Below are 72,089 nucleotides of genomic sequence, written 5' to 3' on the forward strand. Positions count from 1 at the left end.
TAGAACACCACATTGTTTGAGGTATTTGAATCAACTTTGTCTGGAACAAATTCCTCCACCTATTGCAAACATGTCGTAGGTAAAAGGGAAGCAAAATATATAAGCAATCAGAAAAATGAGCAGCACAAAAACAGTACAGTGTTTTCTAAGGGTGCAATTAAGTAATAATGAATACATCCTCAAAATATGAAAGAAATACCACCATTGGTATTTTCTTTCTCCTGTTAACATGACAAATTTATTTGCATAATAGTATATAGGCACAATGGGTTCATAACTATAATGAAAACTACTTTTCAGGCTACTGTGATAAGAAATTATAAGTGGCCAATCTGGTTGGCATTGATTCACAATATATACAAATGTAAACAATAAATAGTGTTTGCATGTATATATATTCTTAGGCTATGTACTGAAAGCATATGTAACAATAAAGAAAAACACATTCAGCCCCACTGAAAAGCATGCCAAGAGAAATACTACTTCAGACTCTTAATTATTTTGACATATTTGCAAATATTGGCCAAAACATACAAAATTTTCAACTGCCATATGTTCTGCATTTCTTTGACAAAATTTGGAATGTTCGTTCATTTTTTTTTAATATGTCAATCAATTTGTTGTTCCTTAGCATTTGAAGATGCACACACCGGAACAGAGATACACATGGCAATGACCAACACGCCACACCAATAGGCAAACAATAGCGGCCAACATATCTCAACGACCATGGCACAAAGCTAGCCAGAGCAAAACAGGAGCACCACAACACCTCCATGCCGACACACGATGACAAGGCCGGAGCAATCTGCTTCAATTGTCATAGCACAAGGGCCGATCGAAGCAAAATGCTTCAATGACACAGATGGCTGGTGGCAACACCCAGCTCGACAAAAAAGCACGACAGTAATGGCACACGTGACCAGGGACAAAATAGAATTCAACACGCACGCGTAGCGATAACAGCAAGCACGGTCAGAGATGGCCTTACCGAAGATAGCTCAGAAGGGGGGGGGGTGCGCCGGCAGATGCTCCGGCTACCACATCGACTGCTAGGCTACTTGCCATGCTGATAGAGAGGTGATGCTCCTTGTAGGCCTGGGCGCCCGAGCCATGTCGGAGCAGGCTATCGCGACGAGATGGAGAGTAGCGCCGGGACGGGAAGCGTTGCCTGGAAGAGATGCAGCGCTCGGAATGGCCTTCGCACTGGGGAAAGAGACCTTCGCACTAGCAATCCATTCTGGCTCTTCCACCGGAGCTCGCAATACGTCTCGGAATGCGATGGTGGCATCGACCTCGGGCACCTCCGTGTTGAGGTCCAGCGGATCCATCCGTGCTGGATCTGTGTACTTTCGACGGCGGTAGTGGCGGCGGCTAGGGTTCCATAGGAGCGGGTGGGGGAGGCATTGGGTGCAGCTAGGCGGGGGGCATCGGGGGTGGGGTAAAAAGGGAATGAAAGTAGCAGGTAAATTCAATGAAAATGCGATGGGTACTTTTAGTCTTTGGCACTTCACAATTTGGAACGATCTGGTGGGAGATGGATTGATACAATCTGATTCTATCTTCTGTCTATTTGTTTTAGCTTTGGATTATAAAAGTCAGAATCCGCAATCCGAAGTTGAAACAAACAAAGCCTTAGAGAGAGGTGAAACATTTTCTTTCCTGTGAACAATAGAGGTGAAATTTTAAACATTGGCTGTGGCTTGGCTCTCCTGTGAATAGAATCGTGATGAAAAGGATAAAGAAAGGAGAACAGGTCAGGCTAACAGAAGAAACTCAGAACTGCACTCCACATAGAGGCAGTCAGTCAGACAGCAGGCAGAGTGCTATTAAGGGCACAATGGATTGGATTGGTCAGCTCAATTTCAAGCCTAATGAGTGGATTAACGAGTCACTTGGAAGCAGTAAAAACAAGAAAACTCCATGGTTTCTAGCGGAAAAGGTATGCCATTAGACAGGAGTTTTAAAGGCTCATCCAGTAGTTCATTTGGTCTAGCTTCAGAAAACGAAATGCGGCCAGTGTCTGGTGTAATTCCAAAATTTGTTAAAAATACCCCTCTTAAGCATCTCCAACCTGCTTTGCAACATGCTCTCTATAGCCAAATATGACGATACAAGAGAAAAAAACTGGATCCAATTAGCTCGGTATCACGTTCACCAAAAATTAGGGTTCGCCATCACCTCCCCTTCGCTGGCCACATCCAAGGAGGAGGATAGGCTCGCCATCGACAACTGCTCCCCCTCCCCCACTCCCCGTGAAATCTCCATTCGCACCATCTAAGTTGCAAATGCCCTCGGAGCAGTTATGTGGCACCGAGCGCGGTGGCCGCGGATGCCGTGAGGAGGGCGAGGTGGTGGTTGTCGCCACGGAGCAGGAGGAGCAAGAGCAGGAAGGCGAGCGAGAGCAACAATGACAGCATCCGGCTCTGGGTCCTCGACCACCACCACCTGGAACGAGGAGCAGTTCCGTATCATAGAAGAACACAACAGCGATGACGACATTTGCGTCAACTTGCCCCCGTCAGCTACCACTCCCGCGCCATGGCTATGGCTTCCTCTTTCCAAGTAGGTATTGAGAGACCAGTGGGTCTCCTCTTCGCTCCTATTCTAGTCGCATGTCCATGTGTGTCAGCTACCTGTTTGTTGTATTGCCTGAGCTAAATAAAAAACACATGAGGATAGATTTACCTCTTGGATATAGGATTAGCAACATGTTAGTAGTTTTGCGTGCTTATTTATTCAGGATGACGAGTGAAGCTCGATTAGTAGTTTCGCATGCTTATTTATCCACGATGACGGGTGAAGCTCAAATCGAGCTTCACTCCTCAGCCTTGCTGAGGCTACGCATTTGCATGAGTGAATATAGGAAGGAACAGTAGATACATGCAGCCAAAGACATTTTTTCTTAATATTATATGCATTCGCTCATGTAGGCTGAGGCTCATTCAGGGAACCAAACAGACCCCAAAGCTCCATTGCTCGTGGAAGACAAACACCGGGACGACGAGGGGCATTCTAGGTGTGATTGGTTGCTTGCATGGGTTGTACATGCAAACTGAGGGAAAGTAGGCTGAGGAGAGTCATATTTATTGAAAAGAAAAATGTTTGGTTAGTTATATCTATTTGGACATGCTGAGCTGAGTTTATGTTTGTTTAACCAAATCTAAGGTCTTATAAGTAGATGCAAGAGTTGAGACTGTGATTGATTACTTGCATAAAAATAATTTTATGACACTGACAAATAAGCTTGTCTGCACAATCGGATGCAGGAGCCTACATCCATCGGATCAGACTCCCTCCCAAATAAGACTGATAACGTACATTTACATCTACTCAGACCAGTAAAAACAGACAACTAAATACACTTCCCTATAAGTATCTTCCGAATCCCTCCCTACAGACAAACAATCACTCCCTCTGCTGCTCATGCTCCTAACCTCTAGCTGCACTGCTGTAAACACTGTTGCTCCGGCTGGCCCCTGCTGTTGTGCCGCTTTCAAGTTGCTTAATTTTTTGTGCTTCTACAAGCTCCAACGTTTCTGTCGCAACTGTCCCAATCCTACCCCGGCTGCTATACCAGCATTGCCTCACGCGCTACCTGACACTGCACGCACCCATTGCTCGGCCACGTGACCCACCCCTGCACGCACACCATCCAGGAATTCCTAGAATTTTCACCAGGCTAAAGCGTCGTACATCACATCAACCATCACTCTATCAGCACCGACCGGATACATATTCTCAAAACAAAAACAAGGTAATACATCTGTCTTAGAGCATGTCCAGCGAGATAGTCATCCTTGGACCAGTTGCCTGGGCACTTGAGCTACATGTGAATTGGCTGTCATTGCTTGCAAAATTTTCTGGTCAAGCAGACCTCAAATCCATGGCATTATTTGGTTGAAGCCCTAGAATGGTGCCTGAGTTGATAGAGCTACAAGCAATGTTTGGTTCATGAGTTGCTTGGGGTTGCACTCACCATTGGTTAGAGGCGTGGTGAGATTACCTCTAGATGAAAATTTTCAGATGCAACAAGTATTTGGTTGATACTTGAAGCATTTTACAAGTATGAAGAATAACAAAAGAGAGTATTCAAACGCATATATTTGTATGGTAACTACTCTTACAATGTATGTGCTCGTCTGGATTCCGGTTACCATGCGTGCGGTGGAATGCTAACTGTGTTACACTGGGCCAGCATCTTCGGACCGGTCCGTTATGTGGCCGTTTGGAACAGACCGGTTTGAAGATGCTGGCCTAGTGTAATCGCGGTTATCATCCCACCGCAGGTATGGTAACCAGAGTTCATGCGGGCATAAACGATGTAAGAGCAGTTACCACACAAATATATGAATTGTAAATTTCTTTACCACCTGTCCACATGCATTTTGTTGATATAATATTTAATTGTTTTCTTTTCTGCTTTCTACACTAGTAGGAATAGAGTGTTCTTATTTCATAAAATGGAACACAAATTGGTTCCCTACTAACTAAACAAGCTAAAAAATTGATTAAATTAGTGCAAAATTGACATTTAATTTTTGTTGAATTTGCTAGGGAATATCACTATGTTAGCCTTTTGACTGATGGAGATAATGGAAATGCTTGGGATGAAGATTTAGATTGACCTGTAGTTGAGGAGCAAGAAGCACCAATTCAAACACCTTCTCCATCCATGAGACCAAACAACAAAAGATAAAAAAAAAATTGCAAGGAGGAAGATAAATTGTTGGCATCGACATGGCTAAATATAAGTATGGATATAGCTCAAGGGACTCAACAATCTCGTTCTATTTATTGTAAGAGAATTCATTTTTACTTCCACGAGCATAAAAACTTCAAGTCAAATCATAATTCAACTTCCCTCTAGAATCATTGGTCCGATATTTAAAAAGTATTAACAAGTTTGCTTCTTGTGTTAATGAGATTGAACAGAGAAGGCAAAACGAGGTTATAGAGAGAGACAAGGTTAGTTAATATGTTGCCTCTTTCAATTACTTCTAAACTCCACATGTTATGTGCAAGTGTAATAATACATATTCAATATTTACTTGTTCAGATTGTTGAAGCATGTACTATGTACAAGGAAAAAAATAATGGCAAAGCATTCCAGGAAGAGCAAGAATGATGTGGCAGAGGCAGACCCGATGGCTATGCATATATAGAAAAGAAATATAGCCGTTGCAAAAAACCAGCACTTGAAATATAGCCATTACACGAAACAACCGTCGCAAAAAAAAGCCTTTAGAAAAAAACTAGCCGTTGAAATATAGCGGTTGCAAAAAAATAGCCGTTCGAAAAAAACTAGTCGTTACAAATAAAGTATAGGTAAATGGGATATGGAAAATGCGATTTGATTAGTCTGCTGGAATGTACAGAAATATGAAGAGTGAATCTTTTAAAGTGGATAATCAAATAAAAATATGAAGAATAAAATTTGCCTAATATGCTAAAAATGCTTGTAATTCTTTTGCTTTGTACAAGGTGAAACAACCAATTATGTACAAGGTGAAGATTCAATTGTGTAACAATGTCGCCAGCAGTCGGTACAAGTTGCTGATTGTAGAGGAACTTTTGCTTCCTCTTCTCTCTGTGAAGGAATGCTTGGTTGCAGCACTTGCTGGTTCACATGGATCGTAGCGTAGAGAAAGGAAACCAGACCGAGATGGACACCTGCACCGCACAGAAAAGCAACAGAGGCACACAGAGCCTCTGCGATCTTTTTTTTGAGAAGGGAGCCTCTGTGATCTTGGGAACGATGTCCAGTGATGCGAACGTCGCAACGGACCCGATCACAACCAAATCCGTTCTACCGACGGGACAACGGTTGCTTCGTACATGAGCTGCTTGAATGTGAATGATGGCCGCCACAAATCATCACTGTCACACCTGTACCTGACTGACTAACTCTAACAGATTTTATATTTTTTTTGGAACTAATGCTTTTGTTTTATTTAACCTGTTCGCGTGCAGAGGTGCAAGAACATTCGCTGGATAGACGGACAAAAAGGACCTGTGATAGTTCTGATTGGAGTGTGATGTGTGGATGTATATCCAGATTATTTAAGTTTGAATCTTTTTTATGAATTTGAGTATTTATTTTTCTTAAAAAATACTTGTATATATCATGAAAGTCTTATGTTTTATTGGTGTAGAGACTGAGAGTTGTATTTACATTATTAAAAAAGTGAAAGCCCTGAACGATGTCATAATTCTATGTGTGCCCTCTGGATATCTAACCATCAAGGCTAACTGGGTATATATGTACTAGTTGATATAAATACTAATTAAGGTCGCTACAAGCTAGTTGTATTCTTGAAAAATGATAGCTGCTATTTGGTGTTACCTCAATTTGAGACTAGTTTTAAGCAAAAGGTAGATGCTTTTCTACCTTATAGTTTCATTGATAATCGCAATGCGATAAGAAGCAGTTACGGGTATAATTACAAGACGAGAAAAACAAAATGGTTGCAAGGGTACAGATCAGCAAAGGACAAACGAGCAGAAGGGAAAAAACATGAAAGAAAACAGGCGTGCAAGTCCCAGCTCTGAAGGAGATCCTCAACTGAACTTTTGTGTCCAGGTTTCCAACGCGCTCGTCTTTGATTTTCAGTAGGATTGTTGCACCAGAGCAGGACATTATCGTCTTTGATTTTCAGTAGGATTGTTGTCGTTGTCGTGCTACCCTCGAAGATTGCTGCGTTCCTCACGAGTCAGTTCAAAAGCATAGGCTGCAAAGCAAACTGATCATAGTTGTCAAAATTTAGGTGAAGCTAATATTGTCTCTTGGCGACAATCAAACCAAACAACCCCATTAAACTCCCGCCACATATCTAAGGTCAAGTTTTTTTAAAAAAAAAAATCCAGGTAAGGGGTATGTATACTGATCCTTGGTCCAAGTCTTCTACTGATTAGCTTTCCTGTATCATTGCAGCTGTATCTGCTTGCTGCTGACTAGCAAACGTTACAGGGTAGTAGACTAGAGGCTACCGACCACGCACATTTGAAGTTTTGAACTACTCATGTTACTGTAATGCAACAATTGACATAAAAAGAAGGGCATAAAAAGAGGAAGAGTGGAACAAAGCACAAAAGAAACGATAGGATTGTCTTTGGGCAAAAAGATTAACCGGCCAATGCATCGAACTTTAGGCGTCCGAAGAAACCCCCTGCACATCTCAACTGCAACGAACGAACGAATTCAGCAGCAGGTCTACTTTTGTAACGTGAACTTTTGTTCGAATTCGGGCAGGGCTCTCTCTCTCTCTCTTTCCTCCCATAGCGAATTTGAACAACGGCAGGTAAGGAAGGAGAGGAGGAAAGATGAGATAGCAGGCTTGTAGATCGATGAAGATGCCCTGTGAAACTTCCTCACATGAAAGGGGTCAGCAAAGGAAAAGGAAGATGATGTCTTCCCCCAGTGCAGTGCAGATCCCATGGCCATTCGCTGAATTCATTTTCGTGCATAGAGATCGATGTAGCACTGTTCTCCTTCTCTACTCTTTAGGAATGATTGTTTTATATCTCTAACTGTTTTTTAAAAATTTATCCTCTATAATACTATTATAAAATTCTCAATTTTTTCATTTTTAACAAACACCTTATTTCCCCTTTTCGAACTCACAACTAACCTTTATGAATAGTAATTGAGACAGCCTGTTTCCTCCGCAATAGCAGTAGAAGCCGGCACTGCTAGAGAAGTTTGCCGGAAGCGGCCGGTAGGCATGCCCACTGTAGTACTGGAAAAAGCAACGATACAGAGTAGGCCCACACTTTAGCTTTTAAGGAGTACTCTTTTTGAAGATTTTATTTAAATCTGATGTTTAGATTGTTTTTGGATCTGAAGTTGCCAGGCGAGCTGGAGCTGCTATCGCTGTTCACTACTAGCCTGACTGCTTGCCTAGCTAGCTGTTGCAGTGTACAAGGTGATGTGTTTTCTGTCATATTCTGTACGTCTTGGTGTGGCTCCTGAGCAAAAGGTTGAAGAATACAATACAAGCAAGGAGGTGCAGAGCAGCCTGAGTTTCTCTCTCTCTCAAATTTGTGTTGCAGTTATCTGTATTGAGCCAACATTACATAAAAACAAAACACAACAAGGAAAGTGAAAGAGTCTCATAGCTATAAATACTACTAGTAATTGGTTAGCTGCCAATCTTGTAGGTTTATGCCTTCTCTTTTCCACTTATTTTTTGAAAGAAAAAACGAAAGAAAACTTCTGATAGGCTTCAAACCATGATTGAAAAACTCATCTGGCAAGTGAGAATCCTATGCAGTGCAACAGTTGCAGTATTGAATGCGACTTTGGAGTACTAATGGCTAGGGTTCTCAAATGTTTCTGACCAATCCAGGAACAATTCTTGCATCCCGGCAGGCAAACAATCAACACTAGCTCTATCTTGGATTTAGAGTTTTAACATATATTTTTAGTTTAAAATTAAAATAAAATATTTTACTTAAACATCTCTAGTGTATTTATAGCTTTAGCTCTATAAATTTTTAAAGCTACGTATATCTAGCTCTACGAATTTGTAAGTCAGCTTACCTCGGAGGAAATTCGCATTATTTTAGAACTCAAATCATCAGGCCCAAATCTGTATAGCCACAGATTCCAGGCCCACAAGCTTGTGCAATCTCCTCTGCTAAATTCAGGCCCAATCCCTTGAACAGCAAGCCCAGCATCCGATCCTCCGCTCCCAGAAATGAACACAACTCTATCAAACCAAGGGACAAATCCACTCATGCATACCTGCTTTTCAAGCAAGAACAGGCCTCAAGAACATCATCAGTGGTGCGTGGTGCCCTGCCGCCTCCAATCTCCGTAGAGAAAGAGAGAGGGAGAGAACTGGACGGCGGCGAAGGAGACGACGATGCAGTGGTACTTGGTGGCCGCGCTCCTCACGGTCCTCACGAGCTCCCAGGCAACCCCCCTAACCCTCCCTGTTCCCCCGTTTTTCCCTTCTTTTTTTCTCTGCCGATTTGATCAAGATGGCGTCCAGATCTATATAGAAGCGGGCCTTTGTTTTGCAATTTGATTTCTGCGTACTTTTGGGGTTTTGATCATATGCAGCGGTCTCGATCTGCGGCGGTGTTCCCGAATGTAGCTTCAATAGTCTTCTCGGAGGAAAAAACGCGGTTCAGAAGAGTGTTTCTGGACTCCCTGGGATGTTCAGATTGACAACAAGATTCTCTCCCGACTCTCAATTGTCTCTCGTGGTTGTAGTTGAGAAGTTTACTTATGGTTCTGCGCTGAGAGTTGTTGTTGGGAAAATATTTATTCCCGAGTGAAGGAACATGGTCATTGCGCAATCTAGAACCCTTGGATAGGAGGCGGGATGAATTCATAGTTCAATAAGCATGGGACGTTGCACATGAGTTGTTATTTGAATTGGTTTCTTAATTCTAGTGTGTCTAATCTGCTTACTTATGTTCAGGGTATATTGACTACTCTCTCCCAGAGCAATGGCAAATATAAGTATGACTATGCCACGATTCCCTTTCTAGCAGAATTCTTCAAGGTACAGCACTGAAATGGTCTTAAATCTTATTCTATTGTACATAAGGTTTTTTGCACCATCATAGCCATTTATCCTAAATAGTGAAGACATGTACGGGACAATGATTCATCAATTTTCTGTGTTAACATTACCCTATTCTCAACGCAGTTGTCTGTATCCAGCTTCTTCCTTTGGAAGGAATGCCAGTCTTCGTCTCCACCAAGGATGACAAAGGAGTGGAGGAGTGTGCGGCTATATCTTGTTCCTTCAGTCATATACCTCATCCACAACAATGTCCAGTTTGCAACCTTGACATATGTTGATCCATCTACCTATCAGATAATGGGAAACCTGAAAATTGTCACAACTGGAATATTGTTTTGGTGTGCAATTTGTCTCTTCACTGCAATGTTCATTCTCTTAGGCTTCCTAACACCATTGGCATTGTAGAATCTGTATTTCATTTCCTTGTATGGTCTGAGTCCAGTCATTGAAGCAGTTCCAATCCAGAATTTGCTTCGTGTTAACATAACTGAGATTTGAAGTGCATTTGTGACTTTGAAAAGAGTCAGCTGATACAGAATAATTGAAGCCGTGGGCAGATGTAGTTCGTTTTTGTTCTAACCTTAACCCCTTAAGGAGTTAGCTCACCCATACTAACAATTATCATTGGAAAATATCTTTTAGTTTTACATAATGCTTGACCACTTAACTTCTCAAAAGTGCAATAACTGTGACTATTTATTATATTCACCCTGGACAACTATCTTAATTTTCAATTTTTTTGTCAGGTCATAGATTATATAAATTTTCAATCTTAATGCTTATACCTTCTCTATTTGCTTACACATCTCAAAGTGAGTTTTTTCACATAATGTGTGCACACTTTGTCGTGGTGTTTCCGGAGTTGTGCTGATTGATATATCAGTAATGTTATGTTTGTGTCTCCAAACTTAAACGTAATGGGATTTTGAATGCACTACTTCTTTTGGATTTTAGTCTGTTGCCCAATAAGTAGACTCAACATGCTAATCAAAGTTTATTTTGTGCTATCGATGCTTTATGCTTCTTACCCTTGATTGATAGTGCTCTTACTCTTCAAATTCTACTAGGCTTGTACTAAAAAGGAAGCTGTCAAATCTCCAATGGATGGCAATCGTCTTACTGGCTATTGGTACAACTACTAGCCAGGTTGGTTAATACTATGAAATATCCCTGTTTTTTGTTTTCGTTGCATGGTTTATGTTTTACACAAAATGTATTTGAGTATACTTCTTTAAGTTGTGATTCACTCTGATGGTTGTAAATTTTTGTGAGCGTGTAATCAGGGAACATCTGACAGTCCTTTTTTTTGTGCATGTTATACTGTTATCTACTCGCAATATATAATTATGTATGCTTCAAGTTTTTCTATTATTTTTGCACTTATGTTTAAATTAATCTATAATTTCTCCATATATACGGAAGTCTAATTTCAGAACCATACCAAAATCACAAGCTATCAAACAGTTGCTGGATAAATCAGAAGCACACCAAACAGCACAAATCGATTTGTCTTTCTGTTCTTTTGAGATTTTCGTTAGAATTTTCAGTATATATCTTAACTGTAATATATATCTTAGGTGTAGTTGTGTTAAGTAACTAATTTTGGACCAATTTTAAACTTTCCGTTTCTTACAGGTGAAAGGATGTGGAGATGCACCGTGTGATTCTCTTTTCTCAGCACCATTTCAGGGTTACATGCTCGGGATACTTTCGGCTTGTCTTTCAGCACTAGCTGGTGTCTACACAGAGTACTTGATGAAGAAGAACAATGATAGTTTGTACTGGCAAAATGTACAGTTATATACGTAGGTATCTATATCTAACACTGGTTCATTATCAGTAATTGCACAGGCTCAAAACCCCATTATGTGTGTTTCCTGACGGTCAATGTTGCTTGCAATGAAACATTCTTAAGGCTATCAAACCGTCATACCAAGTGCACATGTTTTTGACTATCTCCAGTGTACATGAACAACATGACAAACATTATTTCATATTCATCTTAAATGCTGTCAGGTTTGGAGTTATATTCAACATGGGATGGCTAATTTATGGTGACTTTAAAGCTGGATTTGAGTTGGGTCCGTGGTGGCAACGCCTCTTGAATGGCTATTCTATCAGAACATGGATGGTTGTCTTCAATTTAGGGTCTACTGGTCTACTAGTATCATGGTTGATGAAGTATTCAGACAATATAGTAAAGGTGAGATCGCTCATGCTCTATTTGCCATTGAGTTGTATTATGATAGTCTCGTTTGGTGAAACCGCTTTTACAGATTTTGTGTTTGGCAATCTGCTTCTTTATCCCTATGTAAGTAGCAAACAGCAATATTATCCTGTTTCAAAATACAGATCAATTATGACAGAATAACAGTTGGATAATAGAATTTTTCTTAGCCTTAATTCTATTTCCGGAACAAATTATGTGATTATTCATTGTCAGCTTAAAAATAAGCGCAGCACAAGAATCGCAAACTGACCCTTATAGTCTTTGCAGTGCCGCTAAAAAGTTTGATTTTATGTCTTTCCCTAATGCCTGTACAGTCAAACTGTATATTTTTTTCCTTTGTGTCAATTGGTTGTGCTCGTATTTGTTGACAGAAAAACTGGTTTACCTGACTGCTCCAGCTGTTTTATAGCATGCTTTAGATGTGCTGTGCACCTATGTGTAAGAGAAACATGGAAATTGAGCAATCAATATCCTGTGTCCGAAAGCAGGATTTGTTTACCATTTCATAGTACAGAATACATGATTTGTTTTTCTCTACTGAAGTGGCTCTTCCTGAACTTATTTGTGAGTTGATTTGGTAAGTTTTGCTTCCATAGCTTGTTCAGGAACTCATTTGACCTGGTTAATAGCACGGTTATTGAAGGTTATGTGCTCTTTTTAATTTTGTGCATCCTTTTTCATGCGTTTGAAGTAGAAAGCTTCTGTCATGAAACTCTGTTTTAACAGGTGTACTCAACTTCAATGGCTATGCTTTTGACGATGGTTTTATCTATATATCTTTTCAGTGTGAAAGCTACAATCCAGGTGCTTTACCTATGCTGTATTGTAGTTCTGCTGTTTTATTGGGTTCTTGTAGTTAACTAGTTATTTATTTGTGCTAACACATGCTTTAACCCTTTATGCAGCTTTTCTTAGGCATTATCATCTGCATAATTTCCCTGCAGATGTATTTTATGCCTGTGCACATGCTTGTTGAATTGCCACAAACATTGCCAGTTACATCAAAGTAAGTTCATGTCACTGTTAGCTAACCTATTGAGGGTAGGGCACTGTTGCCTGAAGAAGCAAGTTGACTAGCTGTAGCTCAGCTCTATTTGAGTCATCCATTTGAAGTTTGAGCCTGCAATCTCAACAGCTATGGTTAGTTTCATGCTGCAGAAAAGGTGAATAAACTGTGAGGTGAGCATGTAATGCCAAAAGGTTAACTCCTATGAGCTCTCCTAATTTATTCATGTAAACCATACAAATATTCTTCAGCTAGTGCAAAATGGTTCAATCACCTTGTATCCAAAAATTTGACAATCACATGACGGAATAGGTACAAAACTGGATAATGAAATGAGTTATTGCATCTTTGCAAAATGTGTGCTATTTTTTTCTCTGTTTCAGCGTTCATACTTTTGAATATGTTATCATGTAGTCATCTCTTCAGGAAAGATTCAAACTGGACTAAGTGCCCATTGACGACATCTTCATACATGACTTTCGAGATTGATATACAGTTTAAAATTAGTATTTACTTCAAATCAAATAATGTGGTTGGCATCTGTTGTGGATGTGCATCTGTTATACTGTCAGATAATATGTTCTACCAGAAAATGTATCTAGCACTCATCACCACTCTTATTTTTGTCATCAACAATTAGGCACATGTCTCTTTAACCTTAACAGAAGGCACATCACTTTCTGATTCATTCAATTTACAAAAGTCACAGCATTAATGTTTGCTATGGCATTTTCCGAAGTCACGTGATTGGAGTGGCATATACCCAGTTGTCCTTTTTAAATTGTCTCACTTCTGTAGTTATCTATGAATCAGTTATGTTTTATTTATGCTCGGCTCTATAGCCCACCCCTTGATCTGCATCACATGCATTGTAATATTAACATGCCATGATGTGCAAATAAAATTTCCCTCTGTAAAATGGTGACCTGCTGCAATGATTTACGTAGAACTTGATGGAAATGTATCGCGGGAGTGGATTCCGTGTGGTGGTTGAGATTCAGTTTGGAAGCAAGGAGCTGGCATGGTACTTGTTGAAATATCTCGAGCAAGTGCCAGATGGTTTTTTATGTTCATCGAAAAACAATATAAGTTGGTATAGCTGTACTTGAAAATTGTTGCTAGATTTATTGGTGGCACCCTGCTTTTGCTAGTTATAGTCCATCCCAGAGTCCCTTGAATAATGTGACTGCTCCAAAAGTCAGTTATTGCATATTAGCCTGTATAACTAAGTATAGCTTGTTTCATTGGCATAGCAGTGCTTACTTGGGTACTGGGTCATGTGTACTAAATTCTCTGCCTGGGAGCTTAGTACTCTATGACCACCTATGAAAACATGGGCACTGTTAGCCTAACCACCAGGATGTGTATGGAAATAAGGCAAGTATGAAGTTCCCTGGACCAAATCAGAGGCATTATACTGCAGGATACCTCTGTTGTAGGTCTGAGTATACACTGCTAATTCAGTTCACTTTTGATTTTTGATTTGGTGCAAGAAGCTCTAGGCTAGAAACTATTTGCTAGTCCTGTGCTCTTGAGCTTATCATTTTTCCATGGCATGCTGAATCTCTTTGATTGGCAGCATTGAATTATTAGCCTCCAGGTGACCTGGATCTAGTCTACTTTCTAGGGTTCTGGACGCTCGACATGTGAACAATGATCCTTGCTTAAATCTTGCTAGGATGAGTCAAGGGATGATTTTGCTGCCCAGATACACAAATATTATGTTAGTTTCCAAATTAGACAGTTTCATTCTCCCTGGTTTTACCCATGACAAAGTTCTTACTTAATTTCACGAGTGAAGAGGGAATGCAAAACTGTCAAATGAAGTCTTCTTCAAAAGTTGGAAATCCAGTTCCTTTTACTGCTTACTCAGTTGATCTGTAATTATGTGAGGATTGATTCCATCTTTTCTGAGCTCAGTACCACTACTGTTTGGTTCCCTTGGAAGTGATTTTCATGGTAAATGCCACTGGAGAAGGGATTTAGGTATTTCAACCAAATATATTTCCCTAGTAATTTCTTGATGTGCAAGCAGTTATCAAGATTTATTTCATGTTCTCCGCATTCCATAAACGAGAATTTCCATTTGGAGTTGATTGGAGCAAAAAAGGTAGGCAATCTAGCTAGCTTGTAAAGTCAGCATTGCCCTGTGATTCCCTTTTGCGTCCACTTTGGTTTTTAGTGAAGCATCCAAAGTTAACAGCAGATGAAGACACTAACTGATTTCTACGAAGGAAAGCAATAACCATCAATCGCCACCGATTGATGACTTTAGACGAATCTGGTAACCAGACCTTTCCTTGTTCACCGGTTTCTGCTCATCTTGCCCTCGTTGCCTTCCTGAGAAGAGGAAGAAGGCAAAGCAAAAAACTGACCATGTGCATCCATCCCATGTTCTGAATGGCACTAAGTGAAAGGGATCTTTTGTTGTTTTTTTTTCTCTGTGCATATCTGTCATTCTTCCTGTTTTCCCCCCTCAGAAGAACCGCCTACGATCGTTTGCCGTAGGAATTGAGAATGTTTTTTATAATGTTCGTTGAATGGTTGTTTCACCAGGTAAGCAAATTGAAAGCAAACTGAAAGAAGGAAGATGAGACGATGAGGCAAACTGCCTAAACTGGGCTGCCGTTTCTGCTGCACAAAGATGCCCCTGGTTTGTCGTCGCCCGTAGTATCGTCACCTTGCCGGCAAAAACTGAGTGCCCAGCAGCAAGTCACATCCTTGCAACAGAAATGCTTGCACCAGAAGCTTGTCTGCAATGCACGCCAAACTCATGCATATGCTCATCCCAACTACATTCCCAGAATCCCTCTCTGAAGTGCATTTTACAAAAATGGATATAATCGAATCGGGTAACCTAGTAAATTGTTGATGGATGGATCAGCAATTAGCGCAATCAACATAGGGTCTCTTAAATGCGAGTCCCTCGGTGCCAATTTTCTTCCTTTTTTTTGACGAATATGTGCGAAGCAGAGTTGGACAAAAAACCTTTGGTGGACTTGCAATGAGTTTCTTACTCGAGGAACTACATGGTCTCAGCATGATCTCAACGATTAAACACTAAAACTGCCTAATAGAAGAGTCTTCTATAAACTTCACATTAATATAATCAAATCGGGCAACCTAGTAAATTGTTGATGGATGGATCGGCGATTAGCGCAATCAAATGCGAGTCCCTTGGTGCCAATTTTCTTCCTTATTTTTTCTTTTGATGAATACGTGCGAAGCAGGGTTGAAAAAAAAACCCTTCAATTTTAGTGGACAAACACTAAAACTGCCTAATAGAAGAGTCTTCTATAAACTTCACATTACAGTGACCCCAGCACTCTCAGCAAATTTCCTCTCCCCTCCCCCTCTATAAAAGTCCCCTCTACACCTGACCAACCCCTTTGCAAGAGCAGCATCACGAGCAGCTTGCATAGTGTTTCAGAGCAGCTTCGCGGCAGCAGCAACACAAGCACCACATGAGATCCTTGGGCCCAACCATGAGGGTCTGCATGGCCAAGGCCAACGGCGTTGGCGGCCAGCAGCAGCAGCAGCAGGTGCCGCCGGAGAGGAAGGAGAGCAGCATCGGCAGGTGCGGCGTGTTCGGCGGCTGCGGCTTCCGGATGCCGCTGCACTACCCGCGGTACAAGAAGGCGGACTACGAGACGATGCCGGAGTGGCGCGTGGACTGCCTCCTCCGGGAGTACGGCCTCCCCGTCGACGGCGACCTCGACAGCAAGCGGAGGTTCGCCATGGGCGCCTTCCTCTGGCCGGGACAGTACTGAAGCTCTCCGGCCATCACCTTAACTAAATATTCAGAGGCTGAGCTGCATCCGCATGCAGTCCCAGGAAAATATAGCATGCTAATTGTCATTAGGATACAAACACTATACACACACACTAAGAGTTCGTATTAATTTATCATCTGCTTGGAATGGACATATATACATATATAGGAGAAAGCATGTTTCTTGCGGTACACTAACACTATATATATAGCTATGGAAGGAGGAGTTGTTCTCAGAGATCAGGTGTCATGTTTTTTTGTTTGTTTTTTGAAAGAAGAGATCAGGTGTTATGTGCTCGTTTTTCTGTTCAAAACTCTGGCTATGCTTCAGGCATGAACTATATCTCTGTTTGTAAAAGTTTTTTCCTGTTTACTCTGATCAGCTTCAACGCTGTTACAATTGGTTACCGGTAGTGCTGAACATGCAATTGGATTGGGAGAACAGGAGCAGGGTTCCAACTTCCAACGCCTCAGATTGGAACTATTCTGACGGCCAATTCACCTTCCAGGAACTTGTGGTGGCATGATTTGGGTTCCAACTTCCAACGCCTCAGACTGGAACATTCTGACGGCTAATTCACCTTCCAGGAACTTGTGGTGGCAGGACATGCAAGATTCAAAGTCTGTTTGGTAGAGCTCTTCTTAATTTAAATTCTCTACGGATGGTGATTCTCAAGGGAAGTGATTATGTAGCTGAAAATGATTATCTAGAATAAATTATATGGAGGAAGTGATTCTGTGTAGAAAGTGAATTAGAGAAAGTTATTTTTTTCAGCTCTCCAACTTTTAGTTTATTTAAGAGAACCACTTTCACGAATTTCACTCAGAAAGCTAAAAGCTGCTATTTGACAGAGCTCCGTTTGATTTTAATTGAGAAACTGCTATGAGAGCTTAGCAAACATGCCCTCAGGCAGTCATGCATGGGCTTCTGGGCCACTAGTTTCCTGAGGAGCAGCTGAACATTTGGAAGTCTCTATTAAGCATCAGGAAGGCGACACGCAAATCGATCTTGTTGGTGCATTAGAGTGATTTCGTAACTGAAGCGGCCATAGCAGGATTTGCAGTTACTCTAGTTGGATCGAGAAGGACGTAGCAGATATTCTGTAGTATTTCTGCAGATTCCGTCGAGGAACACCGTGTGAACGATCTGGTCCGTTGGATTAGATCAGGCGTGACTGCGAAATTTCCAACTTAAAAAATTGGTGCTCCATTTTTCTTTCGTGTTGTTTTTTTGACACATTATATTCCTTCATGTTGTTTCCACTTCAGATTGAAAAGGGACTTAAACCATTTCAAAATGATGTGTGGCTCCCCAGCCTACATAATTGTTACTCCATCTGTTTCTCTTTATAAGATACACACACTACAAGATTCAAACATAATAAGCTTTGACCAAGAGTTAATCTTACGATGTACTCCTTGCATTCAAACTCACAAGGCCAGCACACATTTCAAGATTCAAACTTCATAAACTTTGATCAACAATTTGGCTAACTATATATATACATATATATGGGTTTAGTGTTACGATGTGATACCATTAGATTTATATTTTTCATGTACATTCTTATGCTCATGATTTTTTAGCTAGTAAGATATAAGAGAAATTTGTGGTCAATGATTAATACAGAAGACCGTGCTAAGTTAAATTGTGCCTTGTAAAAATGAACAAAGAGAGTATATATCTTATGATATAGAAATGTTACCATTGTATACATATTCGAAAGCATTTTCTTATGATTATGATTTTGTTGTTATGCACAACATACTATATATACGAGAAATTAAGAGCCAAAGTTTAGTTTAGCAGACAACACGAATCCAAAAACCTTATATTTTGAAACGCCAAAAGTATTTATTAGGCAAGAATAAAAACTTTTGCTTCTCATAAAACCAAATTGAAGTAAGCCTCACAGCTTTGGCCTTCATAGTTCTCAAGAGGTAACCTCCTATGTAGAGAGCAGCTATCCATCACTATTCTTGGCAACTTGACATAAATGTTTTATGAGTAACGTGTAATGTAATAATAGCTTTAGCCTTCTCTACAGCTAACTATCTTGTCATCTATCGACTTCCCTTCTCAAGACGGTGTGCGTCGCTATTTACCATTCACTCTACCTCTTTAAAACGGTAAGGAGTTGCTACAAGTATAACCTGCTTTATAATGTAAAGATATTTGTATTCCCTATGGTATTGCTTTTGCCTAGCTAGTTTCCTTATCCGTCGATAACAACTTAATTCAGGGGGTTAAGTGAGCCTGTTATTCCAAACATACGTTGAGCAAGGGCTCAGTGGGGGTGCAGAGATGGCAACGGGTCCGCCTATTACCCGTTACCCGTCGTGTAATTATTTTATTAGGAGTCGAGTATGAGGTATTTTTCTTACCCGTGGGTTTGTTAATGGGTAAAACCATCACCCATTATGTAGAATGGGTTCGGATTTGTTCTCACGGTACCCGTACTGTTTAACTATGGATCCCTGACCTCCCTGTAGATCTAGCCCATATGTGGCGGCCCAACTAGCCCAAGCAGTAGGCAGCCGAGGATGGTGAAGGACAGCGTCGCTCAATTGCCGCCGTCGCCTTACCATCCCGAATCCATACTGGTTGACTGCTCGAGTGCTACGGCCGCTTTACCCCTAGCCTTCACCACATGCCACACACGAGTAGTACAGGTGTGGGTAACCTACTACCGACATGGGCATATGTACAGAAAAATATTGTACCCGTAGTTCGACATAGGTATTGTAATGGGTGTGTTTTTTTACATGGGTATGGTACGGGGTGGCACTACCCTTCAGATCTAGACCCATACCATCCCTAGCTAGTGGGGTAGGGGTGGTTGTGTGTGTTGTGGCGAGCTGCCGAACTCAATGCGAACACACTTGTTGTGGCTAGCAAGCAGAACAGAGAAGATTTTGTGCTGAACGTTTGCAGCAGTTTTTCTGTTTTTTTACTTCTATTTATGCTATGCAAAAGCAGATAAACGTGGGCTAACAACATGCACTATTCCTACACCATGCCGAGCTTCAGCTGCATCGTGCCTGCCGTGCATGTCATAGCCTAAACAAACGGAAGACTTGGCCTGACGTGAACATGCACGCCTGAGGCCACTAACAGAAACATGCTTACATGCAAAATGTGTGACAGGATTGTAACTAACAGTGTGTCTGAATGATAATATGATATCCTTGTATTAATTCCACTCTAGACAAACTGTCACACATTATTCAAATTAGTGTAAATCTCTAGCCTTAACGCAGACCTACCTGAAATTTTGATAGTAGAAAGTAGGCAAAATCGCATAACTAACCCAACAAATATCATGTAAATCAGATATCTTGATCAAAAGATATGAAACCCGAAAGCATATTGTGGCAGATGGTGAGCAAAATGAATATCTAAATAACTAGCATATAAGCATATGAATCCCGAAAGAATTACGTTAAGTCAAATATCTAAGTAGGAGCAAATTAAATGAAATATACTTACGTATGCCGTATTGATCAATCTATAACAAGCACATAGCAAAATATCCAAATATCTGGCATAGTTACATATAATATCTAGCATCTAACGAGTCGAAACCGTTCAATCATTGAATTAAGGATTAATTTAGTTTTTCCAAATCCTTTTAAAAAATGATAAGCGCAGGTTCTTAATTGCAATATTGCAAGAGCTAATCAACATGCATGCCAACTTGCAAGCGAAGAACCCCTAACCTTCTCTCAGCCACTAGCTTCACTATAAGATTCTAGCATCGACCACGTCATTCCTTCCTTCTCCTATAAAAAGCCCCAACAAACTTGAATCCTTCTGCAGAACGTACTTGAATCCTTCTGCAATCACAATCACAATCACAATCTCTCTCTCTCTCTCTCTCTCTCTCTCACACACACACACACACACACACACACACACACACACACACACACACACACACACACACACAAGGATGGGTTCCCTGGGCCCAACTACCGTGAGTAGCATGAGCATGGCGAAGGCAGCCACCGTCGGCATGAAGAACGGTGTGGTTGCTGTCGCCGATCAGCAGCAAGCAGACCACAAGAATTGCAGCAGCTATGCCTTCCAGATGCCGCTGCAATACCCGCGGTACAGGAAGGCGGACTACGAGACGATGCCGGAGTGGCGCGTCGACTGCCTGCTCCGGGAGTACGGCCTCCCCGTCGACGGCGACCTCGACAGCAAGAGAAAGTTCGCCATGGGCGCCTTCCTCTGGCCCGACCAGTACTGAAGAAATTAAACTCCATCACCTCGCTGAATCACCACCTGAGTTCGACAGGAGATCAAGCAATTGCAGTAACCGGAGCTTAATTATACGCAGTGCTGCAGCCCGCGACCGGGGTTCTATCCCAAGCACGGGAATCATCGAAAGAAATTATGCGCAGTTCTGGTATATGTATAATTCTACTCTCATCGTTCTGGCATACCTATTCTGTTCTCTACAATCATCCATGTATGTAACCAGGAGCATATATGCATGCTCTTCTGTTGCATGATATATTTATGTATGGATCAATATATGAATGATTGCACTTCTTGTTTGAACACTGCTCCTGCAACACTTTTTGTCAACACAGCAGCTGAATGATCCATTTTGTTTTTCTCTCCAACATGTTAATTTCACACTCAGACGCTCGGTGCATGCATGTATGATAGATTCAGTTAAACAAACTAAACCAAAACTGAATACTGAATCAGAATGAAGCGATGGAAGAGGTCATGCATCACAAACTAGAGAACAGCTGAACACTTACCCAAAAAGAAAAAAGAAAAAAGAAAAAAAGTCGTCATACGTCGAAGCATTTTTAGTGAGAGGTTTTATGGTGATTGCAAATCATGAGGGCCGTACATCTATAGCAATCCAAGGCTTTATATTCGATGTTACCTATCGTAAAGTTACTAAAACTGTGGGGCAGGTACTAGCTTAAAAATAAGATGGAAGGTTAGATTGGTAAATTGCTAATGCAATTGAGATAGGGAAAGCAGATAAACGTGGGGAACAATTGCATAATAATACAAGATAAACTTTTCCTTTCTTACTGTTGGATTGAATATCAATGATGGGAACAAAAGCGAGCCTTCGCTGAGTTTCGTTTCCTATTCCCTATTCCCTATTGTCATTTCTCTGATTGAAGCAACCTTCAATCTTTTTCCTGTGGATTGAATCGCCTCTAGCACCGACGATGTCATGGATACATGGGTTGAAGAGGCGAGATCACAACAGATTACACGGCGGAGGTCCAGCCTGTTGGCCGAGATCGGGAACATGTAGTGGATTTCACAACTATCGATCGCCATGACTAGGCGATCAATTGCATGGACGATGATGATGGCTAGGAAGTGACGGAGAGATACACGGAGCGAACGTCTTGGACATTAACAATTCTATCCCTAAAATAGCCCTATGTTAATCAACGGCTGATGCTTTTTCAGTGGTGGTACCCTTTGTACCTTGTACTCTCTTTACGTAAAACCTCTCTTTACCGAGTATTGTTTTCTCTGAACAATTAATATTTTTTTAAAAAGTAAAAGGACTTGCATATAGAACAATAACTAATGACCTACAATGGCGTTTGCCATTTTCTATGTGTCATGACACCATGGTGAAAACATTTCGCTTCAAAAGTATGTAGAATCATCAGAATACTGATTCATTTGATACTTCAACGGTTTCCTCAACATTGTAAAAAAATCTCATTAAGGCAATGTATTACAACTTATTCTGCTATGATCTCTTGGAAATTCAATTTTTTTTTTCATAACAGTCGTCATACAAATTCTGCTATGATCAGTATACTTGTCCTTCTAATCAATCTTAAATAAACTCTTTGTCTAAAAGTGAATAAATTAGCTGAAGTCGTATATGAGTCAATGACAGGGCTATCTTTAACTCGGAATTCTATCTTTAACTAAGATGATTTAGGGGTTTGTTTCCGATTTTGACTACAGGTCATTTTTACCTCCATATATACCTATTCTAAGTCGCAGAATGTGCCTATGCGTTTGTAAAACCTTTGTGTTTATAACTCTTCTCATAAAGTGACCATCGCTGGTTATGCATCTGTCTTTTTTTTTTTCTCGCAAGAGTTTTCCACATTAGATTTTTGTTTTGTTTTTGCCATTAGCAAACATCGTATGTTGCTTTCTACTATCGTGTGTTTACCAACTTTTGTTTTTGCCATCGGTTCGGCGATTTGTTATCCGTTTTTGCCACTTCCAGTTGTTTTTCCAATGGCAGAAATGAAAAATAAATTGCAAAACCGATAGTAAAAATGAACAACAAATTGCTAAAGTAATGACAAAAACGAAAAACAAATGGCAAAAATGAACAACAAATTGCAAAGCCAATGGCAAAAACGAACACATAGGAGAAGCAAAACTAGGATCCTACTAATGGCAAAAACAAAATTATCCCTCCACATTAAAATCTGTCTATGTTTTTTTTTATCATCGTTGTTATTTATCTGTCTATTTGTAACACATATCCTTTTAGATTTTCTTGGTGGAGAATTTTCGATCTCGATATCAACAAATTCACCTAGTGGTGGTTTATGCATGCACCTGGTAGCTAGTATGACGACGGACCTGAATTTGCATCTTCCTGGGTGCTCAGTGACGTCATGAGAACTTTTGTGCAAGCCGAGGTTGTGAGCACTTGATTAATTAAATATACATTTCGGACGGAAAACCAAATTATTTCCATGCTTTCATGGATCATGAAACGCCAATGGGTTAACGATGTTTCAAGTTTCACAGCAAAGAGTCATGCTCGATTGCTTGCTTATGGAAAACATCATATGTTCACATCTAATTTAGTAGCAAGCTTCAAGCTGCAATTGAAGTTCTTCTGAATGATCAACTCTGTCTGCTGAAGACACCTTCTTCCGAGTCCCGTATAGCAATCACCGGGTTACAAAATTTCTGAAATTCGTGTGATCAGCCTTTTGTCTTTGAAACAGTGATAAACGCATCGATCGAGTCATTTTTTCTTTAATAAAATAAAAGAAAACTGGTACTTGTATGAGCCCCAACATCTGTACTAAGTCACAGCATGGCAACTGCAGGACTTTCATCTGTACCATATGCAAGGGAAAAATATGCAGCCAGAGATCAGATCTGCCGGAGCTCGCCTTTGGGAACAATCTGATCGCTGCCTTTCTCTCGATTCTGAAATCTTCTCTTCCCGTTATCACCTATGTTAATTGCAAAACTCATCCCTTGGAAGGATCTTGAAAAAAAAAGTACCTTTTCAGAAAAAAAGGATCTTTAGAAAGTTCATTACCCAAACATGGATCTTTAAAAAATTGCAAAATGTGTCACTGAGGGATCTTTTGTTGGTTTACATGGGGATCTTAATTTAGAATACTTTGTTTTGGAGAAAACATATATAACCTGGAGTAACATAACCCTGGCATTTTTCAGTGAAAGTCTAACCATCTTTCCCCAAAAGTTTTGTTCAACAAACCACAAGCTCTCAGGGAAAAACAATGTTTTGCCCAACACAAGATAATATATGTTAGGGAAATATCTCAGCACACATACATCACTTAGGAGAAGCCATAAAGAACTCATTCGAAGCCCTCAGCCTCCGGACTCTCTAAAGAAGCTAAAAGTGTCTGGAGGCCGTGAACCCCTTGGGCCACCGCCTCTCGAGATAGGAGAAGTAGCTGGTTTCTGAAGGGAATATTTGCAAAAGGAGAATAACAGCAATTGGGTTGACACGAAGTGATGGCAGTTAATGCTGGTGCAAGTGGTGGTTGCCCTGACATCTTAATGCAAGTGGAGGCCACTCTGACACCTAGGACAGTGCGGCATCACAGTTTACGACCGGCCAAGCCTAACTTTTTGAGCCAGTTCATACCACTATATTTACCATGGTAGATAATATCTTTAGGTAGGGGTAAAAGTATTTTACCTAGACTCAAGCTGTGTGATTCAACTGGTCTTGGTTTCTATGATATAGTGATAACTTATGTCATTATCTCTGTAAGAGACATATTTGTATAATTACACCTGATATGACACTATAAATACAGACCCGTGATCATCAGGCCTAGGAGGATCAATCTTTTGGTTAAAAAATACATGGGTTTTTCTTTTTCTCCACTTCTTTTTTAAGGTTGAGTCTCCTCTCTAGAAAAGATTCTTGTCGTACTTGTTCGTGGAAGATTTTTTTTTTCACCAACAATATATCTTTAGGGCCTTGTCTACAACCAATTGGGAATTCTACATTATTCTAGTAGGAATACTGTCTCCTATTAAATTATTGTGAATTTCCCATGAAATATCTTCTAAGTCCTAAAACATGCCCTATAGCAAGACAGCCAAATCGAATAGTGAAATAGTATCCACTTCAAAAACTTTGATACCACAAGTGTCCTGGTGCAATTTAATTCGTCTTTCTCAAACATCTATTGGATAGCTACCTCTTAACCTTGCTGTCCAACGACCCGAAACCACGCGCGAATCAATGACTTGCCAAGAAATTCTCTGCAGTCTCAACTTGGCACAGTTTCATGCCATCCAGGTAACTCCACAGTCATCTATCAATCACTACCTTAAGATCCAAGGACTCGAGAAACTTTTGATACCGTTGCGTACAAGACATTCAACTCCAACCGTTTAATTACCACCTAATAATCATTCAGTAGGTGTTGCTCGTTGTGGCCACATCCCTGATCAATCATGTACATCGTTACATCACATTGGATAGATGGATGGATACATGGCCCTAAGTTCATTTGCTCTGCCATCTCGGACAGCGACGCCGGCGAGCATAAGGCGATGCCATGAGGCCGAAGGCGCCTCAGTCGGCGGGGACGGAGCACGGCGTTATCAGAATTTATTGCTGCTATATATAGATTGTTCGCGTCAGTTCTCAAGCTTAGCATTATTTCATCAGAGATGAATGGAGCATGGACACGAACTGTTGTAGTACTGCAGGCTGCATTCTGGCTTAAGCGTATTATTGCTGGAGTTATTTGGTTATACGTACTGGCCATCCATAAGCTCAGGCAGGAAAGCTCTCGAGATTATGATTGTTGCCCAATTATTGCACCGATTTGGGATGTTATTGTATAGCTTGTTTGAATCAGCTTCTTTTTGTTTGATTTGATTCGCTGTTTTGCTGAGATGGGATGTTACTTGAAGAAATTGTCTGTTTGATCAGGAAGAACCTCTCAAGGAGGATGTGCTTCTTGGTTGGCCTAACTTATTCAATTTACTACTCCACTCCTTTTTTAAAGATAATGGAATGTTAATTCCGGCCTCCACATTGTTTGGATGCACGCAGCCCGATTCTTATTACAAAACGCGAGCATGCAGCTGAAACCAACAAAACATGACAATCCATAGCAATAACTACATTATCAATATGTCATGGACTGGGCTTGGGCTGGAGGATGAGCTGGATCACAATGGCTGGGTGGCCCACTCGGCTAGGAGCAGAAGGCGTATTTGAGTCAGTCACCGCCAGGAAGGAAACCCATCGAAGAACATTATAGAATATACTACTTCTACCTCTGTCTCTATCCTCCCTTGAGTGCTTCTCTCCGATCCCCTTCCCTTGCTGATCTCCGTTCCCAGTCCCCTTCTTCTACTTCAGTCTAGACTTGCCATCTTCCCCTCATCCGTGCTACTCTCTCTACAACTTGTATCCATCCTATGTACTCAGATTGGGTTGGACAATATATCTCTCTGATGCTTGAGGTGAATTGAGGTATTCATGTGTTGATTTGTGTGTTTGATCAAGTGGATTATAACAATAGGTATCATAGCCATTTGATCCGAGGGTTTGCGCTATGGAGAAGGTGTTGAAGATTCTGAAAGTGCATCTAGCCCCTATATGTGGTTTTAGTAATTAATGACAATACTTATGGACTAATAATGGTGTTGAGTTTGTTAGTAGGTTGTTTTATAGGTGATGCATGGATGAGAGATATGCATGAGCTCTAGTTAAATGGGGAGATTGAAAATACATTGAGATGAATGAGCTCTAGATGATGCTCGGGTAAGTGATGACAATTCCTACGGACTAACAATCATATTGAGAATTGCTACTAGATTGTTCCATAGGAGATGCATAAATGATGAAGCATGGATTCTTTGAGAAATGCCATGAGTTCAAAGAATTGCATCAAAAGTCATTGAGATTTTAGTGATGCTCATAAGAAGAAGAAGAAGCTCAATAAGATTAGCAATAAACTTAAAGGCTAAGTTACTTGTGGAGATCAAGTAACTAAAGGTATGACTTGTTAATAGAGTTTTATGGACTAACCCGTGTGCTATGTGTTTAAGAATGAGTGGGGTTAGGTTCTATATGAAGATTAACAATATGCATGAAGGCTAATAAGTTACTTGTGGAGATCAAGTAACTTAAGATATAAATGTTGTCATTTAGGTTTTATGGACTAACCTATGTGCTTTGTGCTTGAGAGTAAGTTGGGGTTAGGATCCATAAGAAAGTATAAGTTGAATTGAAATCATATATGCTAAGAGTGAAGAACAAGAGTTGACTCCATATTTGATAAAATGAATTCATTGAAGATGTTGAATACAAAGTGATTTTCTATGGCAAGACGGTGAAGGGCAAGCAAGACTCGGCTGCGATGGACCATCCGTGGTGAAAGGCAAGCAAATGGCTTGGCGCTGAAGGACCAAGACAGTGGTGAAGAATGAGTGAAGGCTTTGCGCCGATGGACCGTGCGAGGCCTGGGAAGCTATAGATGATTCACATCAATCATATGAAGAATCAAGAAGAGATGTAGTAAAGAATATATGGAAGTTAGCAACCCTCAAGGTTTGAAAGAAAGAAGCGGTACTTGAAAGTTTTCAAATGCTCAAAGTGGTTCAAACGAGTTTTATCTTTGAATTTGAGTATAGGTATGCCGCACTATTAAGAGGGATGCAACGTGAGCTAATTGTCGTGTCTCAGTGCTCAAGAGTTTTGAACCAAACCCAAGTGAAAGTTCTTTTTAGAAATTTTGGAGCGGAAAGTGTGGAAGTGTCTGAATTGAGTTTTGGAGTGTTTCTAATTTTATCCTATGTGTTTTAGGTCATAAATTCAGTTGGGATGTGTAGCCCTCTGAATAAGCTTTCCATAGAGTTCAAAATCGTCGAAATCGGACTCCGGGATCAAAAGTTATCACCGTTTTTCAGAGATTAGCTGTGCTGAACCCGGATACTCCGGTGAAGGCCGGATACTCTAGGCTGGCCGAAGACTCCAGGTGAGTCTTCGGCAGAGGCTCTCGGTTTGGGCTGTTTCAGTTGACCCGGATACTCCGATGTACTCCGGAGACTCCAGGTAAGACCAGAAAAATTAAGTAACGACTAGTTTTTTGAAGTGGGCTATTTATATCCCCTCACCTCCATCCTTTAGGGCTACTGCAAGGGGCACGAAAGAACATATTTTTAGAGCCAAAAGAACCTCTCCCACTCCATTCTAGTGTGTGATTTGAGAAGAAAAGTGAGTTGGGTTGAGAGATTGGAAGATTGAGTGCAAGTGAGCTAAAATCCAATCTTGAGCACTTGAGTTCTCGGCAAGAAGTTCATCGTCGTGTTTGTTACTCTTGGAGGTGAAGCCTCCTAGGCGGCTAGGCGTCGCCGACGAGCAACCAAGGTTGTGGATTGCCGCAGAAGTTTATGAAGGGCTCGATTTCGCCTCCACAAGGGAAGAAATCAAGAGTGGATCAAGGAAAGCGGTTGAAAGAAACCCAGCTCGTTGGAGCTTCCTCAACGGAGACGTAGGATTCACGGTGGTGAATCCAAATTTCGGGAAACAAATCTTGTGTCTCCTCTCTTGTTTCTTTACTTTTAAGTTCTTGTTCAAATCTTTGTGCATATTACTCGATCTACTTGTTTGTATGTATTTGAATGTAGGTTCTCCGTGGATCTACTTGAAATCATCTCCGGGAATATACGACATCACTTGGTTTGAGCTAGAACTCTCTACCCATCCTTTATATTCAGTTTCGGGCTCAGTTCTGTACAGAACCTGGAGAATACGGACTTTACCGGAGATTCTGGACCTGTACAAGCCAGAGTATTTGACCTACACCGGATACTCCGGATGAACAGTAATTCCATCGTGTGAACAGTGCTTTCAGCCTTTTTCAATTTAAGTTTTACTGCATATCTCTTGATAGAATTGAATAATTTTTGTCACCCTAGGATTGTAAACTTTCACACTTATTTAGCGTGATTGTGCACTAGTTGAGTCTAGCATATTTAGGTTTTTCACATGTGAAAAATCTATTAATTTATATTCCGCTGCAAGTTTAGACCAACGGTAAAAGGGGATGAATTTTTGTAAAATGCCTATTCACCCCCCTCTAGGCGACATCATTGTCCTTTCAGATTCGTGTAATGCATTGTTGGAGCAACTTAAGGAGCGAGGTTGGATTCTAGATTGGTTGAGCGACTCTGGCCTCGCTGATGACGGCGTTGTGAGCTGCCGAACTCGTGAAGCCGGAGGTGGAGGAGGAGCCCAAGCTATAGATCGAAGCCATCAGTGATGATGCTGTGGCTGCATCCACCGTCTTCACACCGGCATCCACCACCGTGCCTACATCGACCACCACAACTGCTTCCTTGGTCATGTTTGTCTCTTTCTCCGCTAGGACGCTGCCACCATCAACCCTGACGCCACTGCCTACACCAACAACGTACACGTCATCACTGACAGAGAGTCCGATGCCATCCATGTCTACGCCGTCACGTCCAAAGATTCCTAAACCTGCAACCACATCACGCTCAACCCCATTTGCAACCACCACATCCAGTGGGACGTTTCACCACGCTAGCACCTACACTCCTGGACGCTCGAGGATTTTCCCCACATGGTGCGCAAACTTCTGCGCCAAGACCCTGTGCTCGACACCATCGATGCTGACTTCGACCTCGTGCTCCATGGCTTCAGCCCCGGCGACGTCTCCAATCAGGGCCTCCTCTGCAACATCTCCGTGCCCCACATGCAGATGTCCATCGACGATGTGATGAAGGTGCTCATGGCGTCACTGTTCCTAACCCACCACCACCTCTCCATCAACACAATTGTCCACTGCCGCCGTCCATGACCACAAAATGTGGCGCATGTGGTGGGCCTTAACGCTGCCAACATCGAGCTTGTCAAGCCGATAGTCATGGGCGAGGACCTCGAACTCGATGATGCACTCGCTGTTGTCAAGCTCGTCAACCTGGTGCTCCTACCGCTCTAGTTACAACCAGTGTCTGCCAAGTGCTCGACGGAATGTGTTTGCTGCCTCCCAGAGCTCCTGCCCGTATGGACCATTTTGGACCTCATCAACAAACCAACGGCATCGCCATCCATGCTAGCGCTGCTCAGCGGGCTAATGGCCAAGCTGCCTAGTCTTCCACTAGAGGGGTTTCATCTTCGACACCGGTGACAGTGTCGATGCCTATGATAGCATGCTCTCGTTGGGTAACAACAACATCTCCATTAGCACTCGGCTGCGGTTCTACAGTTTGCTCCTCCATGGAGGCCTTGCCAAAGGTGCACCCACAGATGGCAACCTCGTCATGGTGTCGTCTCTCTCTCTGCTATGATGGTGGACTCTCATGGGCACGACACCAATGCAGTCAGAAACAAGCCCCGGTCTAGGCATGTCTGGGAGAGTCATTACCGCCAGCACAACTTCATCGACAACCTCTTCGACATCATGGAGTGCAACAATAGCCCAGTCGAAGATGGCGGCAAGCTGTGGTTCTTGAGCATTTGGAGCAGCTATGAGAAGGGGTAGCCAGCGTCATTCTGGGCCATTTTCGTGCTCAACTGCATTAGCGTCAACCTCACTCTATCAACATGCAACTGGTCTTTCTATCCAGGGAAGGCTCATGTACCAACGACCGGTGTGATTTCCCCTTCTGATGGTGGAGATGCACTGGGGTGCTCCCTGACCTTCTTCAAGCAAGTCGAAGTGAAACCATGGTCGCCATCTACGACACTAATGGAACTCCATGGATCAACAACTATAGCATCGAAAAATGGGGGTACATTCCACAGTTGTACTCAAGTTCAATTTTGGAGAGACAATTGGATAACCGATGTTCCATTTAGTAACTCCGGTGAGACCTTCGGGGAACCGAGTCCTCGGGGGCTGCCACGTGCAGCCCCAAGCACTCTCTCCCGAGCACTCCGGTGAGACCTTCGGGGGAACCGAGTCCTCGGGGGCTGCCACATGCAGCCCCGAGCACTCTCTCCCGAGCACTCCGGTGAGACCTTCGGGGAACCGAGTCCTCGGGGGCTGCCACGTGCAGCCCCGAGCACTCTCTCCCGAGCACTTGGGGGAGATCTTCGGGGAACCGAGTCCTCGGGGGCTGCCATGTGCAGCCCCGAGCACTCTCTCCCAAGCACTTGGGGGAGACCTTCGGGGAACCGAGTCCTCGGGGGCTGCCACGTGCAGCCCCGAGCACTCTCTCCCGAGCACTTGGCTATTTGGATCATCGGGGGACTACAATACTCGGGGGTAGGCGAGAACCTTTCCGAGCACTTCCTTCCCGGTACTTGGACTCTGCGGATCATCGGGGAACTGGGGTGCTCGGGAACCAGAGGCGGCGGCCCCGAGCACCTTCTCCCGGGACTTAGCTTCTTCTTATCTTGCAGGGTGGACCTCGCGGGATGGTGACGCGTGGCGGATGGCCGGTCCGGTCTCGGGACTCAGGGACCCCTGGTTCCTGATACACCGACAGAACCTACATGCTAATGGACAATTCTTAGTCCAATCCATGTACCAGCATGTGGTTAAAAATTAGTTCATACAACCTATTAAATTCACGTGGCGATTAAAAGTTCCGTTGAAGATAAATATTTTTCTTTGGTACATGGAAAGAGGGGTCATTTTAACTATAGATAATCTAGCAAATTGCAAATTAAAAGTTCCGTTGAAGATAAAGATTTTTCTTTGGTACATGAAAAGAGGCATCATTTTAACTAAAGTCAATCGAGCAAAACACAGTTGGAACAGGGATACCAAATGTTGTTTTTACAATCATGATGAAAACATACAACAACTCTTTGTTCGAATACCAAATGTTGTTTTTTACAATCATGATGAAAACATAAAACAACTTTTCTTTGATTTTCATCTCACTAAATCAGTTTGGAGTGTTGTCAAAATGGCTCTTAATATAAACAAACATCAAAATACTGCCTACATGATGGGTGATTGGCTAGGGGTGTTGTGCAAAAACATAAGAAGCAAATCTTTGTTGGTGCAGCAGCTTTATATTGGGTGATTTGGCTATGTGGTGATAAAAAGACTAATAATTAGTTCTTTCTTGCTGGTACTCTTCATATGAACATATTGACACCGACATTGGAGTTTGCTACGGAAAGAAGTAGAGAGGGAATATGTACACAAGGAATAAAAAATATTTGAGGTCGTTGCATTAGAATTCTTCACCAAGAACGAGTGGTGGTTTAATTCTAGATTTTGCGCTACATGATTTCCCAAATATCTAGTTGTCGAATGTTGCTTTGCTTACTCAAACATGTATGAGTAATGCATTTGGACTGTAATAATGAACCAGATTGTGTGCTCTATATGGTGGAGATGCCGAAAACCTTGTTTCCATTATCTAAAAAATCTTCCCTTTCACTGCTATCCCATCTGACTCAGCCTCAATCTCTGCTAGCTTAGTGTTGCAGTCAACCACCTCCATACTGCTATTCTCCTGCATAGCTTTATCACGTGTTTCGATTAGTAGTACTTTGTCAACTACCGTGTCCATAATAGAATCTGCCATCATCTTGATTTTTGATTCTAAATTTTTAGAATTATCAACATAGGCAACTAGGTCATCAATGAATTCCGACGCCACCTCCACCGAGCATCACTCTTGCACGGCATCACCTTTTTGCACCACCAGTGTCACTCTTAGGACACCTTTGAACCCTCATCTTTCATCTCCTCATCTTTTCCTTCTTGTTGTTGGTGTGAATCATGATCATCCTCTCCATCAGAGTTTTGCAGCTTCCGTAGTGGTGACCGCAGTTTAGCAATCCCTGGGTTCTGTCTAGTCCAATCCAATGTAGAGTTAGGCCCACAATGTGGCCCATCCATCCTCCAACCCAGTGAAATCACAGGGGGTTTTCAAATTTGAACTTGCTCTGGAACCAGATCAGTTGCCAAACAAGAAATGGTGGCCATGGATGAGCGCTTGGGATAAGGATCTTGCCAGCCAGCACACCGAGGAGGTGGATAACTCTGTAGGATAAGAATGACGACTAGAGAGGGGAAAGACGTCTCAATAAATTTCTTGCGAAATTGATAGCTTTCTCCTATTCGAACTCCCAACGCACCTCTACAAAAGAATTACAATAGAACACAACACAAATATACAGCGGAAAAACTACCCCTACATAGAAATTCTGGAAACTCCGAACGACGATCAAAAACCAAACTAGAAGATTCAACAAAAAAATAGGTTTCATGGTTAGAATCAAATACTAGGTTATACAACAAACCATTCTATGACTCATCCTCACACAAAAGTTGAATCTTGAGAAAAGATCACTTAAGGAACAAGAGATTAACACTCAGACATCCAACTCTAACTAGTTGATTGATCAACTGTTACCTCTTAACCAGTCATTTCGACAGTAGTGTTGCTCCTTGTGGCCAGACCCTCGATCAATCATAAGCTCACACATCACTATTCAGTATATGGCTTGATGGAGACATGGTCCTAAGTTCATGTGGTTGGCCCCGTCCCCGACAGCGACGCCGGCGAGGTGATGCCCTAAGGTCGCCGGCGAGACAAAGCACGGCGTTGTCTGAATTTATATATCGCATCGATTCTGAAACTTCGCATTATTTTATCATATGTGGATGGAGCATGGACACGAACTGGCACTGGTATTCTTGTCAGGCCAGGTCGCTGGTTGCTTTCTGACTCAGGTGCATTTTTCTTCTCAAAGCATTATTGCGGGGGACAGTTATTTGGTTCTACTGGCCATCGATCCGTCGGCTGCAGCAGGAAAGCTCTCGAGATTATGATTGTAGCCGAATTATTGCACCAATTTGTGGTCGTATTTTGAAGCTTGTATGGGATCCAACTTAATAAAAGTTGTCACCGATTTTGTTTAATTTGAATGATATTTCGTCACATGTTGTATGTTTGATCAGGAAGAAGCTGTCAAGGAGGACTCGTTTCTTTTTGGCCTATATTCGTGTTCAACTTATTACGTCAATACTGTCACGAAAAATTCTTCCATGATCTTGTATTTTAAATAAAGTTTTCCCTTATGATGAAACATAATTACCAAAGCGGCATCGTGGAGGAGATCATGTAAAAGACATCATTTTTAAGACGAGAGAGTTCCAATTTTGGGTACATATGAGAAATTTTAGGCTAAGCTGGTATTATAGGTAGATCTGACAATTCTACCTATGGGTCACCTAGCTTGGACCTGGACAACTAGCCATATGTTATGGGTGATTGGGCCACGCCTGATGTCACGCCCGAACCAGGGCCTAGACACGACACCATTACAAGCATTCACTTATAACCGTGTAAGGCTAAAATTAATCATAGATAAGAAATGGATCATAACCATTTTTTCCTCTTTATTTATATTCAATAGACATTTTACATGAGTGGAAACATATATTTAAAATAAAGATCTTGCTATACGCCTAGCCATTCCCCTTTCTCCTAGCTTAGTCTAGTATTCACATGCTGCAAAAAGGCATATAAAAGCAAGGGAGAGTATGATAAATAACACTTAGCAAATGGACACACAAAATTAATAAGTTGAAAGCCTGGTGTTACACATGACCACAAGCTTTCCATCTCAGAAGTCACATGTATGGGTGAAATTTCATACTTTTACACTCTTAAGAAGGGTACTCTGAGATCAACAATCTCTACTAGAACACAAGTTCAAGAAGAACTGAGCTCTTAATCCCATGAGTAATGACAACCTTGACTTACTAATATCAGTCGCTCTTACGGATCCATCACCGATTACTTTGTACAAGAGTCGCTCCACGTGTAGAACTTAGCTAGTTCTATACCTGAACTATGATCAGTACATACTACCACAAAAGCCCCAATCGACGTCCGTCTATTAGTGTCAGTCTTGCTATCACCTGCAGTGATAAGCTATCACTACTAGTTCATAATTTTTTACAGGCCAAAAAATTGATGATTCCATTGGAACTGGTAGTGATACCATATAACACTACTGGTTCATAACACGGATCCACAATGGTACATCATTGTCAGCTCTTGTCTAAAACCAATTGATGCAATAACTCGGTAGTACATAATAATAATAAGACACTAAGTTTAGAAGTTACAAAATTTAGATTAAGAAGTTAACTACAAAATAAATTTATGATTACACTAAAAAATATATTATTTTATTTTTCAAGTACATATACTCAGCATTCTAGAATGATTTTATTTTTCGAGTCAGGGAAAGACATAAGATTCTAAAATGATACAACCAACTTAAAAACTCTGCCGCAGAGCTGCCAGAGCACATCACATGGGCAGTAAGACACAAGAGGTACAAACGTATATAATCACAAGAGCTTTATTACCAACTAGCACAGAAGTATCACCTTCCTTTAGAAAGATCAGTTATAGTTGTCGCTGGACATGACATGGCATGCTGATGATGCACCTCATCCTGACTCACAACCGTGCTCAGCAAACTAGGATACAGATCTGCTGGCAGTGGTGCATTCCTCTCCAGGTACAGAATGACGAGGCGCATGGAAGGCCTTGCATTTGGCGAGGAGTGCGAACACAACAAGCCAAGTTTCAGTACCAGCTCTAACTCCTCCTCTATTGAATCATGCAATCTTGGGTCGACGGCGTCGATGATGGAACCACCTTGCCAAGCTGCAAGCACCCAGTCTGCCAGGGCAAGAGGCTCTCCATGGGCATTCACCAAGATTGGCCGTCTTGCACAAACAACCTCCATCATGAACACGCCGAAGGCAAACACATCGCGGTTGCTTTGGTTGCCTTGCCTAGCCTGGCAAGCTCGGGAGCAATGTAGCCCCATGTACCTGCCATGTGTGTGGTGTGAGCATCAGCTCCATGATCATGCGACCTTGCAAGGCCGAAATCACCCAGTCTTGCATTCATCTCGCTGTCAAGAAGAACATTACTTGTCTTGATGTCCCGGTGGATGACCACCTGCTCCCAGTCCTCATGGAGATAGAAAAGGCCGGACGCAACACCTTTGATGATGCGGAACCTTAGAGGCCAACATAGGTTGATGATTTCTTGGTTATATAAGTAACAATTAAGGCTTCTATTGGGCATATAATCATACACCAAAAGGAGTTGTTGCTCATGTCGGCAATACCCAAGCAGTTGTACAAGATTGCGGTGACGGAGATGACCAAGGATGACAATCTCGGCCACGAACTCCTTCATCCCTTGTTTATTAGACTCTTGCGACACCCACTTAATAGCAACCATCTGCTTGGAGAGGGGCATGACTCCTTTATAGACACTCCCAAAGCCTCCTCTACCAAGGAGCACCTTGTCACTGAATCCATTGGTGGCAGCCAATAGATCTTTATATGTGAAGGATGGAGGCCCATACTCCATCTCCCACTCTAGTTCATTTCTTCTTGCTTTTGATCGCCTATTCATGTGGACTTTAACAAGAACAGCAAAAATAATCATGGTGATTGCAACTCCTGGCACTACGTGAAAAATGGACAAAGGAGACACAATTTAGTAACGGGTTATCACAGTACCCATCACTTATGTCGCCTCTGGTCGGGACCAGGTGTATACCCGTTACTTATAACATATAATAGGTGACGGGTAATAATATTACCTGTCACCTATAACATAAGTGACGGATAAAGATTAAAACCGTCACATATAACCTGATCATAATTGACGGTTCTCCCAGCACCAGTCTATTACCCGTCACCTATAACATAAGTGACGAGTAAAGATTAAAATCGTCACATATAACCTGGTCATAAGTGACAGTTCTCTCAGCACCAGTCACATATAACTTGATTCCATCCTTTGTCTTGCCTGGTATGTCCAGTAAGAGGCCAATGATGCTATCAACCATATTTTTCTCAATGTGCATGACATCGATGCTGTGGCGAATGTCCAAGTCCTTCCAGTAGGGAAAATACTTAAAGAAAATTGGCATCTTCTTCCACAGCATGCTGGTCGGTGTCTCACTTTTCTTCCTCTTTTTACACTTCGTGGCTTCGCAAAAATAACCTTGATGTTCTTGACCATTTCAAGCACTAGTACCCTGTTGTGAGGTTTTGGACCAGAATCTTGCTCAATCGTATTATCAAAATGTTTCTTCATCTTGCAATATATGTGAGTTGAGTAAGAACCGTCGATGTCGCGTGTACACTACCTTCTGTGAGTACAGAAGGTACACAGACGCGATTTCATCCAAGCATATTACATATCCTTGCTTCCCTTTAACCTATCCTGATAGGCAAAAAAGGGCGGGATAATCACTGATGGTAATGAAAATCATGGCTTTCAGCGTGAAATACTGTCGTCGGAACTCATCCCACACCCGAACCCCATCGTTCCACAGTTTTGCTATATCTTCCATCAGTGGTTCCAGAAACACATCTATATCGTTGCTAGGTTGTTTTAATCTTTGGATAAGAATGGACAGCATAAAGTACCTCCGCTTCATGCATAGCCATAGAGGAACGCTGTAGATGGCCAGGACTACTGACCAAGTGCTATGTGAAGTGCTCATGTCACCGAAAGGATTCATTTCATCCGTACTCAATGCAAACCTTACATTCCTTGGTTCTTTAGCAAAATTTGGATACATGACATTGAACTTTCTCCGTTGGCTAGCATAAGCGGGGTGTCGAAGCTTAGTTCCATCCTTCTTGTGCTTATCAAAATGCCAACGCATCAGTTCAGAGTCACTAGGGTTCGAGTACAAACGCTGTAAGCAGAAGATCATTGGTAGGTACCACATCACCATGGCAGGACTTCTTCTCTTCTTCTCCGCATTGGAAGAAGTGTCTTCTTCGTCATGACCAGCAATACTCTTCTTCTTCTTCGCGTTGGCAGAAGCATATTCATCCTCACAATCATCATTCCTCTTGTACCGACTCGCATTGCACACTGGGCATCTATCCAAGGCTTCGTACTCTTTACGGTAGAGAATACAATGGTTCGGACACGCGTGTATTTTTTGCACATCAATGTCAATGGACAGATAAGCTTCTTCGCTTGATAAGTGGTGGTGGGCAATGAGTTAGGCTTCAGAAGCATGTTTGCTAAGAAACTCAATAGATCCAAGAAACTCTTGTCGGAGCATCCATTGCTGGCCTTCACCCTTAGAAGTTCAAACACCGAATGCAACACCGTAAACTCCTTTTCACAGCTCTTCGATTCCTCATACAAAAATTCTTTTGATGCCTTCTGTAACGCCTCAAAATTATCTAAACCTCTCATGTTCGTTAAAACATGTGGTTCTGCGTAGCACAATATTTCCTCCAGATCGAAATCATCATCATCATCCATCATAATATCAGTGTCTCCTTCGACTCCCTCATCATCACCATCCACTTGATCAGCAGCGATGTCGTCGTTTGATTCACATGTACGTTGTTTGCCGTGTTTGGAACAACATGTGTAATCCTTGACAAAATCTCTCAAGATCAAGTGTGATTTGATTATGCTTGATTTGTCCTATAATTTCTGGTTTTTGCAGTCAGAATATGGACAATGTATTTCCTTTGTCTTCTTAATCAAAGCATCCTTCTCGGCGGCTTCAATAAAAGTAGAGAGTCATTTGATATATATTTCTCCATGTCTTGGCACATTGTACATCAATGCTCTGTCCATCTTTAACTTCAACCACAAAATTAGATCTATAAATTAATTAATAAAAAAATCATAATAAAAAAGATTGTTTTTTAAAAAAAGGGAAAATTGAACATGTTATGATTATAATATGTCTATACAATTGAATCTACATTGACGCAAATTTATGGCTCAAAATAATATGGATTTATTACTCTCTCACTCCCTCTATATCTAGATCTAGATCTAGATATATCAAAAACTCCCCATTAATGATAAAACCTCATAGAGGCTAAAAACCATCAAATTGAAGCTACATTTTTGAAATATAATGCTAGAATCATGTCTACACAATTGAATCAATATTGGCCAAAAATTTTAGCTAATTCAAAGATCTAAATGGCTACAACCATGAACATCTTTAGATCACATTCAAACCCTAAATAAGCCTTAAATCTAAATCTAGACTTCAAAAAGATGCTAGTTAGGGATGGGATACTCTTACCTTAGATGGCTCGTACAAGGAATTCAAAAGCAAAACCTCCCTCCTCTGTTTTCATATCTCACAGCCGCCTTTGAGCTACTCTGTTCGGACACAGCGAGCTCTGTCTGAATGGAGCTCCCCACGGATATGGACTGTTTATGGATAGATTACCACAAGCGGTTCACATAAGGAACCGCTTGTGGAAACTAATTTCCATACTTTTGCTATCTCAGTTGTTCTTCCTCAAGAGCCTATTGCATACTTTTGCTATCTCCACGAGACTCAAAGTTAATTTTTCTAAATCTTTCTTGGTGCTGATTAATATTTCTGATGACAAGGCAAAACTTCTTGCTGCTACTCTAGGTTGTCAGGTTGCCTCCTTGCCTTTCACCTATCTGGGTTTGCCATTAGGAACATCTATGCCTTCTATTGATGAATACATTCCTATTCTGAATAGAATGGAATGCAGATTGATGGGCATTACTCCTTTTGCTTCTTATGCTGGTAGACTCACTTTGAATAACTCAGTGCTCTCCTCTCTTCCAACTTATTTCATGTGCACTATCAAATTACCTGCACAAATCATAGAGCAGATTGATAAGTATCGTCGGCATTGTCTTTGGAGGGGATCTGACCTAAACAAGAAGGGTAATTGCTTGGTGGCTTGGAAGAAGGTCTGTCGACCGAAGAAATAGGGTGGTCTAGGTATTATTAATCTTCGAGTTTAGAACAAGGCTTTGCTCCTTAAGCACTTGCATAAATTTTTCAACAAGGTTGATGTCCCTTGGGTTAAGCTAATATGGCAGGCTCATTACTTTGCTATGCTTGCCCCCCAAGCTCGCAGTCCTAGAGGTTCCTTTTGGTGGAGAGATTTATGCCGATTCTTTGATGATTTCAGAGGTTTTGCTCATGCACAAGCAGCTTCGAGTGATACTGTTTTATTCTGGAAGGACATTTGGGATTTTGGATGCTTGAGTATCACTTTTCCGCAACTTTTTTCTTTTGCAAAGGAGCCAAATTGTCCAGTCTCCAAATTCATGCATATGTTGCCAGACATTGCTCAGCTTTTTCATTTGCCACTTTCAGTAATGGCTTCTTCTCAGTTAGCAGAGCTACATGATCATCTCCAGAATTGGCATCGGCAGATGAACAATCTTGACAAATGGATCTACATTTGGGGTACTGGTGATTTTTCTTCTAAACAAGTTTATGAACATTTGCTGGGAGTAACTGATTGTGCCCTCCCCTTTCGCTGGATATGGAAAACCTGTTGTCAACCAAAGCATAAAGTTTTTTTCTAGCTCCTTCTGAATGATCGACTCAACACAAGAAACCTGCTTCGCCGTAAACATTTTGATATTCCGTCAGTTCTCTGTGTCTTATGTTCGTTGGCTACTGAGAAGTCTGTAAAGCATCTCTTTTTTGGTTGCCCTTTTGCCCAACTTTGTTGGACATCCCTTCATCTTTTTTGGGATCACTCGTTGCCTCTGGTGCAAATGGTATAAGAGCAGAGACGTCATTTTCCCTTTGGTTGCTACATGGAGATTGTGGTTATTGCTTGCTGGTGCATTTGGACTCATCGCAATGGTATTATTTTTTATGGTGAAACTCTCAGTTTTGTTTTATGGAAAAGAGAGTTTCAATCTGTTTTCTCTCTTACCATGTACAGAGCCAAAACATCTGTTAAAGTTGCTATGGATGCTTGGCTGTCTAGCTTGTAACATTTCTCTTCTTTTTTTTTCTGTCTTGTTTATAAAACTCATGGTTTTACTTATTAAATCACAGTAGGGGATTCCCCTCCTGTTTTCAGTAAAAAAAAACTAATTTTTATATACTCTATTATCACAGGCGGTTCACATAAGAAACCGCTTGATCTTTTACATAGTCTGTTCTTATGTAAATCGTTTGTGATAATGGTATTTATTATTACAGACAGTTCACATAAGTAATTGCATGTGAAAATGATCATTTCCACACACGATTACTTATATGAACCACCTTTAATAATGAAGAATATTTTCACAGGTGTTTACTTATGTGAAAGTAACCGCCTATGATAATAAAGACCATTATAATAGGCGGTTAATATAAGGAACCGTCTCAAAAATTTAGTTTCCACGTATGGTTCAAAACCACACGGGTCCTCAGCATACAATACTAACCGTAAAAACAAATTGATTGAGATAGAGTTGGGAAGAACAGAACAGAAGAGAGCCCACCATTGATGGCTGCATGATTTGTAAATGCAAACGGTGGCTACTGGCCATATGTCTTCCTTCATGACTGTGGAGACAATTAGAGAAATTATAGGTTTACCAAAAGGATTGCGAATATGAAGAATTACCAATTTACCATTTCTCTGTGGAATCTGCAGCCAAGCATGATATGGACTCAGCCCATTCACCTTCATGCTTGACGGGCGGCTGAGTCCATCCATGCACCCTCAATCCCAGCTTTGTGCTTGCCCGCTGCCGTGGATGGATGGATGACCTCGCCCCCCGCTGGTCCACGGCTAGCCCTGCATCGCCCTCTCTGCCACCAGGACGCAACGCTCCCGTCCCGTGCAACGGGGAGGAAGGAAAGGAGAGGAGAGGAGGGAGACAGGGGGTTGGTAAGGCTAGGAGGGGCTGGGAGGCACGGGAGAGGAGAACCGATACTTTAAAAAAAAAAAAATAATTGTTATTTTGGGTTGTATGTAATTAACTGTATTAAATATTGGTTATGAATTATTTGTATGCATTAAGTTTGGATATTTGAGAATGATACGCATAGATTTTTTTTTAAAATTCTTTCATATTAATATAATTTTGCTATGGTTATAAATATAGTATAATAAAAAGTAGCAATTAAAATTGTGTTTTAGAGACCGTGTCGATGTCTAAAATAACACAGTTAAGAGGGGTAGACATGTGAAGATTTGGATTTTCCTGGACTGGTTTCTCATGTATATATAGGCAGCAATGCTGCCGTGTACAATCAAGACTCGACCACAATGATTTGGCAAGATATGACTCTATTCTATATATACAACAACTACCATATCTTGCGTATCTAATTTCCAAACGATTCAAACTATTCAATCTTTCAACACACCCCCTCAATCACAACTAGATAGGTTGAGATTGTGTCGTAATAGTTTGAGTTGTTGTAAACTGAAAGGTTTTGTAAATCCATCAGCTAGCTGATCCTGAGATGAAACAAATCGAATCTCCAGTGCCTTCTGTGCCACTCTTTCTCGGACGAAGTGAAAATCCACCTCAATGTGTTTTGTTCTTGCATGAAACACAGAATTAGCGGATAAGTACGTAGCACCGAGATTATCGCACCAAAGACATGGTGCTCTCCCTTGGAAAAATCCGAGCTCTCCTAGCAAGGATTGAATCCAGATTATCTCTGCCGTTGCATTTGCAAGCCCCTTGTATTCTGATTCTGCGCTAGACCGTGAAACAGTGGCTTGTTTTCGTGAACTCCATGAGAACAAATTTGACCCGAAGAACACAACAAATCCACTTGTCGATCTTCTATCATCAGATGAACCCGCCCAATCTGCATCCAAAAATGCGCCGACCAAAGTGGAGGACAATCTTTGTATCTGTAGTCCACACTTTGATGTATGCTTGAGATACCGTAGAATTCGTTTTACTGCTGTTAAATGTTGATCCGTAGGTGTCTGCATATATTGACATACCTTGTTCACTGCATAAGAAATGTCAGGACGGGTCAGTGTTAAATATTGTAGGGCTCCAACCAAGCTTCGATATTTTGTGGCCTCAGCTGCTACCAGCTCCTTTCCTTTTCTTTTCATCAGCTTCTCTGATGTTGACATCGGTGTGCTACTGGGCTTGCAATATTGCATACCTACACATATCAAAACTTTGAAGGTGTACTTCTCTTGTGACAATATAAGACCTTTAGCAGTTTTCTTCACTTCAATTCCAAGAAGTAATGAAGATCACCAAGATCTTTTACAGCAAACTCGGCTTGGAGATCTTGGACCAGCTTGGTCTGATGAGCTTGTCACAATGATATCGTCAACATAAATCAACATATATATAATAATTCCGCCATGATTGTATATGAACAATGATGTGTCAGCCCGTGAGGGAACAAAGCCCAAATCTTGCAACTTGGCACTCAGACGAGAATACCATGCCCTGGGAGACTGTTTCAATCCATATAAAGCCTTATCTAGCTTACATATGTAGCTTGGGAAGTGTGAATCTTCATTACCAGGAGGTTGTTTCATGAACACATCCTCTTCCAGAATGCCATGAAGGAACGCATTCTACACATCCAATTGCCTTAGTCTCCATCCACGAGATACAGCCAAAGACAATATAAGTCTAATAGTAGTGGCTTTGATCACTGGACTGAACGTATCTTCATAGTCAATGCCATATCGCTGTTTGAAGCCTTTGGCAACTAACCGGGCTTTATACCTTTCAATCGACCCATCTGCTTTCTTCTTCAATTTGTACACCCATTTACAGTCTATAATGTTTAGACCGCGTTGTGGGGGTACCAAGTGCCATGTCTTGTTCTTCATCAAAGCCATATACTCTGATCCATGGCATCCTTCCAATTCCGCTCCTTCATTGCATCAATGTGACTTGTTGGTTCGGTCACACAAAGAAAACCATGGCTGCGCTGTACATTATAGCGAACTGTATCGTCAGTATATATCTTGGGCTTGACAATATTGTCTCGCAGCCTTGTTCTCATTGGGTGTTGTTGTCTTGGAGACTCATCCATCGGTATATCAGTAGTGGGATTATGATCATATCCACCCTCCTGGCCATTGGTCAATGATTGGTCACTTTCCTGTGAATTAAAACTAGGAACAATGCCATTAGTGCACACAGAGTCATTAGCAGCAGAAGTATGTCCATCACACACATGATCTCCCTCGTGTTCCACACTATCCATGCGATTAGAAGGTTGAGACATGGTGAAGGGTGGAAGAAGAATCTGATCGATGAGTGGTTGATCAGTTCTGGGCGTGTGTGTTTCAGTGAAAGGAAAAACATGTTCATCAAATACCACATCACGAGACATATACACTCACCCGATTGAAGGATAGAGACATTTGTAGCCCTTATGTAGACTACTATAACCAAGAAACACACAACGCTTGGAACGAAACTGAAGCTTTCGATCATTATACGGGCGGAGATGAGGCCAACAAGCGCAACCAAAAGTTTTGAGGAAAGAATAATCTGGTTTGGTCTGAAATAAACGTTCAAGAGGGGTGGACGAATTTATAACCTTGCTGGGCAAACGATTAATCAGAAAACATGCTGTTTGGAAGGCTTCATCCCAAAAGGAAATTGGCATTGATGCTTGAGCTAGCAAGGAGAGACCAATTTCAACCATATGGCGATGTTTGTGCTCTCTCGAGCCATTCTGTTGATGCGTATGAGGGCAAGAAACAAAATGAGAGATTCCCACTTGATCAAAGAAAGAATGTAATTTTTGATATTCCCCTCCCCAATCGGACTGAAAATGAATGATCTTTTTGTTTAGCAAGCGTTCAACATGTGTATGGAATTGGATGAAAACTTTATGAATGTCGGCTTTATTCTTGAGAAAATAAACCCATGTGAACTTGCTAAAATCATCTATGAAACTAACATAGTACTTGTTTCCACTGATTGAGGTACACGTAGGTCCCCAAACATCGGAGAATAGCAACTCTAAAGGAGACCTTGACACACTTTCAGAACGGGAATACGGTAATTGATGGCTTTTGCCCTGTTGACAAGCATCACAGACTAAGATTTTATTGGACTCACTAGCAGCTGAAAGCTTGTTGCTGCTGATAACTTCATCCACCACCGAGAAGGAAGGGTGGCCAAGACGATGATGCCACACTTCTCTACTTGGCTTGACAATGGACAACGCTTTTCTGGGTACTGCCGATGGTCCAAAAGGTAGACGATACAGGCCACCCACACTAGGCGCCCGTAGAAGGACCTTTTTTGTGGCGAGATCCTTGATGAAAAAATGATCACGATGAAATTCAAGGAAAACATTATTATTTGTTGTCAAGCGATGAACGAAAAGCAGATTTTTGTGTGTTTTAGGGACGTTCAAAACATTATTTAGTGACAAGGACTTGCATGGAGTATGTAACTTGGATTGACCAATGTGTGTAATAGACATACCTGCTCCGTTTGCTGCATGCACTTGTTCCTTGCCGGTGTATCTTTCCTGAACATAGAGCTTATCAAGCTCCCCCGTTATTTGATCAGTAGCGCCGATGTCTGAGTACAACAATGGATCAATGGTGTAGCCGGACGTTGCAGCAAGGGCGCGGTTCTTCTCGCTCTGATAAGAGTGGTTAAAGCGATGATAGCAATCCAGCGCTGTGTGATTGAAGCGTCCGCACACTTGACACGGCACCTTCTCGCCACTGCTTCTCTGATGTTGTCACTCACCGTGGCCACAGCCGCGTCCATCACGAACGCCGCGACCACCATGATTTCCTCGGCCACCATGTGATGCCGAGTTGACTGAAGACCCGCCGCCGACTTGATACACCGAGTTGTTGTGCTCTAGCCGTGACTCAAAACTCAGCATATGAGCGTATAGATCTGTGAGGCTCTGACCTCGTCGTGACAGATGTAACGAGCGGATCGTATTCTGATTCCAGACCTGTCAACATGTAGATGACGACTTCCTCTTCCTCCAATGGACGTCCAGCGGCTGCTAGCGCATCCGCTAAAGATTTCACCTTGTGAAAGTAGTCCGCCATGGAAAGGTCCTTTTTCTTGACCGTAGCGAGCTGCTTCCGGAGTTGAATGACCCTAGCACGAGACTGGGATGCAAACATATCTTTGAGCGCCGCCCAAACTTCTGCAGCCGAGCTCTTGAAAAGAACTTGATTGAGTACTTCTGTAGAGAGAGACGCCAGCAGAATACTGAGGACCATCTGGTCCTGTTGGAGCTAGACGTTGTACTCTGGATTTTCAACTTGAGTAGCGCCGCTGTCGGTGGTCACGGTCACCGTTTTGTTGGGCGCAGGCGTTGTTCCATCGACGAAACCAAGCAGGTGCTAGCCGCGAAGGATCAGAAGGATTTGTGCCTTCCAAAGAAGATGATTATCACGTGATAGCTTCACGCTAATCAGATGACCAAACGAGGGCGTTGGGATGAAGCTCGTACTCGCCATGACCCCTGTGGATGTCTAGGTGTTGGCCATAGATGTGTTTGAGGTGATACTCATGGATGTAGATCGGATAGAGGTGGCTCTGGTACCATGTGAAGATTTGGATTTTCCTGCATACCATTGCCGACTGGTTTCTCATGTATATACAGGCAGCAATGCTGCCGTGTACAATCAAGACTCGATCACAATGATTTGGCAAGATATGACTCTATTCTATATATACAACAACTACCATATCTTGCGTATCTAATTTCCAAACGATTCAAACTATTCTATCTTTCAGCAAGGCAAGCACTATTGGTGAGGGATTAAGAGGGAGCACGATTGATTGCGCTGATTAACGGATATAATGGATTGGCACGACACCCATTGGATCGCATACCTCTGGCTCAAATTTGATATGGATGTTAGAAAACCCAACAATGAATGCTAACCATAAAATCCGGCTGAAAGGAGGTTCGGGAGTAGTACTTCAGTATACCAAGAGGTTCGTCAATCTAGAAAATAGCAGCTGCAGCTGACGGTAGGGCTGCAAATAGCAGGGAAAGAAGCCGGATGTTACGCACTTCACGGGTGGAGTCGCTACTCCGCTGACCCACCAAAGGTGGTCCTCTGCTTTGTGTACATTTAGGCTATACCGGATCAGAATATTTAGGAATTTGAACTAAAACAGAATCACGCAACCTGGTTTCGCCTCTGCTTCAGGAAAGAGCGGCGACTCCAAGGCGATTTGCTTCCCTCCGCCGATTTGCCGGCCCCCTCGCCTCCGACGGCCTCGCCGGCGTTGGATGTGGAGGGTGGCCCGGCCGTCGGTGGCGGGATCGTAGTTTACTAGGTTGTTTTAGCTAGTTCTGCTAGTTTAGCTTGCTAGGTTCTAGGGATAGGTCCCCGATGATGACGGTGTGTTGTTCACCGGAAGGTTTTGGCCCTCCAAGGCTGACTTGGTGCAGGAGTCGACGGCCGCGCCAGCGTCTTCTTCGTCACTGGGTTGACAACTTGGAGGTTAGTTTGCTTCCTCTTTTTGCGAAAGGAGGGAAGCTTTGCTTATCCCTTTTAGTGGGTTTGTTTTCCTCGTCGCCGGCAGCGCTAACGACGGTGGAGTTTTCTTCCCCCATCTTCGTCGACGAGAAGACGCCGATACGCGTTCTTCGGTTCCAAATTCGCCTCGGTTCGCTAAGGCGATGGCTCCTGCGGCAGATCCAACGTTTGTGGCTTCTTGTCGACTGGATGGTTGGGACTCGGCTTCGGCTTCTGCGTTTACTAACGGCGAAGGTCACCGGAGTTGTCGTGAAGACCCAGTGTAGCTCAAGCATGAATTTGATGATGTCTAGGGTCTTCTCTGAATATGTTGTAACTGGGGAACCTTGTCTGTTGGGCTTTGTTGTAATTCCATGTTTCCCCAGGGTGCTACGTGAAAAGCGGGGATGTAAGCATGGTGCTTCCTTTAATATATTTTAATGGGCTTCCAGCCCCTTCAAAAAAAAAAGAATATTTAGGAATTTAGTTTCGCCAAGTTATTGAATTTTGTTTCTCCCTCAAGTTCTATGCCTCGTTTGGCATAGCTTCAACTCTCAGCTCAACCTCGGGAGTGGAGCCATACCAAGCGCCCCACCTCCATTTCTCAGCGCAGTGGCAAAAACCATAGATCAGTGGAGCGAAGCTAGAAAAAAAAAACTAGACCAGCGCCCTACCAAACAGTCTCTCAAAACATTTCCATCATTATCTATCTAAAGCTTCAGTTATACAATAGGAACAAATAATGTTTGCAAGATGTGCAACCAGAATGCCAAATGACAACCGATTGACCTGTGATATTCTCTGGCAATGATAACATAGTTACGTACCAGCCATAGTATCTCAAACGATTAAAGAACAGTTATACTCAATTTGTTAGTAATTAAGTGTGATGTCTTCAGAAAATGATCACATGCATGTGCATCGTGTCAATTAAAATGCAGAGTTAACTGCACCATGAAGCACTTCAGTTCCTACCTTATGCGCACATGCATGTCAAAACCAAGCAAGTACCCTGTAAGTTAAATCATACTAAGAATATATAGCATTTTACGGTAGAAGTAACTTCTCAAGATAAAAATGCCCATTGCCTGCCTCAATCAACAGAAGATAAAACTCTTTATCCAGGCCATTGTCAGTATCTGGTATGAAATAATTCAATAGAATGTGTAACACAGTACATAGCAGCACCAAGAACACAGCCTAAATATGTCCGAGATATGCTTTAGCAGAGTTCCAACAGTTCCATACATGCTCTGTGACTGAGGAACCTACCACAATGCTAATCTTATGCTCACAGAGAACATGGAACATAAAAGTTTGGAAGATTATCTGTTACATCTCCAAGCAACTACTTTAGTTTCACACTTGGGGTGCTAATATCCATTACACTACTTCCCCCCTTTTATTTATCACACAAGATGGTTACAACAAAAGCACAGAATGACCCTATAACATAGAAATGCTAATTTATCAGGACGCGTACCTCCAAAATACACAGCAGGGCAAGAACAATAGTTAATTGCCAGTTGAGACGAAGCAAACCAAATGAACAGTGGCATTGGTGTTTTATGTGCTACAGCCAATTGTGAGTAGAGGTGCTAGCCTCCAGATTGTAGTTTAATTGCTTTCCAAGATTCTTGCCATTAGCAAGCATAGCCACAATATTACCACCACGCACCCTCCCCTCTGGAGCAGAGATTGGCACATGAGGAAGAACCTCTGCAGGATGCACGGCATTGCTGGTCCTTTGACCGAAATTGAAAGAGTTGAAATTCCCGCTTTCGGTGGTTCCAGAAAGGGCCCCATGATTAACAACCAAGTTCACGACAGATCCTGGTGAGCCAATAGCACCAAGTGTCTGGCCACCACGGACTCGACTGTCTTCCACCAGAGCATTGTGTGCGACGCACAGTCCATTCTTTCCCCTTGAAAAGCGTTCACAAGCAGCACTGCCAGCACCAAGGTCAGATCCTGGTTGGCCCCATAAGCAACGCTTACCTCCCCCATGAGCCTTGCAAAAGTCAGTACTCCCCTGTGCACTCTTGCTGCAGCCAGAAAATTGGCATCGTTTGCCCCCACCATGGCGAACACAGCAATCTGTCCGTCCCCTAGCACTCTTGGAGCATCCTGGTACCACACATCGCTTCCCGCCTCCATGCGCTACACAAAACTGGGTGCCACCATGGACACTCTTTGGGCAGCCTTCAGCTGAACAGCGTTTCCCTCCTCCATGGCCCTTGCAGAAGAGTGTGCTTCCCTCAGCACCCTTGCTGCAATTCGGATGCGTGCATCTCTTGCCACCTCCATGAGATTTGCAGAAATTAGTACTGCCTTGAGCACCTTTTCTGCAACCTTCATGTTTGCAGCGCCGCCCACCTCCATGAGCAATGCAAAAGCCAGACTGTCCCTCCGCACTCTTTGTACAATTCTCCTTTTGGCATCTCTTTCCCCCACCATGCTTAATACAAAGGCCAGATTTTCCTCTTGCTGCCTTTTTGCACCCTTCATGGCTGCAACGGCGGCCACCCCCATGAGCTATGCAGAAATCGGTGCGACCCTCAGCACTCTTTGTGCATCCGAGATGCTCGCAGCGCCTACCTCCTCCATGACCTTTACAGAAGATTGTTTTCCCCTCAGCCCCTCTCTTGCAACCCTCTCTCTGGCACCTTCTGCCCCCACCATGTGCAATGCAGCGCCCAGATGAACCCCGAGCACCTTTAAAGCATCCTGGTTGTGAACAAATTTTTGTGCTACTACAGCGCTGTTGTGGGCTGACAACTCTGGAAGAACAGGCTACCAGATCTTTCGGCTGTTGTATCGTTGGTGGAAGTGGAACAGGACCATGAGACTGACTGGAGCTAACTGGTAACAGGAAAGGAAGTAGCTTACCACCAGATTTCCAGCGAGCAGATGTAGATCCTTCATCAACTGTTGGCAATGAAGCCATATTGCATGATTCCAGCAATATGGTGTAATCTTGGGTGGTCATGTTAAGGTCCACATCAGTAACAACAGATTCAGATGGCCCGACAGTCAAAGATAACTTAAGATCCATCACAGGCTGCTTCTCCAAAGCTCTCTTAGCATGACAAGCATTCGTACCCATTTTTGAAGTGCTTTCATTACACAGACTGAACTGAAAATTTGGGTCCAAGTCAATAGATGATCCATCATCCCTGTCTTTTGCAGCAGAAGACAAAGTGCAACATGTGCCCATGCTCTGCTTGCTGGAGTCAGAGGAGCTTGAGTTACCTAAGCCAAGTGACAAGTCAACCCAATTCCGCTTGATCCCTCTTGACATAAAATACGTGCTGTCTTGGGTAAGCACGTCAACTTGTGTAGAACAAGCTTTTGGTTGCATGACTACTGGTCTAACACTGGTCCAGTTTCTAAGGGTATTTGGGTTCGAAGATTTTCCAGTAAACCCTGAGTGTTCAAGTGTAGGATTCATTGCTCCTGGTGGCTGCGACTACAATGAAATTCTATTGATCTTTATGTAAAAGTACAGTTAGCATCACTTCCGGGTTACATAACACAATGAAATATAAGGAGTTAGAAATATAAGCTTGTCAGCAGTCCCTTTATCCAGTCCTTTGTCTCCTTACATCCTCCACTAACAAATCCAGAAGTATCATGACGATCCATTTGTTACCACTCTATGACAAGAGGTGCTATATATTTAGAAACCAGTAGGACTACACTCAGAAACAACTGACACTGCTTTCATCTGACCAGATCAATAAATTGCAGATCTGCATGGTTAAAAAAATACATGATAATGTAAATAACCATGAACTTAAAAAAGAGTACTGTACGGATTACGGAAAACAAATGCACACAACATACAAAAAGGAAAACACATAGAATGGATGGTGGTATTGTGCAGAGGACAAATGCACACATCAGATAAAAAGGAAAACACATAGAATGGTTGAAACAAAAGTGTCTTCAAAATGTGTATATGAGTTAGTTACTTAGTTGTATTCTACTTCTATTTTTCAATACAGTTAGTGTTCAATTGAAGGGAGATCACAGAACAGCATATCAATTGACTTCTTATACAAAATTTAGAAATAACAGAAACAAAACATTTTAGCTACAACACGATGTATATTTGTAGTGTCCCTGGTACATTTGTATGGAAAAAAGCAAAACGTACAAATCGGACATCAATTGCGCATCATGTTTTCGCAAAACGTAGATCAGTTTGTCGAGGTTACTTGCTGTGATAAAAAAATTAACTTCCATCGAAATACATACCGAATGAGAATAATAACAGTTTCTATTTTTTTGTTTACTGCTTGAAAAATTTCTCAGTCAAATTTCAAAATGAGATTTGAATCTTCATAGATGCTAACCATATGCTTTTTTTTCCTGAAAAAGGTGCAGTGGATATTCTAAGAAAATGTCCACATAGCTTTCGAAGAAAAAATAAAGGTGACTATAAGATGCTATATAATGCTAACCATATACATGACAATTTTATGTGAAGAACTGAAGAAGTAAAATCACAAGAGCAGAAATAGGAATCCAGGTTCATAATTCATGTGGTATATTGTAGGAATGCATACTCATGGTATCATAGCAACAAGATAGGCTAGGCTTGTGATTGCTATCAGTGAGTGACAAAACAGCAATAGCCTGTCTATACTGAAAGGAAAGACTGTGCTGTTGAAATTCAGCAAGATGACCGTACAAACTGAACAAGACAAGAGTTAGAAAGCAAAGACTATATGAAATTATTTAAGCTGTAACTAAGTTTATGCCAACAACTAAACAAACCATCCACATAGACCAAACCAAAGTGATCAAGTTCATAGGACAAATAAAAAAAAGGAAATCAACTAGAAAGCAAAAAATATATGAGAACCACCAACAGGCATAATGAAATTTTATCTCAAAGTTGAACGATATCAAAACTCTAAGAGCAGCAATCCAACTGAATTACTATTACTTAGTATTAAAGATGCTTCTTTACATCTAGGAATGGAATCTATTAAACACTAGAGGGGGGGAGGGGGACACCATCTTTCGGATGCCAAGTGTCACTGAACAAATCAAACCTCAAAAGTAGTAGCACTGAACTCTAGATAAGTATCACAGTCTGCCACTTTACACCTTAGGAGGAATAATACCAGCATCACAAGAATATTCTGCATTTGTGTCAGTACCAACTGGGAAAATGGAATTTCATCTTAAGACTGAACAAAACCAGCTCTAGGAGCAGTAATTCAGATGAACCACAAGTATGTAGCCCTAAAAGAAGCATCTATGCGTCTAGAAGTGGAACCTATTAAGCAGAATAAGGGGTAAAAAGATCTTTCGCATGATGCACTCAATACAAAGAACAAATCAAAACCATCTAAAGTAGTAGCACTGCACTCTAGATAGGAATATCACAGTCTGCCACTTTACATCTTAGGAGGCATGATATAAACATCACAAGAATATTCTGGATTCGGATCAGCACCAACAAGCAAAATGGAATTTTGTCAAGATTGAACAATATCAACTCTAACAGTAGTAATTCTGCTGAATCACAAGTAGTTAGTCCTAAAGAAGCTTCTTTGCGTCTAGGAGTGGAATCTATTAACCATTAGTAAGGGGAAAACTCAAGATCTTTCGCGTGGTGCACTCAATACATAGAACAAACCAAATCAAAATCATCTAACGATAGCACTGCACTCTAGATAGGTATCACAGTCAAGCCACTTTACGTCTCAAAAGGCATGACAAGAATATTCTGCTTTCAGGTCAGCGCCAACAGGCAAAATGGAACTTTGTCCCAAGATTCAACAATACTAAAACTATAAGAGCATTTATTCCACCGAATCACTGGTCATCAGTCTTAACGATGCATCTTTACATCTATGGCTGGAATCTATCAAGCAATAGTGGAGAGGGAAGAAAACATCTTTCGCAAATACCAAAGGACACCCAGAGCAGCGCATTTTGCTCGACTTCTCATCATACAGATGCCTAACTGGGACTTGAGGATGATCTGATTCGCAAGAAAGCAGAGAAAGAAAGAACCGGGCTACAGACGTGAATAGACGGTTAAGTGCGGGAAGATCGAAACCAACCTCACAAAGCTGAGCTGAAACCACGCACAATCACAAGCGATCCGCTCTACTCCTAACACATGAAGAAGATTACAGCGACCCAAGCAGAGGTTTTGCCCCCAACAGGGACGCAAGACACTAGCACCAAGAACAACGCGCACGGGCCCTATCTGCTCCTATCGGAAACGCAGCAAGAACCCGCTGGCGATTCCCAAAGCATTTAAGCCCCCGCACGGGGCGCACCGGTCCACGTAGGCCGGGACAAGCTAGGATCGCGAGGCGACAAACAGCCGCCAGGGGAAGAAACAAAGCGCGGGGAAAGAAACAACAACGCGTGGCGTCAGGGTTGGGAGAGAAGAGACCGACCTGGGAGGGGCGGAGGCGCCGAGGCGGCGGCGGCGTCGGTAGCGGAGGGGCAAAGGCTTCGCGGGGAAGGGAGGGAAAGCGAGAGGGAAATCGTGCGGGGCGAGGAGGTGGAGGACAGATAAATGGAGTCGAGTGGAGACGAGGGAAGAGACGAGTCGATGTGGTGGAGAGCCTCGTGGTCGACGTGGCGAAATGGCAAATCTGGGGCACAGACGCATAGGCACCGCACAGTTTCCTTTTTTTTTTCCTCTTAGTTTATTCTTTTCAGAATTTATTTAGAAATATTCTTATTTTTATTATATATCTTTATGGGTCCTTATAGCAAATATGGCGTACACAAGCGTGGAACAACCCAACGCATCTCCAAATCCCCTCGCTCAATTATTCACACGATCGATCTTTACACTACGTATAGTGGATTTTAATTTTGTTTTATAATTTTTATCACGAGTGTAAAGATTGAAATTTGCAAGATTTTGCCGAATGTTTGGTCATTTTTCATCCTCTCCTTCATAAATGGGATTATCAAAAAAAACCTTAAGACTCGTGAGCTACTCGAATTTAGCTCGCTAAAAACTTAATCTGAGATTAACTCGTCTGAGATTCAAGCCGAGCTCGAGCCTGTCTTGAAGCTCGTGAAGTCTACTCGAGTCAAGTTCGAGCTGAGCCGAGTTTTAGTTGAACTAAACTTGAGCTTATCTCTGAACTCGGTTGACAACTTAGGCTCCCTCAAGCTCAATCTTGTCATGCTAGGCTCACTCGAGCTCAGCTAGTTGACAACTTTATCTATGGATCTTACATGGCAGTGAAAACAAATTTAAAATTAAATATTTTATTTTTCTCTAAAATTACACCAAAGTTTTGGTAAAATTTTAATCTCGGATGCCCTTGCCCCAGGCCGTGCACTGACATATGAGACCCATCCACTTGGAATCCATGGCGCACAGTTGGACCCATAGGCCACACGTGGGTACGGTGGTTGTTTCGGTGGCACATCAGCGCTGTGACGCATAAAGCGATGACGGGCTCAAACAAATCCTCTTCAGAGTATGTACAATGGTACATACGGTAACCGTCTGTAATACGATTTCATATCATATATAGATGATATAATAGATAAGCTATTATATGGGTTAGCTATAAGTAATTTAAATGACACTCAATTGTTAAATGACATGTGAAAAATTGGTGTCACAGATAACAGACGATATCTATACAATAAGGAAAATATTATCTATAAAAATAATTATCTAATATTTTAGACCACCTATTAATTAATGGACGACATATTTCTTTGCCTTTTTTCTTTCCTCTAAGTCACATAAAATCTCCCTGTGTAGCGTAGGCGGGTGGTCCCTACGACTAACGAACGTAGGCGGACTCTGGGTAGTTTCCTCGGTGGGTTTACCTTTCCAGGCATGCGGGGCCCGCGAGCGACGTGTCCCACGCCCCTACCTGACAAAGTGCACTACGTACCACAGGTCGTACAAAATCCAACGAAATAATAGACATGAATGGGAGGTAGAGGGACAAGACACAGGTTGAAAGGAGACGAGTCCCTAACAATTTATCATGTATTCATCATTGTGTTAGTTTGTAAAAAGAATTGATGGTTGTTTTTTTTTCTTGAAAGATGTATCCAAAAATCCTATGATGTGCAGTACTGAACTGGAGCAAGTGCATGTATATGACAATTGAGAACCCTCTAGAGGCATGGCCGACCCAACATATACAGGGAGCGAGGGCACATGTCCCGCTCAATTTTTTATTTTTAGTGGGCTTAGTTTTTTTCTTGGTGTTATAAAGACATAATCAGTTATATTTCTACCCAATTTTGAGATTGGACCAACCCTTGCCTATAGGCATGAAACCTTACCAGCGCATGATTATTGTTGAAATGATCTTGCAACCAATAAGTCCAAAGATCCCATGGAGAAAGAAAATGCAGATTATGAGTGGCTCATGGAAGAAAATGATTGTTTTGGACCGTCGAGTGTCCTGCCGCGAGATATCCCACTACTATGTGTGAAGTGTGAATTGTGTATTGGCAAGTTTTATATATACTTAAGGCAAAAAATTTTGGACAGATAATGGTTTCCCCAGTTGGATCTGCATCGGATTTTTCTAAACCTCAGGATCGGTGAATCCCCCAGAAGCTAAGCCCATGCTAACCTCGCCGCCCGAGTATGTCGGCTGTAAAATCTCAAATTTTCAGTCGATTGATCTCTAGGAAATGTGTTGTATATTTGAATGCCATGTGCTTATTATGAAATGAGGCATTTGATTTGAGGAATCAAGTCATCAAAGTTGTAGCGAAAAGGTACCGGGAATTTGCTGCGGTGCACATGCGTTCAGCAGAAGAGTCAAGGTGACACGTATTTTTGGTGTTATTTTACTGACGCAGAGAACGGAATCAAATTGTGACAACGACAGGGAACAGATCTGTTTATGAACTGGAAATTGCGCAGAAACACAGATGCAAATGTAATGCAATCAGCTAGGAGCCTAGGAGCCGGTGAAAGTGCGAAGGTGGCGAAAAGGACACCGAGGATGATGAAGGTTGCATGTCGACATTATTGTCACCTGATGACATTAATTTTTCTTTCTGAAACCTGCCACCGACGTGAGAGTCCAGTTAAACCGGACTGCTTGTCTCTCTGGCTGCGATGGAGGCATGTCTCTGCTTCCATTCAGAGTAACGCGCATAGACCATAGGCAGTACTACAGAAAACCCTACGAGTGTCTACTTATAAAAAATTTTATCTATAAATATTCTAGATTTATTCAATATGTCTACTCTACCGTTTAAGTGTTTACAATCTATATCCAATCTTAGTATACTACTCAATAAAGATAAATATATAAAGGTAAATTGCAAGTATATAAATACGGAAATGTAAAGAGGGTAGAAAGAGCAAACTCGGCATAAATGATTTTTATCTCATAGTATTGATGGCATAAACGTCACTCTTAATCTATGTTGGAGCAGCCATATAGGCTATTGCTCTCGGTCAGCATCCGATCACGACCCTTGAGCCACCTAGATCTTAAGTAGGTTGAACCACCAAGCAACAAAGGTAAGGCTCACTATAAGTTTCTCTTCTAGTGACTTATCGACATCTTTATTTCAAAACTTGAGCCACTAGGGCAAGGATCTACATATCCCAATATAAGCTTCTTATCGCCGCTCCACACATAACCAGAGAGTTGATGGGCTTGAGACACCAAGACTTACATGTAGGTGAGTCACCAAGACTCCAAGACGTCGACGTACCACTTGGTAGGTACGATCACTCTTTCATTCCCCCCTCTATGCAGTAATACCTAGCAATAACTCTCTCTATGCCTAATAATGTTAATCACTCTCTAATCTTGTACCAATTACCTTGGATAATCACTTTTAACACTTTAGTGGTTTGGATGTCTCCTCAAGTATATGTGAGCTTTTCTGGACTCCAGCACCCTCAAATGACCGAGTGGGGGTATTTATGGCCTCAACTCTGCGAACTAGGCGTTGCTCCAATGGTCATAATTTTCGTAAACACCGGATGATCTAACGTGCATCGTCTCCAAACACAGGACCATCCGGTGTGCAACTCCCACAGAGACTAGCCGTTACAATATCAAAACATTCTGGTGAAGTCTCCGATATATACACCGGACCATCCGGCATGTATAAGTCTATATTCCAATTAACACAGGGAATTCCTCTAGACTTTACTCCGGCGAAGCATTTGATGTATGCGCTGGGCCATCCGACGTGTACAACCTTGAATACCATCTTCTGGAAAATGATCTGGTGTAGTTAACTCAAAGTGTCGGACCATCTGACATGTGGAACACTTGAACTTCAACTTCTGGAATGTTTCGGTGTGCACAACTTCTTCAATCACCGGATTATCCAGTGTGTACAAATGCTTGGAGATAGAAACTCCAGCGTGTACAAATGCTCAGATATAGAAACTCTAGCGTGTACAATTTTTCCATCGCCAGATCATCCGACATGTACATATTTCTTAAGACTTGTCCAATTCAATCCAATCTTTGTCCTGACTTCGATAGCTTCTTTATGTGTTGCATCAATGAGACCTACTAAAGCATATACTTGAGAAACATGTTAGTTTTATTGACTATGTTATCATTAATCATCAAAATCACATACATGCCCTAAAAGAGCCAAGTTCGCTACAGCCTCCCCCCTCTCTCACCCCTCAGTCTTTCCTCGTCGCCACCCTAAATCCGCTACCGCTCTCCCATCACCCCCACTCGACCACCTTGGCAAGCTCGGCGAGCTCTAGATTGGTATGCTCAACGACAAGTACTAGCGGAGAGGGTGGTGAAGTTCTCCTCCTCGATCTCGTATAAAGAGGGTCCGTTCGACTACTCACCGATGGTCTACTGTGAGTGTGGTGCTAAGGCCGCACGATGGATCTCATCGAGCGACGACAATTCAACAAGGAGGTACTTGAAATGTGCTCGAGCTCAGGTAAGTTCAGTTCCTTTGATTTTTTGTTCGACTCATTCCCTTCTCTTTGTTGATTTGGTCTGATTTAATGTAGTATTCGTGTGCAAACAAGATTGGAGGTTGCAAGTTGTGGAGATGGTAGGATATCTGAATTTCTCAAACAAGTGTTGGTTGACATGCAAGATGCGATCAGATCTTTGAGGAAGGAGAACCGAGAACTTAGAGTTGTTGTCGATGCTGCAAACGTAGAGATCTCGCAGTTGAAGTTGAGGAGTGAAGAAGAGGTTGCTGCTCTTGTAAGATGCCTAAGGTTGAAGAACGAATGTGATGCTTAAAATGTTGCTAGGATTTAGAAATTAGAGAAATAGAGAAAAATAATGATGTATGTTGTTGTTTCTTGTGTAGTGATGGTTGTAAGAAATTTCAATTTGTAATCCTTGAGACATGTAACCAGTGAGCAAGGAATGAATGTATGCATGGTTATTCTCCAATTTGCAATCTGCTACCAATGCAAGAATTAGTGCTTTGCATACTTATTGTTTGGCGGAAAATAAACCAGCCTGAGGATAATGGTTGAAGATCACCATCCAGGTCCCTCTGGAGCCTTGATCTCCGGACCCTCTGTTAAAAGTTTGATCTCTGATGTCATCAGATCCCTTCACGGTACCCCTTCATACCTAAAAAGCCTTCCGTTGGCTCCGCCGGCTCGATCTCCCGAAGCCTCCCGAAAACCCGACCTCCCAAAGCCTCGGTCGTCCGAAGCTTCGGCCTCCCGAAGCCCCGGCCCTTCGGGGTTCTGCTTCCCAAAGCCTTCACCCCTGGTTCCTTGCCTCCCGAGGCCCCCACCTCGGGCTGCTCGGGCCACCTTCCCGAAGGCAGCAGGGTGAGTCAGCAAGCCTTAGGAAAGATCTGCCAGAAGAGGAGTATCGGTCGTGCTTTTCCTACAAGGAAGTGACCGGCATTAAAGGCCTAGGCTAATGGATGCCGCTCTGACACCCCAACGTGATGGAGGCTATCCTGACACCCATGACAGTGCGGCGCTGGGCTGCAATCAGCGACCGGCTCACCCTCTTCAGGGGGTAGGCACCACGATAATTACCACGGTGGATATTTATCTCCTCGATAGGGTAGAAGGTAGTTGTCCGGGATAAGACCCAGTAATTTGATCAGATCTCGGATATTTGTACATTATGATAACTTGTATGCCAAGTTATGCACGACCCTATAAATAGGAGGCCATGGTCCTCTGGCAAAAAGAGGAGGACAATAAGCAAGACAGCAAAAAAAGATACAAAGGTGAAAGCACATCAACTCACGTTGTGATACTCCTCCCAGAGTGATACATTTTTCTACCATCAATACATTCATGGTGTTCCTTCCTCTTAAACTTCATCTCCAAGCTTGAGTCTCCTCCTTAGAAGAAACTCTCGTTGTACTTGCTGGGGCAAAATGAACTCTTACTACAACAGCGCTGTCGGTGTATTCAGAACCAGGGGTCCCTAAGTCCCGAGACCAGGCCGGCCATCCGCCACATGTCACCACCCTGCAAGGTAAGAAGAAGCTAAGTCCCGGGAGAAGGTGCTCGGGGCCGCCGCCTCTGGTTCCCGAGCACCCTAGTTCCCCGATGATCCGCAGAGCCCAAATACCGGGAAGGAAGTGCTCGGGAGAGAGTGCTCGGGGCTGCACGTGGCAGCCCCCGAGGACTCGGTGCCCCGAAGGTCCCACCAAGTGCTCGGGAGAGAGTGCTCGGGGCTGCACGTGGCAGCCCCCGAGGACTCGGTTCCCCGAAGGTCCCACCAAGTGCTCGGGAGAGAGTGCTCGGGGCTGCACGTGGCAGCCCCCGAGGACTCGGTGCCCCGAAGGTCCCACCGAAGTGCTCGGGAGAGAGTGCTCGGGGCTGCACGTGGCAGCCCCGAGGACTCGGTTCCCCGAAGGTCCCACCAAGTGCTCGGGAGAGAGTGCTCGGGGCTGCACGTGGCAGCCCCCGAGGACTCGGTGCCCCGAAGGTCCCACCGAAGTGCTCGGGAGAGAGTGCTCGGGGCTGCACGTGGCAGCCCCCGAGGACTCGATTCCCCGAAGGTTCGCGCAAGATCATTCGACGACCCGAAGGGTCCCGTCGTCAGGGTGTCATCCAGTCAAAGGCCCAATGCCGCATTTAATAGGCACGCGCGGCCTGACATCCTGACATCCTGACATTCTCAGCTGCCCACGCCCCAGTGTCAGACCCTGCCATGCACTGGCAGGGGGGCGTGGGTCCATTAAATGCACGGGTCCCGTCCCGTTTCATCCGGGTGCCTCGGGATAACGTTGCCAGAATCGAAGCGCTCCGCCTGCCACCCTGCCCTGGCAGAAGAACAAGACAGGGTGGGCGCACTGGGCACCTCTGAGGCTGCCCGGTGGGCCCCCTTTATGGCGCCCGAGGGCTTCCACAGTGGCGGGTGGTCGGATGCGCACCACATTTCTCCACCGCCCCTGTCACTTCGCCAAGACGAAATGATTACGCCTTTCTCCGTGGCACCTTGGCATTCGCATCCCCTCTTTCCCATTCAGGATATGTTGAGGTCGGCGCGCCTATAAAAGGAAAGGATGGAGAACACGTAAAAAGGGGACCAAAAAGGTGTGGTGTGTGAAGAAGAGGACGCAGACGCTCAAACCCGCTCAAGCCAAGCTAGAACACGAGAGCCTCAAGCTCTCAGTAAGTGTCTCTCTCTTGTAATCAGATACATCCTTGAAGAATTCCCTTCAAGGGCAGATATAACACTCACACAGGAGTAGGGTGTTACGCCTCCGTGCGGCCCGAACCTGCCTAAACCCCAGTGCACCCATTTTTTCTCGCATCAGGGCGATCATCTCCCAACAGCCATTGCATTTGTTTCCGTTCCCGCTTATTTCCCAACAAGCTTATCCAGGATCATCCCCCCGGCCGAATCTCTAAAAAGGGGTCTCTCGGGATCCCTGCGACAGGAGTTCATCCTCCGACAAGCGCGCTGTCTGTCGGAACTCGAACATAGAAGTGCTAAGAAAGGTAGGAATCCACCAGGAAAACCACCAAAGGGTTCGCTAAAACCGCTTCAGCCATACGCACCGTATGCATGCTCTAGCCCCACTGCCGTGTGGGACGGCGTTCCTCTAACCTTGGCCAACTTAGAACCCTGGGTCCATACAGGAACTCCAGACGGCGCAGAGACCTTCCAGCCTCTGCACGACGAAGATTTCACCGCCTCAGGAGAAGATGTGGCCGAAACCACGGCCAAGCAGGCCGCCTTCTAATGGTTCTGGGTAGTCCAGCCCAGGAGTGCTTCCACCTGGACTTGGTCCCCAGGTATCCCCTTCGACCACACCTGGGATACCCCGAGCAAGCCAACATCTTCAGAAAGTCTGTCCACCTAGCACTCTCCTTGGGCCCTCAGGCGAAAGAGGGTTCCAAGGAGACGGAGGGCTCAGGGGTGCGCGGACCCCGTCAGCGCCTCCGACGTCACCCTCGCAACGCCAATCACACACTGGGAACCCCTAGCCCACCTCGTCCGGGGAGGCATAGTCAGAACCACTTCGACCCCAAAGGCCGGTGCACCAGACAGCCTTGATGGTCTCCCAAGGGGGAAGCAGACCTGGGGGAAACCACAGGCTCTGGGACACACCGCCTTCGGCAATGACCCCAATGACAACTCCAAGCTCCAGCGCCCTCGGAGGCACATGGGTGCGTCCTGCACGGACCAGGGCACGGCCACAACACCAACAACTGTTGCACCCTCATGACCTTCCGGGAGGAATACCTCGGAAGGCAAGCAGAATACATGATCGCAGAAAGAGTGGGCGAAGGATGACGCAGGGTCCGGAGGCCTGGGGCCAACTCTCGAGCGAATCCCCGACCCCTCAACCCTGCACCGTCGCTACCAACCCTACCAATGGTACCACAATCAGCTACAAGAACTAAGTAACCGACGCGTCGTCGCTAGGCTCTGGACGGAGTACCTCCAGAGCCAGGCAGTGGCTAAGGGCCGAGGGGGTCGCGAACCACCTCTCCCACCTGACCTTCGGCTATGCCTCCAACATGTCATCACCAGGCCCCGGATGGTTACCTCCTGGGCCGGACAATGGCTAAAGACTGAGAGGGTCAAGCACCGCCTCTCCCAACCTAGCCATAGGCTTCGAGGCCATCAAACCTCGCAATAGAGGCCTTATTCCTACAAAGGTACGCCCGCTATTAACCACCAAGTAGTTTACATAGTGATCCGTCTTTGATACGACCTCCAACCTTACTGCTAGAAGTCTTTTTTCAATAGATAGCCACTAGGTAGAAGCAGTAGAACTTAAATTACATTCTCACTTAGCATGAACAGTTATATAACCTAACTATATTTTATGCTATAACTAGCTTCTTATTGCCAACAGTAGACTGCAAAACTTAGCTAGTATAACCATGCAAAATCCCTACACTCCCGTAGACGCATCGTGCCTAGGTCGCCTGGGGGCGGGTCTGCCCAGGTTTCCTGGAAGGCATTGTGCAGCCTCGGAAGTATAGTTGCCACGTATCAAGGGATTTCCATGATAGGCCGTGTTGTGGCACCACCCGTAGGACATATTCGGGTGGCGTGACAAGCCCACGTACCGCGGACGTAGCATGCCTAGGTCAACTGGAAGGCAAGCCCACACACCACGGGCGCCGCTTATGCCTAGGTCACCTGCAAGGCAGATTATGCCCAGGGTGCCCTGGAAGGCATTTGCATAGCCTCGGGTGTCGAAGCCACGCCACGGGGGATGTCCCCGGTGGCGGAGTTGCGGTGCTCCGAGGAATGTTGTCGCAAGGAATTCTTGTTGCATGACATGCCTACACACTGTGGGCATAGCATGCCTAGGTTACCTGGAAGGTAAGACTGCATAGGTTTCCTGGAAGGTATTGTGTAGCCTCGATAGTGTGTAGATGCCGGTTATCAAGGGACTTTCTTGGTAATGTAGTTGCGGCGCCCCCGGGGAATTCTCCGGAGGCGTGACAAGCCCACGCACTAGTAAGCATCGCTTGTCTAAACCCAAGGTCACCTGAAAAGGTTTCCCGGAGGGTAGGCTTTGCCCTGGTAGGAAGTGGAGCCCACACACCACGGGCGTAGAATGCCTAGGTCACCTGGAAGGTAAGACTGCCTAGGTTTCCTAGAAGGTATTGTGTAGCCTCGATAGTGTGTGGACGCCACATATCAGGGGACTGCCTGATGTGAGGATGCAGTGCTCTGAGGAATACTGTCGCAAGGAATCCTCTCTGCACGACATACTTATATACCGCAGGCGCCGCTTGTGCCTAGGTCACCTGCAAGGCAGATTATGCCCAGGGTGCCCTGGAAAGCATTGCATAGCTTTGGTCATATAAATTCCACACGCCAAGGCACATCCTTGGTGGACAGTGTTGCGGTGCACCCTAGGCGTTTCCTCGGGAGCATGACAAAACTACACACCGCGGGCATAGCATGCCTAGGTCACCTGGAAGGCAAGACTGTCTAGGTTTCCTAGAAGGTATTGCATAACTTCGATAGTGTGTAGGACCTTCGGCATTAATACATGCCAAGGAACCTTATAAAACCTCCGGTAAAACGAAGAACCTTACAAACCCTCCAATAAAAATGGAGAAGTCTTACAAAACCTCCAGTAAAAACGGAGAGTCTTACAAAACCTCCAGTAAAAACAGAGAACTTTACAAAGCCTCCGGCAAAAATGAAGAACCTTACAAAACCTCTAACAAAAAACAGAGAGTCTTACAAAACCTCTGGCAAAAATGGAGAGTCTTACAAAACCTCCGGTAAAAACGGAGAACCTTACAAAACCTCCGACAAAAATGGAGAACTTTACAAAACCTCCTACAAAAACGGAGAGTCTTACAAAACCTCCACACAACAGAGAGTCTTAAAAAATCTCCGGTAAAAATAGAGAGCTTTACCAAACCTTCGGTAAAAACGGAGAGCTTTATCAAACCTCCGGTAAAAACAGAGAGCCTTACCAAACCTCCAGTAAAAACGGAGAGCTTTACCAAACCTCCGACAAAGACGAAAAGCTTTACCAAACCTCCGGCAAAAACGGAGAGTTTTACCAAACCTCCGCACAACGGAGAGCCTTACAAAGCCTCCAGAAAAACGGAAAGACTTCCAAAACTCCCCGCAATGGAGATGTTTTCCGAAAACTCCGCTAGGCGAAAAGGTTCTGAGAGGACCTAACGGGAAAAGTACCCCGGCATCTTGAAGGCTAATGCCTCCGTGCTAAAGGGATACGAAACCCGCTGGCCTCCAAAGAGCACCGTAGACAGATCAAAGGGGTATAAAGATCCCCCTCCCTACAGGGAAAGGTATGACCCGCATAACTCAAACACGTATGATAAAAGGTAAAATCATTACCCTACCATTTCTTTTAAAAACACATTTCATATGTCATTGTATAAGTGTTATACTAACATTTAATAAAAGCCCGCGCTTCGTGTCACGAGAAACATAGTGGAACCCCCGACTGTCCATTACAGAGACCGTAATTCATGGCAGCGGCTAAGGGTCGAGGGGGTCGCGGACCACCTCTCCCACCTAGCCTTCGGCTTCGCCTCTGATGCGCCATCGCCAGGCTCCGGACGGAGTACCTCCAGAGCCAGGCAGTGGCTAAGGGACGAGGGAGTCGCGGACCACCTCTCTTGCCTAGCCTTCGTCTTCGCCTCCGACATGCCGTCGCTAGGCTCCGGACGGAGTACCTTCGGAGCCAGGCAGTGGATAAGGGCCGAGGGGGTCACGGACCACCTCTCCCGTCTAGCCTTCGGCTTCACCTCCGACGCGCCGTCGCTAGGCTCCGGACGGAGTACCTCTAGAGCCGGGCATCGGCTAAAGGGCCGAGGGGGTCACGGACCACCTCTCCCGCCTAGTCTTCGGCTTCACCTTTGACGCATCATCGCCAGGCTCCAGACGGAGTACCTCCGGAGCTGGGCAGCGGCTAAAGGGCCGAGGGGGTCGTGAACCACCTCTCCTGCCTAGCCTTCGGCTTCGCCTCCAACGTGCCATCACCAGGCTTCGGACGGAGTACCTCCAGAGCCGGGCAGCAGCTAAAGGGCCGAGGGGGTCGCGAACTACCTCTCCCGCCTAGTCTTTGGCTTCTCCTCCGACGTGCCATCGCCAGGCTCTGGACAGAGTACCTCCGGAGCCAGGCAGCGGCTAAAGGGCCAAGGAGGTCGCGGACTACCTCTCCAGCCTAACCTTTGGCTTCGCCTCTGACGCGCCATCGCGAGGCTTCGGACGGAGTACCTCCGGAGCCGAGCAGTGGCTAAAGACCAAGGGGGTCGTGGACCACCTCTCCCGCCTAGCCTTCGGCTTCGCCTTCGACACGCCGTCACCAGGCTCCGGACGGAGTACCTCCAAAGCTGGGTAGCGGCTAAGGGCCAAGGGGGTCGTGAACCACCTCTCCCACCTAGTCTTCGATTTTACCTCCAACGCACCATCGCCAGGCTCTGTACGGAGTGCCTCTAGAGCCGGGCAGCGGCTAGGGACTAGAGGGGGCTGCGGATCACCTCTCTTGTCTAGCCTTCGGCTGCGCCTCCGACACATCATCGCCTTCAACCCGAGCAGTCGTTAAGGAACCTGAAGGGTCAAGGAACACTTCCGAAGCTCGTCTCCAAAGGTTCCTGATGGACTTCACTGAGTCAGAAATCTGGAACAAATTAGGAAGGAGGCCCTACCAGCCCCCGGCCTGAGGAGTATGGAGTAACCGGGGACGATGAGGTCACCTCTGCTCCACCCAGTTCTCCTTAGTTACCCTACGTATCCATCACCACCAGATTCCCGAGGTCACCTCTCCCCTAGAAGGAACAAAATCAGCGATGATCTATGCGAAGGCTCAGTGCCCCGGTCGTTAGAAAAATTAGCCATCGCCTTCGAAGGGGACGAAGAAGCACGGTTTGGAGGCACGAAAGCACACGTGCATACGGTCACCCGTTCGAAAGATCCCCTCGCACTTTGATACAAAAGGAGACACGACTGTTCCCAAAGGTCCACGTTATATTATTAAACAAACTAGTACATCCAGGGGACACACACTAAAGCAATAGTACAGAAATTGCCACGAAGAAGATAGATCCCTATGGAGCAAAACAGGACGAGAAAGAGTACAAGGTGACTAAGTTCAGCCATGACATGGATATATCACGGTGTCACCAAGTACGCCATCCCAGTGACCACCTTCACCTCCTACGGGTCCCAGTAGGGGCCACGCATGGGACGGCATATGCGTCTCATTTGCGGCCTGCCGCTACAGAAGCCGATACAGTAGCCAGCTCTTGAGCTGTCGGAGGACGCTGAGCAGTCCGAGGAGGTCACCAGCGGGGCCTTCTCCCTCGCCTTCCCAACCTCCTCCTGCTTCGCCACCGGCCCCACAGACGCCTGCTCACTCTCCCCTCGCAAGAGATCCTAGTCGATCTCCTCATCGTCATCAGAGATATCGATGATCTCGATAGGCATGGCCTCCCTGGCCAAAGGTCGGGTCGGAGCGGCAGGAAACCGCCTCCCTTGCAGAGATGGAAGTAGCGTGGCCACCAGCGCCTCTATCAACGACCGAAACGGTCCAACTCTCGAAGAAGTCATCGAGATCATCGACATGTCCCAAGAGGATAAGGAGGAAGACGATGCTATACTCAAGTCAAGGTTAACTGCTCGCTCGTGGGGCTATGGAGACTCCAACCGGGTAGCCCTGGCTTTATACCCAGGCCACACAGCCATGTAGGTTCGGAAGATGAAGAGGGACGAACTCTGTCGTGTCCCCCCATTGAACATCTGGGGGGTGTGGCCATATCCGGGTTTCCTCCAACACATGGCAGTGCTCCACAACGAATGCCACGTTTTCTTGCACGGACGTCCCATCACATTAATAACCCAAACCCCCTTTCGGCGCGTGACAAGGCCGTGGGCACAAGACCCTACCCACATTATCTAGTCAGAACACGGCAATGAAACGTCTTGTCCCACTAGGCAAACGCGTGGGATTCTCCAATCCCACACGTAACCTCTACTCTAGTGACCTCAAAGGACAGAGAATCGCCATCAGGCATCCTTGATGCTACACCAGGCTGGGGTTGATTTTTTCCTCTGCATCCTCTCCCCCCTCCGACACATCGGGGCCCGAGAATGAGGAGGTATTGTTGGGGGGGAAAATGAACTAATCTGAGGATAATGGTTGAAGATCACCATCCAGGTCCCTCCGGAGCCTAGATCTCTGAACCCTCTATTAAAAGCTCGATCTCCAATGTCATCAGATCCCTTCATGGTACCCCTTCATACCTACGAAGCCTTCCCTTAACTCCGCCAGCTCGATCTCCCAAAGCTTCCCAAAAACCCGACCTCCCGAAGCCTTGGCCCTCCGGGGTCCTGCTTCCCAAAGCCTTCACCTCCCGGTTCCTTGCCTCCCGAGGCCCCCACCTCGGGCTGCTCAGGCCGCCTTCCCGAAGGCAGCAGGGTGAGTCAGCAGGTCTTAGGAAAGATCTATCGGAAGAGGAGCATCGGTCGTGCTTTGCCTGCAAAGAAGTGACCGGCATTAAAGGCCTAGGCTAATGGACACCGCTCTGACACCCCGGCGTGATGGAGGCTATCCTGACACCCCTGACAGTGTGGCGCTGGGCCACAATCGGAAAACGGCTTATCCTCTTCAGGGGGCAGGCACCACAATAATTACCACGGTGGATATTTATCTCCCCTATAGGGTAGAAGGTAGTTATCCGGGATAAGGACAACGAGCAAGACAGCAAAAAAAGATACAAAGGTGAAAACACACCAAGTCACGCTGTGATACTCCTCCCAGAGTGATACATTTTTCTACCATCAATACATTCGTGGTGTTCCTTCCTCTTAAACTTCATCTCCAAGCTTGAGTCTCCTCCTTAGAAGGAACTCTCACCGTACTTGCTGGGCAAGACGAACTCTTGCTCCAACACGTATATTGGTACCTAATTTCTATGTGTGAGCAATGAAAGGAAGACCCAGTTTTGCACAATAAGCTGGTATTATTGCACACAAGTAGACCACAATTCGGCTATTACATTAGCAACATGAAACCCAGGTTTTAAATATAACCACTCATCGTAATTCAGAGTACAATAAAGTCACAGTTTAGCATACAACCATACTAGAATGCCATGGTCTGGCACATACATTGGACATATCAGCAGAGGTATCATTGAGTATTAGAAAACTTCAGAAGCTTTGGAGGGGCCTTGGTCTGCTTGCTTGGCCTAAATTTCTAGGGCTTGATGCATGGCTTCTGTGCCTAAACTTGAGCAGAAGCAGAACCAGATGTGATGATGTAGAAAGATATCGCCTTTAGATATTGGTTTACAGAATGTGACACAAACACTTTATAGATATTGTCTTTAGAAGAATTGTTTTTTCCATAGTCACCTCTAGGTTAATGGCAACATTCCCTCCTTCATGCGTGCTCACCTTGGCCGTTGCAGTAGTGTTGATAATCCTCTCATTTATCATGCCAGGATATACAAATTCACAGGTAAAAGAGTCAAACTACAATATATAGACATGATGATGTAGAAAGAGTCAAACTTGCATAATAGTGCTTACATTATGTAAAGTGTTGGCAGTACCATCCGAGTACAATATCTCCAACCCAGTGCAACTCTTCTTTCTCAGTCCAGATGAACTGTTGTCAGAGTCGTTCCTCATCCTCTTGGTCAATTTAGTTGAGCTTTGTTGTGAACTGGTTACAAGAACCTGGAATGAATTATCACAAGGAAATAGCTTTGAACAATAGCATTATTTTTAAGATACATGTAACAAGTGTGACTTACCATAGCAGTATGCATTGGTTGAGCTGATGTGGCCACACCTGCATGCTACATGGGGGGAGCAGAGCTGACCATTGGGCCATTTCCAACAATTGTGCTATGGCCTTGCCCTTCTCTCTTCTCACAAGTGCTCCTGCTATGTCCTGACCCTTTGCAATGACTGCATCTGATCACTGTGCCAACCTTGAAAAAAATTGTTGTCCATTTTGGCTTCTCATGTGCCTCTCTCTTCCTACAAACTTTTGGCCTCCCAGAAATTTTAAGATTTTTAGGAGCTCTTGGTCTTTCCCTTTCAGATCTTGGTCATGAATGCCTTCCCTCCATTGGTTACAAGCAATGGTCATAAGTCTTCTTGTACTATTCAATTGAGTAAAAGTTTGCTATGCATCAAGTTGATTGGATCTCCAGTAAATGCATGTTATGGCATGTGGGCAAGGCAACCCTGACAATTGCTAATACCTACATGAACATGTCTTGCTCCCTAAGTTAATAATGAACCTATGCTCATTTTGAGTAACTTCAAAAGCATCATCACCATTGTATATTGCATGACACTATGCTGATATATTGATGTAATCATATAGTTTCTTGAATATATTGAGGAGATAGTTCCTGACTATTTTTCCAACTTTCTTATGTTGATTTGGATCCTAACCATGACTTTGTGTCTGATCCACTCTAGCATATTGATGATGGGTCTGAACATTGATTCAACAATAGAGTGATTGAAAGACTCACACATGTTGTTGTCAACTAAATCACAATTTGCACATAGATTGAAATATGCCCTACTCCAATGATGTGGATTAGTTCTCAGCATTGCATCAACACCTGTGGGTGCTTGTAGGTGTTTCCTCAGCCAATTGTGCTCTATGGTAGTTGAATAGATTCTCAGAAGGAGATTTTGCAACTCTCCAGAACAATTTCTGCCACTTTCTATTCTTGTAAGTTTTCCTCTAGTTTGCATAGATGTGCCTGGCACACATCCTATGCTCTGCATTTGGCACCCATTTTTCAACAGCATTGAGAAGTCATTTCTGCTGATCTGAAATTATGACCCATCCCTCACCATCACCCACCATGAGGTCCTTGAAAAGCATATCACAAAACCAATCATAAGAATCATTTGTCTCTTTCTCAACCACAACCCAAGCTATGGGGTACATCTGGTTATTTGCATCTCTGTCCAATGCACAAATAAGCTCTCCAGTGGTTGGTCTTTTGAAGAAACAGCCATCTAAATCTATGACCTTCCTGCATCTAGCTAGAAAATCTATCTTGCAAGCATCAAAATAGATGTACATTCTCATGAAAGCATCGTTTTGGCTGTTTGGATGTAATTTAACAACCACTGCACTACCTGGATTGCTTCTTAACAACTCTTCTTGATAATCAAATATCCTAGCATATTGCCCCTTCATTGAATCCAGCAACTCATGCATCACTATTCACTTTGCTCTCTTGCACATGGAAATACTAACATTAGCTTTCATCTGCTCTTGCAGAATTTGCCTCATATGATCTACCTTCCAAGCATGATTAACCATGATGGATGTCTTGAACTAATCAGCTATACTTCTGGCAGTCACAAGAAAGTTATCACTGCTTGGTGGGCAGGTGTGCTGGTCTTTAAAAGTGCTCACTTGACATCCATTTGTCCTGGTTGTATTTGACAAGAGAATGGTCCAAGGGCAATTGGGCTAGTCACATTTTGCCCTGAGTCTCTTTAGGTCATTCTTGGCAAACTTGATGACCTTAAATGTAGCAAGACCATATTTCTTGACCATCTTTATGAACTAATCCTTACATGTAAATGTCATTCCTAGCCTAAAAGTAGGATTGGCTGCCTTTTCTGTCAAATCTGGAAACTTTGACTTCCTTATTATCAGTTCACCATCACTTCCTATCTCACATAGCTCTCCTCCTCTTCACTGCTGGAAAAGTATGAAGTTTCACTGCCATCATCTAGTTTTTCAGCCACATCATCTCTTTGGAGTTGATCCATGTCCTTCTTTGTGATAACCTTGTTAGATTCATCAACATAGATAGGATATTCTCCCTGGACAAACTTTTTCATGAACTCCTTATAGGCTGCCATGTTTTCTTTAGATTCCTCATCATCTTCAGAGTTGACAGCATCTCTAGGGAGCCAGTCACTATCCGTGCTTGATTTATTTTGTTCATTCACTATCTTGCCTTTTGACCTTTTTGAAGAAATCCATTTGCCACACCTCACTAGCACCTACATGCATACGGGCAAGTTCAAAAGATCAAAGCATGTACTAAATCGACTACTCTACACTACATGCATTCGGGAGAAATTTTTGGTTTTTCTCAAAGACAGATTTTCCGTGTCGGAATTTTTTTTATTTTACTTTGCGTTTGATTTTAAAATCAAATCATATATATTAAGAGGTTGCTAATGTTCACATGAGGGTTGCCAATATTTTCATTAAGGGGGAGATTGTGAGATCATGGGATGAAAAATTGGTTTGAATAATAAAATTGGCAGAGCAAAGTGATTTAGCACAATAATATTAGGATAGTATTCATAAGTTGCTAAGATGCTACTTAGATACGCTTATACGCTGGTGATGCAATATACTCGTGTGTCACACCCGGTTTTAACGGCCAAAACCAAGTGCGGCTTATGTGTGCCCAGGAAGTTTAACACACATAAGGACGTCATAGGTGAAGTAACAAAAACAATACTTTATTTAATTAAACGTTCACTTCTTACAATAAAAGACTTCACCTAAGCAACCTCAAACTTAACCTAAACAACATCATCTAAACGACGGCAGCGGGACGAAAGCATTGGCGACCAATACTCCACAGGCACCGACTGGAAGACACGCTCCTTAGAACACCAGGTCGTCATCTTGGAAATCCTCAAAGTCTTCCACTGAGCAGCATATGTTTTTGTAGGAGAAAGCAAGGGTAAGCACATAATGTACTCAGCAAGTGTGGGAAAATAATGACATGCAGGCTTATATCAAGAATAGGCTGACACGAGGTATTATTTGCGTAAATGCGAGTAATAAAAACACATTTGAACTCAAAAGCATTAGACAGGTATTAAATGAATGTAACCCAACAATTCATTATCTAGCATACAAGGTTCCCCACCCTGCATACCGCAACCGTCTAGTACTCCATGTACTAAGACCAAAACCACACCCTCTAGTACTCCCTGTACCAGAACAAAAACCAATCCACCATTTAATTATGTGAGGATCCAAGTCTCTCATATCCGTGAGCACGGTTGTTATAACAGTTTTACACTCTGCAGAGGTTGTCCAACTTTACCCACGAGTCAGTGAATTCTAAGTTACCGTGTTTGCAAGACACTTAACACA

At 43.6% G+C, this 72,089-nt stretch overlaps 4 protein-coding genes and 2 pseudogenes across 9 annotated transcripts; 3 read left to right on the forward strand and 3 right to left on the reverse strand.

Annotated features, from left to right (window-relative positions):
* The first annotated feature begins 8,720 nt into the window (after positions 1-8,720).
* Positions 8,721-15,576, forward strand: LOC133926829 (CMP-sialic acid transporter 1). Of its 3 annotated transcripts, none has more exons than XR_009911188.1 (9): positions 8,721-8,918; positions 9,432-9,515; positions 9,663-9,877; positions 10,607-10,685; positions 11,175-11,344; positions 11,556-11,742; positions 12,496-12,573; positions 12,675-12,948; positions 15,332-15,576. XR_009911188.1 is itself a non-coding variant. In XM_062372955.1 (8 exons), exons 1-8 carry the CDS (start codon positions 8,868-8,870, stop codon positions 12,777-12,779), a joined length of 969 nt encoding a protein of 322 aa, XP_062228939.1. In that variant the 5' UTR covers positions 8,721-8,867; the 3' UTR covers positions 12,780-13,131. The 3 variants fall into 3 exon arrangements, 1 of the variants encoding a protein (XP_062228939.1); XR_009911187.1 differs by lacking the exon at positions 15,332-15,576 and adding an exon at positions 13,723-14,496; XM_062372955.1 differs by lacking the exon at positions 15,332-15,576 and having other exon boundaries at positions 12,675-13,131.
* A 536-nt stretch (positions 15,577-16,112) lies between these two features.
* Positions 16,113-16,844, forward strand: LOC133926830 (uncharacterized). Its single transcript, XM_062372956.1, has one exon. The coding sequence runs from the start codon at positions 16,240-16,242 to the stop codon at positions 16,543-16,545; it is 306 nt and encodes a 101-aa protein (XP_062228940.1). The 5' UTR covers positions 16,113-16,239; the 3' UTR covers positions 16,546-16,844.
* Positions 16,845-20,354: 3,510 nt separating this feature from the next.
* Positions 20,355-21,114, forward strand: LOC133926831 (uncharacterized). The gene has a single exon (XM_062372958.1). It carries the CDS (start codon positions 20,501-20,503, stop codon positions 20,798-20,800), a length of 300 nt encoding a protein of 99 aa, XP_062228942.1. The 5' UTR covers positions 20,355-20,500; the 3' UTR covers positions 20,801-21,114.
* A 14,038-nt stretch (positions 21,115-35,152) lies between these two features.
* Positions 35,153-45,351, reverse strand: LOC133927675 (L-type lectin-domain containing receptor kinase SIT2-like; annotated as a pseudogene).
* Positions 45,352-45,417: 66 nt separating this feature from the next.
* LOC133927884 (small nucleolar RNA Z247) lies at positions 45,418-45,548 on the reverse strand (annotated as a pseudogene).
* A 2,599-nt stretch (positions 45,549-48,147) lies between these two features.
* Positions 48,148-53,645, reverse strand: LOC133926832 (uncharacterized). 4 transcript variants are annotated; one of them, XM_062372960.1, is made up of 3 exons: positions 53,468-53,645; positions 51,611-51,738; positions 48,148-50,791 (listed from the first exon to the last, which is right to left on the reverse strand). In XM_062372960.1, the coding sequence occupies exon 3, from the start codon at positions 50,488-50,490 to the stop codon at positions 48,613-48,615; it is 1,878 nt and encodes a 625-aa protein (XP_062228944.1). In that variant the 5' UTR covers positions 50,491-50,791; positions 51,611-51,738; positions 53,468-53,645; the 3' UTR covers positions 48,148-48,612. The 4 variants fall into 4 exon arrangements, with proteins under 4 accessions (XP_062228944.1, XP_062228945.1, XP_062228943.1 ...); XM_062372961.1 differs by lacking the exon at positions 53,468-53,645 and adding an exon at positions 53,123-53,390; XM_062372959.1 differs by lacking the exon at positions 51,611-51,738.
* Positions 53,646-72,089: the final 18,444 nt, after the last annotated feature.

The sequence above is a fragment of the Phragmites australis genome, chromosome 8 (assembly GCF_958298935.1).
Source record: "Phragmites australis chromosome 8, lpPhrAust1.1, whole genome shotgun sequence".
In the NCBI taxonomy this organism is placed as follows: domain Eukaryota; kingdom Viridiplantae; phylum Streptophyta; class Magnoliopsida; order Poales; family Poaceae; genus Phragmites; species Phragmites australis.

Coding starts and splice junctions, on each gene's coding strand:
- LOC133926831 (XM_062372958.1), top strand. CDS start 20,501: ATGGGTTCCCTGGGCCCAACTACCGTGAGTAGCATGAGCATGGCGAAG.
- LOC133926832 (XM_062372959.1), bottom strand. CDS start 50,490: ATGAATCCTACACTTGAACACTCAGGGTTTACTGGAAAATCTTCGAAC.
- LOC133926829 (XM_062372955.1), top strand. CDS start 8,868: ATGCAGTGGTACTTGGTGGCCGCGCTCCTCACGGTCCTCACGAGCTCC. Junction 8,919..9,431: donor CGGTCCTCACGAGCTCCCAG/GCAACCCCCCTA, acceptor ACTTATGTTCAG/GGTATATTGACTACTCTCTC. Junction 10,686..11,174: donor TTGGTACAACTACTAGCCAG/GTTGGTTAATAC, acceptor CGTTTCTTACAG/GTGAAAGGATGTGGAGATGC.
- LOC133926830 (XM_062372956.1), top strand. CDS start 16,240: ATGAGATCCTTGGGCCCAACCATGAGGGTCTGCATGGCCAAGGCCAAC.